Source organism: Pogonomyrmex barbatus, unplaced genomic scaffold, assembly GCF_055798465.1.
Source record: "Pogonomyrmex barbatus isolate J1 unplaced genomic scaffold, ASM5579846v1 scaffold19, whole genome shotgun sequence".
In the NCBI taxonomy this organism is placed as follows: Eukaryota; Metazoa; Arthropoda; class Insecta; order Hymenoptera; family Formicidae; genus Pogonomyrmex; species Pogonomyrmex barbatus.
In genome coordinates, this window is record NW_028297115.1 from 1,521,059 (window position 1) to 1,591,185 (window position 70,127).

General features: G+C 39.7%; 8 protein-coding genes across 23 annotated transcripts in view; 4 read left to right on the plus strand and 4 right to left on the minus strand.

Moving 5' to 3' along the window:
* Nucleotides 1-5,097, plus strand: part of PlexB (plexin B) — a 13,834-nt gene extending 8,737 nt beyond the window's left edge. For all 4 annotated transcript variants that reach the window (XM_089075573.1, XM_089075574.1, XM_089075575.1 and 1 more), the window contains exons 6-7: nt 1-386; nt 477-5,097. The exon at nt 1-386 is cut by the window's left edge and continues 3,400 nt beyond it. In XM_089075573.1, the coding sequence (XP_088931699.1) occupies nt 1-386; nt 477-584 (494 nt within the window). In that variant the 3' untranslated portion in view covers nt 585-5,097. The remainder of the gene's footprint in view (nt 387-476) is intronic.
* Nucleotides 5,098-7,462: 2,365 nt separating this feature from the next.
* LOC105429326 (integrator complex subunit 12) lies at nt 7,463-10,354 on the minus strand. Of its 3 annotated transcripts, none has more exons than XM_089075610.1 (6): nt 10,119-10,354; nt 9,280-9,647; nt 8,958-9,163; nt 8,523-8,888; nt 7,944-8,016; nt 7,463-7,773 (listed from the first exon to the last, which is right to left on the minus strand). In XM_089075610.1, exons 3-6 carry the CDS (start codon nt 9,114-9,116, stop codon nt 7,565-7,567), a joined length of 807 nt encoding a protein of 268 aa, XP_088931736.1. In that variant the 5' UTR covers nt 9,117-9,163; nt 9,280-9,647; nt 10,119-10,354; the 3' UTR covers nt 7,463-7,564. The 3 variants fall into 3 exon arrangements, with proteins under 3 accessions (XP_088931736.1, XP_088931735.1, XP_088931734.1); XM_089075609.1 differs by lacking the exon at nt 10,119-10,354 and adding an exon at nt 9,895-10,036; XM_089075608.1 differs by lacking the exon at nt 10,119-10,354 and adding an exon at nt 9,736-9,873.
* Nucleotides 10,355-10,490: 136 nt separating this feature from the next.
* lgs (BCL9 domain-containing protein legless) lies at nt 10,491-20,335 on the plus strand. Of its 3 annotated transcripts, none has more exons than XM_089075586.1 (7): nt 10,491-11,910; nt 12,039-12,277; nt 12,594-12,879; nt 12,962-13,320; nt 13,564-14,029; nt 14,160-14,367; nt 14,484-20,335. In XM_089075586.1, exons 1-7 carry the CDS (start codon nt 11,622-11,624, stop codon nt 16,336-16,338), a joined length of 3,702 nt encoding a protein of 1,233 aa, XP_088931712.1. In that variant the 5' UTR covers nt 10,491-11,621; the 3' UTR covers nt 16,339-20,335. The 3 variants fall into 3 exon arrangements, with proteins under 3 accessions (XP_088931712.1, XP_088931715.1, XP_088931713.1); XM_089075589.1 differs by having other exon boundaries at nt 12,669-12,879; XM_089075587.1 differs by having other exon boundaries at nt 12,063-12,277.
* Nucleotides 17,448-21,737, minus strand: LOC105423321 (uncharacterized). Of its 8 annotated transcripts, none has more exons than XR_016138924.1 (8): nt 21,169-21,737; nt 20,982-21,034; nt 20,703-20,784; nt 20,006-20,333; nt 19,760-19,929; nt 19,640-19,695; nt 19,409-19,471; nt 17,448-19,137 (listed from the first exon to the last, which is right to left on the minus strand). XR_016138924.1 is itself a non-coding variant. In XM_011633029.3 (8 exons), the coding sequence occupies exons 1-7, from the start codon at nt 21,237-21,239 to the stop codon at nt 19,429-19,431; spliced, it is 789 nt and encodes a 262-aa protein (XP_011631331.1). In that variant the 5' UTR covers nt 21,240-21,736; the 3' UTR covers nt 17,448-19,137; nt 19,409-19,428. The 8 variants fall into 8 exon arrangements, 5 of the variants coding, with proteins under 5 accessions (XP_011631331.1, XP_088931738.1, XP_088931740.1 ...); XR_967381.3 differs by having other exon boundaries at nt 19,326-19,471; nt 19,654-19,695; nt 21,169-21,735; XM_011633029.3 differs by having other exon boundaries at nt 19,654-19,695; nt 21,169-21,736.
* A 1,216-nt stretch (nt 21,738-22,953) lies between these two features.
* On the minus strand, nt 22,954-34,848 carry LOC105429337 (uncharacterized). Its single transcript, XM_089075578.1, has 5 exons — nt 34,283-34,848; nt 33,449-33,516; nt 32,290-33,297; nt 31,821-32,150; nt 22,954-31,747 (listed from the first exon to the last, which is right to left on the minus strand). Exons 1-5 carry the CDS (start codon nt 34,701-34,703, stop codon nt 29,168-29,170), a joined length of 4,407 nt encoding a protein of 1,468 aa, XP_088931704.1. The 5' UTR covers nt 34,704-34,848; the 3' UTR covers nt 22,954-29,167.
* Nucleotides 34,849-39,222: 4,374 nt separating this feature from the next.
* Nucleotides 39,223-43,394, plus strand: Set (NAP domain-containing protein SET). 2 transcript variants are annotated; one of them, XM_011642226.3, is made up of 5 exons: nt 39,223-39,598; nt 40,050-40,239; nt 40,381-40,586; nt 40,693-40,954; nt 41,053-43,394. In XM_011642226.3, exons 1-5 carry the CDS (start codon nt 39,344-39,346, stop codon nt 41,070-41,072), a joined length of 933 nt encoding a protein of 310 aa, XP_011640528.1. In that variant the 5' UTR covers nt 39,223-39,343; the 3' UTR covers nt 41,073-43,394. The 2 variants fall into 2 exon arrangements, with proteins under 2 accessions (XP_011640528.1, XP_011640529.1); XM_011642227.3 differs by having other exon boundaries at nt 40,390-40,586.
* A 3,070-nt stretch (nt 43,395-46,464) lies between these two features.
* Nucleotides 46,465-62,518, plus strand: LOC105429339 (uncharacterized). Its single transcript, XM_025218824.2, has 20 exons — nt 46,465-46,841; nt 49,210-49,524; nt 49,678-50,085; nt 50,351-50,492; nt 50,719-50,945; nt 51,989-52,147; nt 52,775-52,927; nt 53,071-53,208; nt 54,371-54,683; nt 54,795-54,994; nt 55,194-55,537; nt 56,324-56,583; nt 56,715-57,035; nt 57,135-57,223; nt 58,107-58,447; nt 58,689-59,137; nt 59,719-60,046; nt 60,148-60,400; nt 60,839-60,968; nt 61,787-62,518. The coding sequence occupies exons 1-20, from the start codon at nt 46,757-46,759 to the stop codon at nt 62,193-62,195; spliced, it is 5,064 nt and encodes a 1,687-aa protein (XP_025074609.2). The 5' UTR covers nt 46,465-46,756; the 3' UTR covers nt 62,196-62,518.
* Nucleotides 62,472-70,127, minus strand: part of LOC105429329 (serine/threonine-protein kinase PLK1) — a 24,410-nt gene continuing 16,754 nt past the window's right edge. Inside the window, exons 5-8 of the mRNA XM_089075590.1 lie at nt 69,051-69,477; nt 68,486-68,967; nt 68,241-68,374; nt 62,472-67,667 (exon numbers count right to left, since the gene is read on the minus strand). Coding sequence (XP_088931716.1) covers nt 67,321-67,667; nt 68,241-68,374; nt 68,486-68,967; nt 69,051-69,477 — 1,390 coding nt within the window. The 3' untranslated portion in view covers nt 62,472-67,320. The remainder of the gene's footprint in view (nt 67,668-68,240; nt 68,375-68,485; nt 68,968-69,050; nt 69,478-70,127) is intronic.

Consider the following 70,127-nt stretch of genomic DNA (forward strand, 5'->3'; position numbering starts at 1 on the left):
CGCACGCGTGGAAGTCGAACAGCCTGCCGCTCCGATTCTGGGTTAATTTTATCAAGAATCCAGATTTCATGTTCGACATCAACAAGTCCACGACGGTGGACTCGAGTCTCTCCGTGATCGCACAGACGTTCATGGACTCGTGCTCGATGACGGAACACAGACTGGGCAAGGACTCGCCGTCTAACAAGCTACTCTTCGCCAAGGATATACCGCACTATCGCGAGAAAGTGGGTCGATTCTACACAGATGTGCAAAGACTACCGCAGATCACCGATCAGGAGATGTCTAGTGCCATGCAGCAACTGAGCGCGTCTCACGCCAACGAGTTTGATGTGATCGCGGCGCTGAAAGAGCTCTACATCTATGTCAGCAAGTATTATGAACAAGTGAGTAATCGCTTAATCGGATATCCATCGCCTGTTCCCTCGGGTAACGAAATTAGGTCATGACGGTGTTTGTGAAATTATCATTTTCAGATCCTAGAGGCCTTGGAGACAGATGCGGGCTGTCGCAAACTTCACCTAGCTCATAGACTAGAAAACGTAGCGTACACGCTCGAAGGAGAAGAGACCAGTGCCTGCTGACATACCCTCCTCACTTCCATCCCAGGACCCGTCAACCTCTCCAGAAACACTGACTAGTGCCTCCACTTCATGCATCAGATACACCTCGTTACATATGTACAAATATTACACATTACAACACACCGTGTGAATAACAATGCCGTAAAAAAAATACACGCGATTTCGTTAGGGCTAGTCAGGTGATAGGTCACGGGATAGACAGTCCTCGTGGTAGTATTTTACCGTCTTTACGTGTTGGCCATACCGAAATACGCTTGTAAACATGTATGGATATTGGTAGGCAATGTACGCGCCTCTGATCCTTAAATCACGACGCTGGACAGACGTCTATCTATTTAATAATCTCTTTAGAAAATGAAAAGTGTATTTATATGTGAGTCTCATCGAATTCGAACGAATCTCAATTCGTAGAGTGTCTTTTCGCGGGTGATTATTGTTATCGTAGTATAAGTGAGAGAGATTTAGTTGTCTTATCTAATTAAGTTATTTTAATTCTCTGTTCTATTTTATATATGACGTTGCGTATACACGACGCTGCAGCGCATTTTTTTTCTCTGTCGAAACTCCTTTGAGGATCGGAGACGTGGATCGGTGCAAATACTTATTAGGGAAGAAATTTAAAATGTAAATTTTATGGCCGAGCTGATATCTATACGTGTGGTACGTAAATACGGAATATATAACATAAAGTAAAAGTAACATGTTTAATGGTTAAGCGAGAGAAAGCCATAGTGTCCACCAGACTGTCTGTACGGGAGCGACGTACGGCAGCGAGTAGTCTGTGATCCGAGCACGAGTGGCTATGCCTACTATCTTCATTATGATATATATATATATATATATATAATTATTAATATGTTAAATATATATATATATACATAAAAAATATATATATAAAGCAAAAAATCATGCGCAACACACCTCTACGGATTGTAGTGAGCTAGTTAGAGAGGGACTATATGTATTATAAGTTGGGGGGGTTACGTACCCTTATAATTCAGAGACAGAGTAACAGATAATATTAAATTAAGGCGATTAAAGTAACGTTAAAAGAAGTATAAGAGATAAAAAAGTTACAAGAGCAGCTCAGTCTACTCTAGGCCTATTTACGTATATCGTCTAACGTCGAACGAACAAATCGTTTTCTTTTACCTTTATCTTTTATTTTGCTTCTGAGTCTCTCTGTTGTAGTTTACAAAGTGCGAATAATTTCTTTTTAGAAAGGCCATTTTGTGGAGCATCTAGAATTTTATCTTCCATTGTAGGTATTATTATATTATTGTGTTATTATTATTATTATTATTATTATTATTGCATTATTAACGGTTATTAATTATTATTTCTCTATTAGTGTCCATATTATATATATATATATATAAAATTATATATAATTATTAATGCTGCCTATTAATTGCTATATTATTAGGTGTAACAGATGCAAAACGAAACGGACCTTTTTACATTATCGTTGCGAGAATATTATAGACTGTTTCAATCATGATGAAGAGAAGACTTTTGTATTCGCTAATGTATTCCGACTGAGATTTACGTGCTATTGTCGCAATAGGTCAATAGCAAAACACGCTCGTCGTGGCACAACGACACGCAGTATTCTTCGAAAGATCTTACTTATTGTTTAGTTAACATAAGACTGGCAGATCTTTATTTTTTTTTTTTTTTTTGAACTCGCATTTACCTCCCTTTTTTTACTTTTTTTTTTTTTTTTTTTTAAGGAAATTTTGAACAACACTTTCGCGTTGTGTAATACCGGCGAAAAATTAAACGACATTCGGCACGCACTGCCAAGTTTTTTCCGAGTTGCGCGCTTTTACGAATCGACGATCCGTTCACAGCCAGTGTAAGAAACTCGTCGTTCAATCTAGACGCAACGGAGATTGGATCGGCGAGTAAAAAATCGGCGTGGGTCCAGGGAGGCTGGGGACGTGCTCATACTCTTGTACTTAATAATGCCGCGCGTTTTCTCAATTATATCCCCAGGGTCCCCAGACTCCCCCCGCAATCGCGTCCACTCACATTCGGCAACCCATCTGTATCCCCCTTCTCTCTATTACATGTAACATCGTATTTATTTATATTACGACGGATTAACACACAAACCTGTGTAAGGCTCGATCGCGGGTGTACGTCAATCTGTGCTAACTGTGAGTTTTTTTTACACTCTGTCGTGTACACGTCTCTTTGTAATTGGATCTATATGTGTAAATAATAAATCGGCGAGCCCGCGCGTGTCCGTGCCGCGATTTTTAATCGCGGATACATGCCTCTTGTGTACGTATACGTAAATATATGTATGCGTGCGATCTGCCTTCGACGCGGTGAGAGAGAGATTCGTCCGTCTCGGCTGGCGCCTCTGCCCCTGAAAATAGGCGCGCGATACAGTTCTATTATCGGATTCCTCCCAGAAAGTGGTCGCCGCGATCGATTTTGCACGACACGGTCGCTAATTATTTACCTGGAATCCCGTTTTCGAAACCTCCTCTCCCCCTCCCCCTCCCCCTCCTCCCCCCGACCTCGCGCGTGGCGAGCGAATTTAGTTGCCGCTTGGTGCAGTCTTCCCCGGACGAGAATTAACGAGGAGATTTCGTTGAATCGAGTTTATTGATTACCGCGCGCGTGTATTTTCCACGCGAATTTTTCCGTGTTCCGCGGAGGTGCCATCGTCTTCGTCCGCGACCCCTTCCCCCCCCACCCGACCCCTCAACACCCCCGGAGTCGTGCGTTACGCAATACCTTGTGTATACACCCCAAACGCGCGCGCGCGCGAGAGAGAGAGAGAGAGAGAGAGAGAGAGATTTCCATTCAATTTTTTATATTTCCATTCAAATTTGGTATGTACGCAGATTGGAAGCGGACACCTTCGCAAATTTCCCTGACGAATTTCGTATTCCGATGTCAAAATCCGCGCGAGCGAGATAACGAAAGTACACTTGTGTGTGAACGATTGAAATTTATACCACGGACGGGTCCGGCGGCGCGACGGGTTTGCGCCTCGCTCGTCCGGCGTTGAAAGTATCGTATGCTTCTCTCGGTTTCCACTTTATACTAACGATGTATAAGCCGTCACACTTATTTAATAAAAAAGACAAACATGTATTTAAGAATTATATATTATATAATATATATATATATATATATATATATGTATGTATGTATGTATGTATATGTGTATAAGAGTGAGCTGAGTGTGGACGGGAGGGAGCGTGAGAACCAAGGAATATCGCGGCTGGTGATCGACCAGCTGATTGCGAGCAGGATCGGGTCGCCGATGACCCTGGTCGATCCTGGTCGACATAAGCACTGCCCCGTTAACGCTGCTTCGGAACTCGCGGAGGAGATACACAACGACAGAGAATTTGCCGTCGAGATATTACAGAGTCCTATTACGCGACTGAAACGTCCTTTGTAGCTTTTAACAGTGGGAGAAAGAATAGGGCGTATATATATATATATATATATATATATATATATATATATATATATTACCCACACACACACGCAGCCTTCTGATTTTCTGAGTTTATTGTCACTGCCATATTTTGCATTTAAGGAACCGGGAAAGCCGGTGTTCTGCGTTCTTCGCGGCGCCGACGGACGGAATCCGTCCGTCCGCGATGGGGAATCGAAGGTTGTCGCCTATCGTCGCGCGGGGAGAGGCGGGGGGGGGGGTCGCGCGAGGGGGAGCGATTTTCTCTCCCTCTCGTATTCTCGATTGTTGCGTTCTCGTCCTTTGCAATTGAGCACGAGTGATCTTGAGATATGTGAGTGCGGCGAGAATACGGGCGTTCCTCTTTGCGTCTTTTCGAATATATATATATATATATATATATATATATATATACACACATTGCGCCATACAGATTGACGTACATGGAGGCAGCTCGTGCGCACGTATTCATAAAATATATATATATATTATATACACATATATATGTATTATATATACATATGCACGTATCACACACGTGGACACCGACACGCGTCTCGTCGCTATTATCGGCTGCCAATTGGCGGCCGGCGCGGGACCTTCTTATTTCCGTAAAATTCAGTTGGAGGATGATCCTCGCGCGGCATGTGAGATGTGTGTATGTATATATGTCGGGCAACGTTTCGAGCGCGACCCAATAGAATCCGTATAGCGATCACCCTTATACTTTGCGAACGTACAAGTGCTCGCAGCTCTGCCGCGCTGTCGAAGGGGAGAGCGGGGGCGCGCCGCGTTTTTACCCCGATCCTGTTTCTCCGCGCCAGGATCTCGCTTCTTAATTTCCCATCCTGTGTGTGTGTGTTAGAAAACGCGCGGTAAAAATAAACGGGTAGAGAGGGAAAGAGGGGGAGAGGGGGGGGGTGTATATGTGTACCGCCGGTCGGAGAGAAGCGAATGATGAAGTATTGACGCCACCTCTACATACGCGGTGTCTGCTGAATTTTTTATTAAAACGGCGGCTATGAAAGTGGAGAACCGTGAGAGAAAGAGAGAGAGAGAGAAAGAGAGCGATCTTAAAATACCAAGAAAGCACGCGGCAGAGTTCCCGGGCCGGTACACGATCGACTCCATCCATCTGAAAAGCTTGTCAATTCTGCATGCAACGTTTGTAATTAATAACGTAACGGACTGAGAGGAGAGGTGATTCGTGGCGTCCGTGAGGCGAAATTAGTGTGTCATGCTTCGTAGTGTATATATATATATATATATATATATATAGTATATATATATATAAATAGTATATATATATATATATATATATAGATCTGAACACATCGTGTGTCGAGTCAAGAAATACTCTTTGTTAAACTTTAACGAGAGGGAAGGGGAGGGGGAGAGAGAGAGAGAGGATGAGAGGAATAATCCTGATAATCTTCTTCGTTAAAGACATTTCTCTTGTACGAAAAACCTCGCGCAAAACAATGCGCGTCATTTCGATCAGATCCTATTTTTATTTGGCAATCATTGCTCAATTATGTTGACAGCAATGATCGAGCCAATATCGAACAATTATCTCGTTTCCGTTATCGAAAAACAGCATCCTCAGCTGCGGATTCGGTTTGAGATTGTAAAGACCAATTTCGATCGCTACTAAAAGCATCTTAGAGAAATGTCTGTCCTCTATTCATCCAAGAGTCAAGTGCGACATGTCTTACGCTCGTGCACGTGTGTGTGTGTGTGTGTGTGTGTGTGTGTATGTGTGTGTGTCGATATATGCATGTGTGTTACGTATGTATGCGTGCAATTTCAACCCTTTACAAATAGCCCTCTCTTTCTCTCTCCCCCCCCCCTTCCCCTCCTTTCTTCCATTGTACATAATACTTCGGCCCACCTCCCCCTCATCTCGCGCACGAGTAGGCTCTAAGTGACACTCGAGAGAACGAAAATAATTCTTGCCAAATTCTCGATGGGATGTGAAGGGACAAACGACTAATTGCATTTAAAAAGAAAATCGCAGGAAATATATTGGTATTATAAACGTATCTCGTATCTCGTTATCTCTTCGTTATTTCGCCCATCCGCGGTCTTAGCTAGTACAGATACCTCGGCACGGATCGAGAGAAACACTGGACTGGACGTGGACTGTTCCAGAAAGGTTTAAAATTATCGATTATAATTCGTTACGTTAAGTTTATCCGAAGTGCTTCGCGATGAGCACGCGGAGAAAAGGCGCTCGATCTTCTTCTGGTTCTTTGTAAACGCGACGGGATACAAATTTTTTCTTCCGAGGAGTTTTCGATTAAAGATTTCATTGTAATCGAAACGGGAACGATGTAGAGCAGAGCAGAGCAGAGCAGAGCAGAGCCGCACGCCCGTGTGCAAAATTATCACAGCTCGTTGGTGCGCTAAGATCTAAATATCGTTGCTATAAATATACGGATACGTAAAACGTGAACTTTTCGTGAAATGTCCTACCCAAAAGTCGTTCAAGTGTCGTTACGCAAGTCGTTATATTTAATATTAATTTGGAATGTCTTGTATGTCGCAACTAAACCCACCTCCGCTTACGCGGATACACGAGTTTACGTGTATATCTTGTATACAGTAGTACGTACTTGGCGCGTGTGTTATAGTTTTCCACTGTGCATTTTGACACTAACATCAATTCCGGCGTCGATGTTGTATCGTTACGTCAGTAATAAATTAGCGTACGCGGTACGAATTGATTTCGGTGACGAAAAATTGTGTGTATATATATATATATATATATATATATATATAATATATATATATATATATATATAAATACATATATATAAATATATATATATATATATATAAATATATATATATATAATAGTACAATTAATACGCAATCTTGAGATATGTGAAGTTTATATAATTTTATCGCTTTCCTTTTATAAATATCTCAATAAATGGTATTAAAAAATGATCTATTGTACATTTATATTAAAAACTATCAACGCAGACTTGTATTACGAACGATGTTACGTGTGTAATAATTATTAGCGATAGTAATATTATGTCATTATTTTCTACATACTTAATATTTTTGTAATAATAATGCGAAAGCTTAAAGATAACAAATTTACATGGCACGTTTGTACAATTATTAATAAATTGTATAATATGGAATTGTATTTATATAGGCAGTAAGAAATTCAGACACTACACAAAGGCCCAATTGTATTAATATCGATTGAATGTAATTCGAGATTAAACTTCAATATATGTAAATACACATTAGTGGTACCGTCTATTCAGAATTTCTGTCTTTATGATAAAGGAACGCGATTCTTGTTCTCTCTTTCTCTCTCTTACTCTTTCTGATCACACGAAAAATATATTTGTAAAAAGTAACAATAAAATTGTCGCCCATTCTCCCAGATTAACAAAAGTAATTACAAAATAATTACATTATTGATAAAAAACTCGTATTATTTCTATAAATACACTATTTGTATACAATTTTATGGTTTTGTTTGTTATTTTTTTTTTTTACAAATTAAGTAGTTTATTCTACCCCTGACTTTATCTTATATAACAATGATTTTTCCTGAGAAGATTTGGCTGAAGATAATGCAGGAGCGCTAGACGAAGAGCTCTTTGAACCAGTGGCAGTACCCGTATTTCGTTTGTCCTGCTTAGCTTTTTTCATCATATCTTTCAGTCTTTTATCCGCGCTAATAATATGGATATTTGGTGTTACCTTAGCTCCACTGTCTACAAAAAATTTAATGATTACATATAAAATGTGATATATATATATCTGTGTGTGTGTGTGTGTGTGTGTGTGCGCGCGTGCGTGCATACATACATACACACATGTATATATACATACACATACATATACACATATACATATATCAAAAGTGTTGTGTGCGCTTACTTACTTGAGCTAGGCTTTTTCTGCTCCTTAGATTTGCTTTCTATCACAGTCTTTGGTGAACTTCTTTCTTTCGTGATCTAAATGTTATAATAATCATAAGAATTCTATTCATTGCTATACCAAATTATCAATTATGTGAACTTTTCTTGTTTCATATTATTTCTAATTACTAAAATAGCCTTTATACATGTACAAGCTTTATATATTTAAAAACTTTTAAACTATAATTTACATTAGATTGAAAAAACATCGAATTTTCTAGAGAAAATATTAATATTTCATTATCTTATATATTAGTAAATGTATATATAATTTAGTCTGCAAGAATTCACCATTTCCAAAAATAGATTTTGTGATAATTGTGATCAACACTTGTAGTTCTTTATTAATCTACGAACTGAAGAGAATATCTGATATACTTAAAAATTCAATGTGAGAATTTATTAATAACAAATAATGAATATTTAATGACAAAGATAAATTTTTCACAAATATGAAAAATGAATTATAATTAAAATAAAATTGCTGAACAATTTTTATATAAATTATAAACATACACATAAGTGTGGGTAAATACACACACCTGAGACTTTGAACAGTTAGAGCAGTACCACACTTGTTTCGGTACATTATCTATCTGCGAGTCCAAGATGTGAGGAACGTGACATTCCTGATGATACAAAGAATGACACTCCTGACATTCCACAAGTCTATTTCTCGCTCCAACGTCCATCCCCTTGCAAATAACACATGTAAGATCATCCTCTAGAATTTCCAACGCCAGTGTATCATCCGATTGTAGAATATCTGGTGGAGTGTCGCGCGCTGGCAGATTAACTGGCGAGCTGTTTTTGCTTGACTTACTCGAGTGCTTGGACGAGCTAGAACTTTTGCTCTTTTTACTGCTGCTACTACTGTGATCGCTCAGCACTGGTTCCTCCATCATGTACTGACAAACAAGTGGAAAAGCTTAGACCGGCTCTTGCTTTACATCATTGGCATAAGGATCGTTGATTACCTTCTTGTGCAACACGTTGGAAAGCATCTTGGATGGCCCGTACTTTTGTTTAATTGCCTCATCTAACAGAGCTCGCAGCTGCTCCGCAGAGTCCTTGTTGGTAGAATACAGAAGTCGCAGTCCTTGCGTGAATTGTGGATCCAACTCCAGCTGTGTCATCTCTTTGGAATCTCTGGGTTTCTCTCAAGGCGATATTAATGCTGTCGCTAGTACATAAAAAGAAAATTATTACCAGAATAAACGAATAAAGCTCAATAAGTCAGGTTATGCCTCGATGCGATAACAACAAAAGTTGCGTTAAAAGACTAAATAATTTAACTACCTATTTACTTGACGAATGCTGCACGGAGCCTGCCTGCTTCTTGCTTTCTTGCGTAAAGAGTACTGTTCGAGGGGAGGTGAGGTCTACGCTCTTTTGTTTTCACTTTGCGTATTCATCGATATTTACCCTTGTTGTACGGACGAAACTGTGCGGCACGTTTGTCGTTCAATTCACTCGCGCGAATTCCTCGAGCTGATGCAAATGACGCCGCGTGGTACCTGACGATTATGCCGGTCGTAATATCGACATTTTCTTGCCGTTCACGCCAATCGTTAACGTGCCGTGCGGTTTCGTGAAATGGAGTGCTATTCCATTCTAGGTTATCTAGGCGTGAACTTTTCGAACCAGTCGGGTTTTCCTTGGCGAAGCTAAAAAAAAACGAGAACTAAATTCATTACGTCGATATCAGTATAGCCTGTGTATAAATCGACTAATTAAGGAAAAATTATTTTTTACTAATTTAAGACTCATCATCAATTGGATGACATGATGCTTTCTCATCAGTAATAAAACTCAGACTTATTTTTAACTTTGACTTAAGGATAGGAGCGTTCGTTCGTTCGTTCGTAAAAATATATTTTTGTAAAAATATGTAAAAATATATTTTTTATTTACAAGATCACATGTATTTAGCAGCGTAGAAATAGAATTTGTTTGAAAAAAAAACAAGGTTCGATCGCGTTGAAAGTTAGAAATCGATCGATAGAGATCGAAATGAAATGGACGGCCGAGATGAGCGCGTGGATTGATAAGAGCTGTATCTGTCGGTTTGGTCAAGTTTTCCTTCCGAGAGTTTGAAAATCCCGCCAATAGTTTGGGACTAGCCGCACGACACCTACGGGCCTGCCGTGCTTGTCGGGAAATGCAGGACGCATCGCGCCATGCGAGTCCTACTTGCTTCCACCCGTCCCGCACGCATTCCAAACTCGAAGGTTCGATTCGCAGATACGACTCAAGTGCAAAATAAAATCTGGGGGCAAAGACGTCCTCTTTCCGGCTCATCGAGCCGTCGTTAACGAACACGACTGCGACGGACGGAAGAAAACGATCGGGCAGCATTGCCGCCGCCGCCGCTTCCGCCACCGCCGCCGCCGCCGCTTCCGCCACCGCCGCCGCCGCCGCGGCGACAGCGATCGAAAGAGGCGATCGAGAAGGCGAAAATATAACCAAAGAAAGACCAAAATAGTAACCCTCGCGGGGCAACGGAGCGGCGAGAGCGTGGTTCTCTCCGCGCGGTCCAGCGCGCAGGCGCGTGAAGGAAAGCATATATATGCGCGTCCCGCTCTCGCCGCGCGGCGGCGCATCGTCCCGTCTTCGTCTCGCGCACGGGTGGCGCGCCACAAGCGACTCCGTCGAATTTTCGACGGGCGCAGTTGGCAGCCGTGCGTAAAAGAAATAAATAATCAAAGCGACCATGAAGTGACAAATAAAGTCGGGGATCGAGAGAACAATGCTCGCCCGTACGACGGCAAGGAGGACATCCCGAGTCGCGCAGGTAGCGTGCGTTCGCATCGCCGTTTGATACCCGGACCCGCCGCGTTCGCGAGTGGACCCGCGGCGTGAACGCGCCGCGCACCGCCGCTGCTCCGCCACCGCCGCAGCCGCAGCCGCAGCAGCCGCGCGCGCGACACACACAGCAGTAGTAGCAGCAGCAGCAGTAGCAGCAGCAGCAGCAGCAGCAGTAGTAGTAGCAGCAGCAGCAGTAACAGCAGCAGCCGAAAAGTTGCGTTATGTGCTCGTCGTGGAGGTGAGGAGGGTGGCACTTGGGACGGACTTTCCCCCACGCGGACCAGTGCTACGGGATTATCATCGCGTTCCGGCGCAGCTTCCAGCCGGTTCGCGCTAACGTAATCGGTCGTCCCGGCCGCGACGGCCGGATCGGCCTCCACGTTATCCAGGTAGCGAGGCTATCTCGCAGCATCCTCGCAGCCGTGGTGTGCGAACGAACTCTCCCGCGATAGACTCGGATCCCGTTCACCGCAACGATTCATCCGCGTTATCCTATGGGAAGTGACCACATGGCGATGTCTAGAGTTGAGAACAGTTTCGTGGATGCCGTTTGGTGAACGCGCGCGATTTACCGTTGACCGGACGACGTGCAGCTCGTCGTTAACCTATCCTTTCCCCGTGTTTTCTTCACAATATATATATATATATATATAGATATATATATATATATATACACACGTACATATTCTATCTTTCTCTTTCTCTTGCTGTACTCAATCCGCGCGTTGGAGACGCGAACCTAGTGCTGGTGGCCATGCGTCTTTTCCCGCTGCTCAGCCGCAGCAGCGAAGTTTGACACGCTCGGTCGTTTGCGAATTTGGGACACTCTAGCCATGAAAACCGAAAAGAAGCCCAACGAACCCAGCTGTTGTCCACCTACCACGGTTGTCAAGGATGAGCCTGACGCCGATCCGGTCAAAATCAAGGAGGAAGGTACAGGTGGGAATAACGACGATGCAACTGGAGAGGATACCTCTGAATGTCCAAGAGACTCTTGTTTGGATCCATCTAATGGTGAAGGTACTATGTCTGGGGAGACGCAAAATGCTAATGGGAATCAACCCATCTTGAATTCAGTCAAGCAGGAGGGTGACCCTAACAATCCCACCGATGATCTACCTGGTAAGATTAAGTTAATTTGTTTTTGTGATTATTTACTTTAGTTATCCATGTGCCAAGTGTACATTTGTTTTTTTTTTTTTGCTTATGCACCTTGTATTAGATTAATTAAATTGTCCTTTTTGCTGTAGATTATAGTGGAAATGTTATTACAGCGGACAGCATTCAGCCACTTGTTAGTAATGTTGTGGGAAAACAGATGGGAACTAGTACGGGCAGTGGGGAGGCTCAATACATGCAACAGCAGAGTCAAATTTTTGTATTTTCTACATCGTTGGCAAATAAAGCTGCAGAGGCAGTTTTGAGAGGCGAATATCCTTCGATTCTCGCTTATCATTGTGCACAACCAGGCACTAAAAAATATTTGGAGGTACTACAATATAGCGTTGAATTATTTTAATAGTACTGTAGATTTCCCCTCATACACAAATAGTTTATTATAAAAGTTTAATCCTTAGTTATAAAAAATTTCACATAATTTTTTGTCAAAATAGTATGAATATGTATTATTTTGTCTTTATTTTTTTGTTTGTTTATAATTTATTGAATATGAATTATATCATTTTTTATATAAATGTTTATCATAAAACGTTTTATTTTTAATAATTTATCCTTCATATGTACATCACATACTTATTATTTATTTAATTGTCATTAATGTATGTTTATTATTTCTATTCTTTTAGAAACATCCAAATAAAGTAAATCAATTTCGACAAAATCCTGCTCAATGGTTAAATAATCTTGCTATGATGAAACAGAAAGGCCATCAGGGAAATGCGAATAATACTTTCCCGACTGAACAACCCCCGGATTTACCAGCACTAGATCCAAATGCTCCACAGTTTTGGAACGAGCAACCTAACTTGCGAAACATAAACGGTGGGAACTCCCTCGGTAATTCTGAACCATCTTTGGATGATGGAAACATAGACGTGCCTTGCCTTGTGCCGAATTCACCTGGTAATTCAGGTAACTTTTATTAAATTTATTAATTATCAAATCCTTATTATCCTTGTTTATACGAGATTTAATATATATGTTTTTAATGCAGCCAATCCTCAACCTGCTAATAACGCTACCATGGGCCACAGTCCAAATTTATTAGGTGGAACAACGAGCCCAGGTCCAGGAGGTTTACAACCATCTCTCCAAGGTGTCAAAGTTCCAGACGAAAATTTGACGCCGAAGCAAAGGCAGCACAGAGAAGTTCAATTGGCAACTTTGCGAAAAATGCAAATGATATTATTTCCCGGTCACAAAGAGGAACAATCTGGCAATACTTTAACAGATACGACGCAAGGAACGACAGTGTCGTGTCCTCCCACGAATGTTCCTCCCGTTGGTGTTCCAAATCAATGTTCTCCGTCTATGGAGTGGCATAAATTGCAATTTCTTGACGGAAAAAATAAGGTATATTTCCTTTACGTTACAAACTTAATTAAATGAATAATGCATTGGTATTAGCCGAGTAAATATTAACAAACAACATCGAGTAACACAGCCAGTTTCTTGGCAAGCAGCTCTTGCAAGCAAAAGTTATCAAGATCCTGCTTGCCGAAAAACTGGCTGTGTTACTCAATGTTGTTTGTTAATTAAATGATGTTAAAAATTAAAATATTCAAAAAATATATATGTTTGCATTGTATATTGTAGGCAACGGCTGGTAATCCTGGTGCAGTACCATTGCGTGGTACCAATATGGTTGGAGTACCACGAAGTCAGGGTCCGCCTCCACCATATCATCAAACAACTCGATCCGCCAGTGTACCAATTGCGATTCAAAGTCCGAATCCATCGTCACCCAACAATCCAACCAGCAATCTATCGTTACCATCACCGCGCGCGAGTTCAGCTCTGAATTCACCAGCAGACTGCAACAGACAGTTCCAGCTTGGTAATCAAAGGACCAGCCATCTGCCGGGACAGAGTCCGACGAGTCAGGATTCACCGAATCCAACAGTCGCCACGGCAGCCACAGCGGCCGTTACAACAACGCGGTTGAATCATAGCAATCCAGGAACACCAGTTTCTCATTCCCATATTGCTGCCCTTAGTCCCAGTGGTACTACTGCTCAAAAGGATACTTCCCTTGATTTTCCTACCAATCAACAACCAAACGGTAAATTTACTTGACGTTCTTTTATTTTTTATACAAATTTTTTTATTAATTTAATATAACTCAAGCAAATTTTTTACAATTTGTACGTAAATAATGTAAATAAATTTGTACGTCCGGTTTTTCGTTTTAGTGGATGGTATGTTTTGCCGAACGTTACAATCCTTAGCTCAACAAAAGCAGCAACATGCTGGAAACGTTAATGCGTCAGCCGTAAAAGAAGCAAACCTGATGCCCGTACCGAGTCCCCATCAACTTCAATACCTTAGCACGTTCGAAGGACAGGAATTGACCATTCAAAAACAACCTAATACAAGTTTAAAAGATGGCAATTCATCTACGTAAATATCTCTATTTCTTTTATTAATTTTTGAATAGTATATAAATTGAGAAGCAAGAGAAGCCTAATAGTCAAAACTTGCATTGTGATAATCTTTTTTTCAATTTTTGACAACAGGAACGCAGGCAATTCGTCGGAGATGCCCAATAGAATCTTGCCAGGAAGTCTAGATAGCAACAATCAATTCCCTACTAGATCGGAGGGTGCGAGTCCCGTTCAAATGGACAGTATGAATCGAGCCTTTGCAGGTTCTCTACACAGTCCTCACACGCCGCATACACCACATACGCCAGGTAGTGCTGCACCACACACTCCAGCGGACCCCGCGAAATCGGGCAATAAATCCAGCGCAAGCGCGCAAAGTAGTCCAACGCCGCATAACACCAGCATACCCGATAGTATGGGTCCACCACGAACGGTACCGGCGTCGCCTACCATGAAACCCGACACATCACCACCATCCGTGAAAGATACTCAGCAACAACAGCAACAAACGCAATCGCAACAGCCACCACAACCACAGCAGCAACAACCGCCGCCGCAGCAGCAACCCACGGTGGTGAATCCGAATAATTCTGGTAGCACGACGGTAGTATCATCGTTGAGCGGTCCCGCCGGTGCCGCTTCTTTCCCCTGTGGCAGGCCATCCATAAATGTGAGCCAACCATCTGACAACGTGCCTCTCAATCCCAATAACATCGGCGGTCGACTTGGCGGTTTGAACACCATGGGTACAAATTTCGATCCGATAACATCCCTGGCCCAAATGAGTCAGCAGCTGACAAATACGGCAGCGAGTAACTCGCTGGGCAACGAGCCTATGCATTCCGGCAACACGGCTGGCATGATGCCGTTCGGCAATCCGCATGCCGCCAGTATGCATATGATGCAAATGGGCGGCGAGATGAATGGAAGCTGTCATATGGGAGCGACTAGCGGTGAACCTGGTAACGAGGTTGGCGGAATGTGTATGGGTCTTGCAGGCCCACCGACGAGTTACAGTCCTACGACTTCGCATACGGGTAGCCCCGGTGGTGTTCCCAGCAAAATGGGACATCCGATGATGGGTGGCCACGGGATGATGGGTGCTCACTCAGGTGTCGGTGCGGCTGGTGCTGCTTATCCTGGTGGTGACCCTGGACACGCGCCTCCACCAAGACTGATGACCGGCCATGGGGTTGGGGGTCCCAGTCCTTACAACGGCGCGAATGTTCAGGTGAAACCGAACGCGCCCAACACTATACAATACTTGCCGGCCAGGCCAAATGTCGGACATGCGCCTCCTCGGGGCCCACCTAGTCTGGATTTCCTTCAGCGATTCACTAATCCGCTGTCCAATTTGGAGTCAAAAATGGGAGGAACACCTTCCGTGAATCTTCAGTACTTCCCGAACGGCTGCGTGCCGAACAGTATGGGGGGTCCGCATAGCGGCATGCCGTCCAATATGAATGCCGCCGGGATCCCAGGTATGGGCGCTTCACCCAGAATGGATGGACAATCCATGAACACCTCTGGCACCATGCACCCGTCCATGAGACCAGTCGGCAATATGCGACCACAACCGAATTTGATGCGGATGCAGCATATGGTAGGTGGCGGCGTCTTCCCAGGCGGTTCCATGGATTCCGATAAAGTCTTCCCGCCCGACATGGTGTCGCAAAATCTGCCGAATCAACCGAATCCGGGCATGTACGGCGTGTCCGGCAACAAGGCCAGTCCGATGGGACTGGGACCGCCGCCCGACGCTACTCAGCCTCTACCGCCGAGTATGGGCGGCGCGACCAGCAACTTCAAAACCGGCCCATTCGTCGGCAGCGGACCCAGCATGTCTGACCCAAATTATGCTCAACAATTTCACAACTTCCAGCAGCAACTTTACGCCACTGGTACCAGAGGCAGCGGGCCGCCGCATCCTAATCTGCATCCACCACCGAACTCGCATTCGCATCAACAATTTTTCATGCCGAAATAAACGCTGCCCGGTATCGATTCATATCGCGACGATGACGATAACAGGAACGAGAACGAGAACGATGACGGGAACAAGGATGATTTTTACGGTGGCCTTTCATCCCTCTTTTTCTCTCTTTCTCAATATCTCTTTTGCTCTCTTTCTCTCTATCCATCTATCTCTATCTTTCGTCTCTATCAGGGATGTTTCTATTAATCACGCGAGATAATTCTGGAAGTGTAAACTGTGCTGACGATTTTGCGAAGGACAAAGAGAAAGAAGTAACGATGGATATTTCCGAGCATCGCTATGCTACTTTCGAGGATAAATCCTGACTGGCGTGCAAAAATTCTAGTTCTATTCTTGATTTCTGTACGACATTGACGTGTGTATTATATTAAGATCCTTTTTTTCTTTTTTCTTTTCAATTTCTAGACTACAATTTGGTTGTATTTCCAAATGTGTTATCTCCACTTGGAAGTGTTGTCTCTAATCGAAATCTTCCAAAACAATTTGTAAATTCTAAATATTAACGGAAACGCGTGAGTTTTCTCCCACGCGTTCGTGTAAATATTGATGTACAATCTGGTTTCTTATTTTTTTTTCTTTTTATAGGAGTCGTTACTTCAGTGATCGAAAAGCACGTTGTTAGATTAAGAAATATGTTATTACAACTCGAATGTAAAAAAGAAATAAGAGAGGAAGAAAACAAGCGAGATCTCTTCTCTTCTTATACTTTGTTCATAATATGGTTGCTCGGGGTTAAAAGTAATCGTGTGCAAAATAGTGCATGGTAAGATGAATGAGAGAATTTTGGTACACCAGTGCCGTAATTCATCCTTCCTTTATCACTAAAATACTTAAACACAGTCAAACAAGCTCAAATTTATTATTGTACATATATACCATATACATATTATATATATATTATATATATATATATATATATATATATACCTGTTGCAACATAATCCTTCAATATCGCCCGTCCTCAACGCTCCTTTCATCAATTCTCCCTATGACCAACTTTGTGCATAATCATGATCCCCCCCCTCCTTCTTTCCCCGTCCACCCTTGCTCCTACCCGTAGTTTACAATATAAGGAAAGAATTAATTGAAACTAAGAACAATTATGTTGTTGATGAATGATTTTTATTATAAATGAAAAATAAAGATATTTACAAGAAGTCAGTACGATATTTGATCGATAATCGTTTTGCGATTCAAGAGCGGCCATCGGAACGTTCATAAGTCGGCATCCTACGAAGGAGGCGCGGAGCTGATTTAAAAAAAAAAAGCGCTACGTTTTCAAAACTGTGCGCAGGCTGTTTCTCAACTTACTCAAATCTGTGATAGTCAAAGCGAACGTATCCTTTCCTTTTCGTCTCTTTTAAAAAGAAAGACGCATCAAAGTACATATCTGCTCTGTGTTTGGGGAATGATTCTTTAATACTACAGCTCACGATCGTCCACTTAATCCGAGCATCATGCATCATGCGTATGCGTAAAAAAAAGAGAGATAAGGGGACAAAAGAAGAAAAGTTAGGTTCCTTCGGGCAGCTTGAGCAATGTGAAGCAGTGACACGGCTACATCGACATAGTTGTTTTGTGATAAAATAATAGGAATCTTAGAACACTGCGACGACGGGACTTGCGCAGAGCGTTGACACCATCTATTACATAGGAATAAGACTTTTTCTACAACGTCATATTTAGCTTGTAAAACGAGCTGTATATAATTTCTTCTATGGATTCGTGTTGAAATTACCAATCGCTAGCGAAATATACTACTTGCGCCGAAGTAGTTTTTTTTCGTAAACTTTGCAATCGTTAGAACAACGATATATCCGCGCAAATAGGAGACCTACATTTCGCTTCCTTAGAATCAACGAAACTAATGAGCTCAATTATAAATGTAAAGCTTAAAGTGTAATTTCGTACAACGAAGCTAGCTTTTACCCTCTCTCCATCGATTTTCGATGAATACAGCGAAGGCACGCTGAAAGTTCGACATTGTCTAACAATGAAGTAACGTTAGGAAACGTCTTGTTTTTGCAATTTTGATCCGATTATGTTCAATAATTCTTACAATTGAATTGTACTCATCCGAAAATAATTGTGGAATCGTATATCCTCTAATATTAACTTTGGAACCGACGCAAAAAAAAACTGTGTCCGCAGTGATCTTCAAAAACGGGTGCTATCCAATACTTTTTCTTTTTATACAATTTTTTTTCTTTCTCAATAAATGTATCATAGCAAGTACAGCGATTATGTGTCGTCTCCTAATCTCTACTACAACTGTGGTTGCCACTATACATCTATATTGCTCCATGTATTCGATATGCTATTATAATTCATTTTTAAAATACAAAATAAGACATTTAGGGCGATATTCATAGTCAGTTCTTATATTTAAGGTCGTCTTAAGATTATATTTCAACCAATAAGATAACCGTATAAGCTTACTTAAGACGATCTTAAATATAAGAATGGACTATGAAATACTGGCCATAATTTTTTTTTAAATTGCTTTTTAATTTTTTAAATAATTTTTTAGCTACGGCACATTTGACACTACAAATGTTTTAAAGTCTTTACGCTGTTTTGCATTGAGGTGAAGTGGAGATAAAAGCTAGCTTTGCTTCGCTGCATGAAATTGCACCTTTATTGTTAGTCGATTTCTCTTTGTAATAAGTCACGCATTATCGGCCACTTTATATTCAAAGGTACATACTAAATTACTAAAACCTGTTGCGTTGTGTATTTCTTAGTTGCCGCGAGCACTGGTTGTGTTTCCTTTTGAGTCTCCTGGTTCACCTGTAAAAATTCATATCAAATGAGAAGATTGCTTGCATTTCTTAAGAATGCTAAATCGACACTAAATCTCTCTCTCTCTCTCTCTCTCTCTCTCTCTACTCGATGTCTTTACGCGATATATCAAAATATAATCGCAATAAAAGCAAGCTATACTTAAGTCTTTAAGTCTTAAGGATCTGGGACTATACATTATTTAGCAAAATTCATCACACTGTATGCTGTCTGCAACTGATCATCATAATCAATTTTATACCCGAAACCCATGTCAAACCTGTCCTTCTGTACAGCCTTTCATTGATTGGATGTGCCTGAATCGCGCCGATCATCTCCATTTCTGTAAATAAGTTTCACGCCTTATAATAAACGTTTTTGATACAAACGTTGTTAATTTAATATAAGAGAGCATTGTTAATTATGTTAATGAAGCGATTGTAAATAACGATATATATATATATATATATATATATATATATATATATATATATGTATTGTATTGCATTACCGCTATTAATTTACCTTGACCGTTGCGCTTCCGAGGATATATTACTTCCGTTCGTACTAAAACATAAAAAGATCACAATGTTTACATTTAATAACAACATGACCGTATGTACGGAATTACCTTTTTTTCGCTGGTGCAAAATCATCCCATTCGCTAAGATCGTATTTAGATAAATCACCATCCTCTTCCTCCTCATCCTCCTCTTCCTCTTCTTCCTCGTCATCTTCCTCTTCCTCCTCCTGTGGTTCATGATACCAATTAAGTATCCGCGAAGCTGATTTTAATCGACGCTATTGAAGAGTATGATTTATCAATCTTGATATCACACTTTTCAATTTACGCCGCTTTTAAGGATAAAGATTTTACATTTTCTTCCTGCTCCTCCTCGTCTACCTCATCCCTCTCTTCCTTGTCTCTAGATTTACTACGCGATGGACTGCTGTACTTGGAATCCTTTGAATCATCGTCGGAATTCTTTTCTAGTTTTCGCTTTTTTTTGCGTCGCCCAAACTCGTCATATTCATCGTCCTCATCTCGCCTCTCCTTGTATTCGACTACACCTCGATCATTATATCCACCTCCGTATCCCGTACGTTCCTCTATCTCGCCAAATTTTGGGGCGTTGCACATATTACATTGTTGCCGTCGTGCCCAGTTTACGTTACCGCACTTACTACATTGCCAATCGTCCGCGCTGCAATAAAATTTTATACGTTACATACATAAGCAAAAGCTTGAAGAGATGGCATTGTGAATGTATGATATAAAATGTAAAGCAATATTGTATAATCTTGTTATTACATACATGTCTGTTTTTATATATGCTTAATCTCTGGAATTATTGATATTTATTTCAATAACTCAGCATATAATATAATAAATAATTTTTCTTTATATAAATTCTAGTTTTACTTGCAAATGTGATTACATTCTTACTTTTTACCTCATTGTTTTACAGAATTATCAGTGTATCTCTATTTGTATACTTTATATGCAAATATTTAATTTTTATATATTGTTTATCACTGAGATAAAAAGATAACTTTACCGAGCACAACATTACCTAAAAAGGCCTCTACTTTTCTCTGCAGCTGCTTTTCCAATTTCCTGACCCAACTTTTTCTTCTTTGGGCATTCACCTCTATCTGCATAAATCATTAATGTAAATAAAAAATATTTAAAAATCTATCGATGGGAACACTATTTAATTTGTATATTCGTTTATCTAATATGCAATATTCTATATTAAAGTAAATTATTGTCTTGTTTCATAAACAACAAATAAACATAAAACAGTTTCTTGCGATGATATAACATTAACATTTCATGTGCAACTGCATACCTTTTCCACAGCGATTGCAGGAATTACGTCTGGCAAAGTTTATATTGGCACATCTGAAAAAGAAGAGAAGAGAAAATCAGCGGATCATTTCCACTCAATTCCATATATACGTACTGATCTAGGAAGCTGGAAACACAGTTACAAGCGGGGACGTGGGTACCGAAATCGTCACAGTGAAATTACGTACTGCGAGTCAGGACAGACCCAGTCGCCGTCGTTGACGCCGCGCTGATTCTCGTCGTCGACCTTGCCATCCATCCCGCCCGTCCGGGTGTTCGTCGCCGTGTCCGTTAATCCTCGCGCAAACCGATTCCGCGTACCTCCGAGCTCCGCTCCACTGCGCTGCGCGAAAATCCTAACACCTAACCTCGACTAGCTCGATTTTGTGCGTGGCGACGAGGGACGTGTCGCGACTTTACAACACTACCGTACCACCCACACCGCAGCCACCGTCGATCCGCTATTGCGGCTATCGCATTCCGCGGTGTGCAATACCGCGAGTGGCTCCAATCTACCCTGCGGCGATGCTTAAGGCGCGTGGCATCGACTCGACTACCTAGGATATGGTTTCGTCGGTGTGCGCCAGTATCGTGCGAACCGGACGAGCGCGCCGTGATGCCTGGCTACGTGCCGCCTGCCTCTGGCCAGTCCGGCCGTGTCTGCTTGGCTTTGGCCCTAGCTGGATCTGGCGCAGCGTATCGCGGCTACCGCGCACGGAACGCGTAGCAGCGGTGCCGACATCCTATCGCGAGGATCCACGAATCCCCTACGTTCCTCCCATCCCATCCCCCCCAGATTTGCGAATCCCCTATTCTCGTCTCCTGGAATTTCGCGCTTCCGCGGAATTTACACACATATATATATATATATATATATATATATATATATATTTTTTTTTTATTTTACACACGCATACATACATACATACATACATACATACATACATATATCGGAGCTTGCCAGCGAGAGACACAATCAACACAGGAGTTTTTATTGTCCTTTTTCGATAATCAGTATGAGATAAAAACAGAATGATTCCTGTGTGATTCGTGCTCTTCTTAAAACTCCTTTTGTGTGTGTGTGTGTGTGTGTGTGTGTGTGTGTGTGTGTGTGTGTGTATGCTTTTTTAATATTTATATAATCATATAAAATGTTTTGTAAATATATATATATATATATATATATATATATATATATATTTCTTTCATCTTCATCTAGTTTATATATATATTTTGCAATTAAGGACAAATTTACAGCTTACTTACAAAGAGGTGGTTTTTCTCAAGCAATTTTTGATTGGCCCGCCACGTACTATCGAGAAATATTTATACAATATATCATAATTATTTTCAAATCATAAACTGCATAACAAAAATATAACTTTACAAAATCGTTAAAAAATATATATGTAGTTATATATAAAATATATATGTAGTTATATATATATATAGTTATTTAAAATTATAAAAACGTAATGTTAACTAAGCTCCTTAAATATAAGTTTGGATATTGTCTGATATTTTCAGATTAATTGTGCATGTTTTCAAAAAAAATCATTCAAGTTTAATTTATTATTAAAGAAAAATGACTTTAATTTGATAGTTGATAATATATATTACTGAATCAAATTCATTTCAACTTGAAGACAGCGGACGATGTTGAAATTCTTATTTGAAAATTTCCAACATTCCTCAAGGAAGATTCTCTGGAAACAAAGATCCGCAATCTTCCTCGGCAGTTTCCTCTCTTGCTAAAGCGAATGATTTATTCCGTGCACTTGCGAGAGAGGAACGAATATCCAACGTAACAGAAATCTATCTTTTTTTTCTTCTTCCTCTTCTCTCCTCCCTTCGGTGACTCTTCGATTTCATCTTCGCGTCTTCTGGAAGAAATGCAAGCGTCGAAATGCGAATGATTTCAGGCACGACGAGACGAGGGAATAGTGGTAGGGTCCCAGTGACTTTAAAACCCGTTTTGACCAAAGTAATTTATTTGTTTCATTAAAAACTTAGACGTTGGAATGCGACTTCTACACGTGTGACGGGTATAATATGTAAAACTAAACGCTACGATATATTTATATTTATCAACTATACGCTTATTTTTCTTTACGATTCCTCACTGGTCAACGTAAATATATATCATGTATTACGTGTGATAATAGAATAATAGCAGCTTTCATACACACTACGTATACATATATACGCACGCACATATGTACGTATACGTACGTGTATATATACACTGTTCGAGAGCGATAATTAAATCTCCAATGCGCGAACTACCGCGTGCTGTTCCCTCCTCCCCCTACATTGATTTTTTTTTTTTTTTTTTTTTTCCTTTACAAGCGAACGTTTGATTGTCGAGCCAGGACATACGCAGGACATACAAAGAGCGAGGAACGAGAAAAACATTTGTAAGTTACAATCACAATTCCCCCGTCGAGATTTTTTTTCATCCGAGTTTACAAATCCAATACCACATGACATTTCGCTTCGTTGATGTTGTTAATGACATAATTTTGAGTCGCCCTCCTCGGACCGTGTTTTGTCCCCACATAAATTTTTGTATTGCATCATTACGCATTATCGCTCACACAATTATCATTATTTTTTTTTTAATTTTCTTTCTCAAATTATATTTGAATCGTGATCTGTGTATTGGCGCCGTTTGAAAGCCAAGAAATTAAAGAGTAGTAATAGTAGTATAGGCATAATTTTTGTGATCGCATATGAGAATCATGGTTTTTTTTTTTTTTTTTTAATATTGGCTGCCTTCCTCAACTTTACGATTAATTTCTTTCATCCGTCGTACTTCATTCCTTGTACTCTCTCCTCATCCTCTTGGTAAACACTTGACAGTGACATTATATCAATATTGCAATTTCCTACTCAATACAAAATGTGATATAACGCATGTTGTACATAGTTTCATTATTGAGTTAGAAATTATGATATCGATGTGATGTCACTGTCGCCCGTATAAAAAACTTTCTAGAATTATATATAGATATGTCCAAATATAAAAATATATAATTATATATGATTATAATATAAAATAAAATAATATATAATATAAAATAAAATAAAATATATATATATATATAACTTATTACAACTTTATATATATATATATATTTTTATATGTAGACATATTTTATATATGACGTCTTATACATATATAATTATATCTAATTATATAGGATGATATTGTAAAAGTCAATCGTTCGGGAGGTGATTTGAGATCCAGAAAGAACAAGAAAAAAGTTGATACGAACATAGATCCACAAATGCATTGTTTTCGAGTTATTGCTATTTTTGAAATTTCATATTGCTTTGCAAAAAAAAAAATAAAAACAGCCTACAACTTTTATTTGACTTTAATTATAAAACTCATAAAGATCGTCTCTTCTTTCAATCTTGACCAAAAAATTCGAAAGCAAAACAATTTCAAATTTCAACATAGAATGGCGATAACTCGAAAACAATGCATTTTCGAAACGTATGCTCATAACTTCAACTTTTTTCTTTTTTTTTCGAGTGCCCATTCCTCTCTCGAGTGATTAACTTCGATTTGTAGAACATTCCGTATGTGAAATGTTTTTTTTTATCGGGCGTTTACCGGGCCCGTTCCGACATTTTACTTATGTCCTGGCTCGCTGTCGCGCCGCTCTACCCCCCCCCCCCCCCACACACACACACACACACACACACACACCACATCCCGAGTGTCTAGAGATATATTTACAAAAGAATGTACAGAGCGATTACAATTCCATTCGAGTGAAAGTTTCGGTGTACATTGACAAGTGTCACCTCCGATCCCCAAATATCCCCATTGCGCCGCAAGATTTCATTATTTTATATATTTTGTATATTTCTGTCACTTTATGTATCACATCTATTCTTTTTTTTCTTTCTTTTTTTTATACAATACCGTGCGACGAACGGCGACTCTGAGGGATCGGTCGCTCGTCATCAGCGAGGCGATCATCGAAACTAAAAGTACTTTCCTCAGGGGGCTATATAGGGGGGTGAGTTGCGGGGATGAGAAAGAGAGATAAAATGAGAGGATGAAAAAGAGAGATAAAATGTTTCACGACAGAAAAACAATTACGCGCATGTAATTGCGCCTTTTGCTTAGCTGATATCAACAATGTTTTGTACATTTTACAACGGGCGTTATCTATCGATAAGGTAATTCTAAATATGAAATCGAAGGCTGTGAGACTAAAATCAAGACGTGTGCGTACACACGTCAATCTCTTCGAATCTTTTTTTTTTTTTCCTTTTTTAACAGCACTTCCTGAATTTAAATTAGATAAGACGTAGTCTATCTTTCTGAAAAAGAAAGAAAATTCTAAGATGAAAATTATAGTAAACGTAATTACAGAAAATAAATTTATCAACATGGATGATCTCGTTTTTACTTCGATAAAAAGAAAAAAGGAAAGAAATATTCTTTCCTTCATCTCTTTTGTGCAATTTTTGACAACTAAGCTAAAAGGAATATTGTCAAAATTCTTTTCTTCATCTCTCAATTCTGTCCCACAAATCTCTTAATTAATGTAACTTATTGATTTAAATTCTGCTCTGCATATTTATTCAAAAAAATTATGTCTATTTTTCTAGTCTCACATTCCGATGTGTTCTCTCTTTTCAATAAAACGAGAATTTTTCAATAATACCATCGTTGCATATTCTGATCTTCTTAACTTTCCTATTACGAGAGTTTTGAACAAAGTCCAACTTCACTTTTAAACTAATTCCGACAGTTATTTGTACAGATGTACAAATCTCTTTCGCGAAGGAAAATTTGCTCGTGTTGTTCTCCTCCTCCCCCCTCTCTCTCTCTCTCTCTCTCTTTCTCCCTCTCTATTTCTGAAGAGTTTACGTGCGCGACGAAATATTTGGGAACGAAAGCAACACATCAATACGTTCGTCGTTGCCGAATTAAAATTTACACGCTCTATTTTTACATATCCATACACACACACACACACACGTGCGCGCGCGCGCGCGCGCGCACGCATGCACGCACGCACGCACGCACGCACGCACGCACGCACGCACGCACGCACGCACGCACGCACGCACGCACGCACGCACGCACGCACGCACGCACGCACGCACGTGAAAATCAAGATTTATTTTTACAGCTCGGATAAATGAACGGTGGTTACCGGTACAGCTTTACTGCAACGAACAGAGCGAAGGCACCTTAAAATATCAAATAGCGTTCCAGTATCCAGCACCTATGAATATTCAGTTTCATCTCGTTACTGCCTCGAGTGAATGGTCCGAGGGAGTTTTGGAATCGAATAAGAAGATTCTGTACTCGGATTTTTCGAAAAGCCGTCACCGATTGATCCCAGCCTCCCTCGAGGAAGGACACGTATACAAATCATCATTTTGTTTCTAATTTGGTCCTATTTAATTTTAGGGTGTTGCCTTTAAGTAATTGTCCGCTCGTTCTCGAATTTCTTAATTTATTTTTTTTTTCTCGTTTGCGCAAAGTACTCCTTCTTCGTCTCGTTCGTCGAAAATCTAAAAAAAAAAAAAAAAAAAATCACCTCGGGAGAGACAATATTTTATTGCGTGAAAACGAACTTTCAAAAAAGATTCCCGGGATAGAAAAGTGTCTAAAAAGAAGTCTCTCTCTCTCTCTCTCTCTCTCTGTGAGTGAATAGACCTTTCACCCTTAACGATCTTACTCGGATCATTGTTGACTTTAGGCACCTACGATTCTATGGAACTAGAATTTATGCAATTTGACATATACTCCATTGTTACGCTCAGACGATTTTATACAGTTAAATCGCGCGTGTCTTCCGCAGAGGATCACTACAGAGACCGTACGCACCTGTCATCTGTGTACACTTTCGTCGTATGCTACCCAGTTCATAAATACGTTCTCATCTCATCATTTATCCCCCCCCCCCCCGTTCTCGGTGTCGTGAGAAAAATCAGACGAAGAAAGGAGGAAGTTGCTTACGCTGCTCAAATTTATTTATTTAGAAGTTACATTGTAACAAAAAGTATGCGGTTGAAATTATCTTAAGGTAATACAAACTGAAGGTTCAAACTAGGTTCCCCTTGATCTCTCGATTTCTCGAGCCTCTTGTCTCGGAATATTAAAAGTGTAATGTGCGGAAAATGTAAACGGTTGCATAAACTCTAGAAACGGGTTTACATGTATAACGAAAGCGTAACACAACGTACACATCGACATTTTTATTTGATGTCTCTCTCTCTCTCTCTCTTATATTAGAATTATAATAACGTATATAATCGTGCTAATACGGCAAACTTAAAAAATAAAATATACGGTGAACAATGTAACTGTAAATGTGCTATATACGTACATTTCAGAAACGAAAACGGAAGAAAGAGCGTCGAGGAGAGTCTAATAACGTGGAAAAGAAATTCACTGTCGCAAACGCGAGGCACATTAAATATATACAACGTTCTGTGTCAAGATTCCGTGAAACTGTTTTGATTTTCCTTATACTGATTTCGACAATACTCGCAAAAAAGTCGTCGTTTCACTTTCTTCCAAGTCAACGATTTTTCATCAAGATCCACCGACAGCTTGACCTGCCTTTAGAACGTTTCCTGTTGTGGGTATTTGCCGAGTGTAAAGAAAATACTTGTTGAATTCATTTCAAAATCATTTTCACCTGCGAAGGCGACGAGTTTGCACGTCTATCGGCGTATATACGGTTTAAATGACTGAGCGAAGAAAAAAGAAAGAGATAAAGCGGGAAAGGACTCTTTTTTTCCCAATTATAAACTAAAATGTATTACTTTTAACTGCCCCTCGTGAAAAGAAGTAGGGATCGGCGATATCTAGTACTGCTCACTAACTAGCGCGCTAAGATATCCTTAATACATAGCTATTACTGGGTAAGATAAACTCTCAACAGATAATAAGGAATATTATTAATAACTTATCGCGACAATTTTGCGATGTATATACCAAATGTAAAGTCGCGTGCAAAAGTGTCTTCCTTATATCTTATGCTCAGTACTTTAATTGTCAAGTTTTTATATATATATATGTATATATGTATATGTATGTACAAGATGTCTTATCTCTCTCTTAAGACATTCTACATAAGATATCAATGAATGTTTATATCTTAATATGCAGACATTCTACATATTGTACAAGATATAAATATTCGATACAGCGTAATCATATATGTATATATAAAAGTAAATCATATATAGTGCTATTAAGAATTATGAAACGAGTACGGCCGCATCGACTGAGAAATCGCGTCAAGTTTCCATATGTATGGACTTGGTTTCATGTTAGCGTAAAATGGCCAATAAAAAAAAAAAAAAAAAAAAAAAAAAATTGTCATAAATAATTTACGCATAGAATAATGCACATAAATAACTTAAGCGAGCTCTCCGCGCGTGGTGAGACATGATTCTTGGGAAAGAAAAAAAAAAAATAATATTTTAATTCTATGTACAAGTACACAGCTCCGTCATATTAATTGGGATTAATTTTCGCGATCACAAATTTGTACAAATTCCCATTTCCTATGTCTTTCATTTGGTCGCGTCTATACTATAAATATTAGTTTTAATTCTCTCAGCAGTGTATGGAGACGTCCAGATTACGCTTTCTTTCGTAGCAAAATAATTTTTGCGATTCTGTAGATTCGGAAGATGTATGGATATATATCTGCGTGTATACGTATATGTATATAATGTTTTTTCGTGTGCATATGGATGTGTATGTACTTTCTAAAGAACAATACTACTTTCTCGTATTGTTAACTTCTTTGCTCTTGTTGAGACTAAGGCGGTATGCATGTTTCCTGTGTATTGTGTTCAAGTGACGTGTGATGCTATGCAGACGCAGGGAAGGATAAAGATAGCAAATTCTTTCAATCAAGTAAAGGTTTTGTCTCTCGTCTTTGGATTGAAACACGGCGATCTCTACTTTGGTAAGAGTACAAGTACCTCTCTCATCGCTCATAATTTATCCTGCTGATCCTTTTCTCTCGCGCCTTTTCGATCGCGAAACGTGCGCGTTTTTAGACGCACGGGATGAGGATACGGGATTAAAATCCAATCGCGTTCAGGTGAAAACACCGGTTTCGCTCCGCTGCATACGGATTCACGTTCTTAACGAACGGATTGTATTACAGTCGCCAAACAATCATCTTTTCACGTGGTCGACACAACAGTGTTCGTCGCTGACGAATGCGTCGTTGTGGCTGCTGCAGTAATCGTTGTTGTCGGCGTTGACGTTGATGTTGTCGTCGTCGTCGTCGTCGTTATCGTCGCCGCCGTCGCCGCCGCCGTCGTCGTCGTCGTCGTCGTCACCATCGTCGTGCTCACCACGCTGCTCGGTTGTGCGCTCGATTCGGATGTTCGCATGCTCGAGTCCTTCTCCAAACACGGTCTTTTCACGTCCTTGTGTTCGCTGGATGAACTGGACTTCCTCTTGTGCTTCGAGCTCGAAGAGTGGGAACGACTCGACGTCGCGTGGCTATCCTTGCTGATGCCACTACCGGACGATCTCTTCTCTCCATGCCTGTGAGTGCAGTGATGATCACTGCAGTGGCATTTCTTCCTCTTCTCCTCCGATTTCTTTTCAACGTCCTTCGAACTCATCCGTTCCGATTTTTCGACCGCAGGATAGCTGTGCGATGACACTCCGGCAATGCTCAGAGTGTCATCCTTGCTGGTGTCGTCAGACGTTTTAGATTCGGGCTTCAATTGGGTGGGACTCCGATGGTGATGTCTGTCGTGCTTTCGCTCCCGTTTCTCGTGGTCCCTTTTTTTCTTGTGCCTTCGTTCTCTGCAGTCTTTCTCGTCTTTGCATTTACATTTTAATTTCGAGTGCGCCGTGCCGTGAGACTCGAATGATTTTGGCGAATTCTCATCGCTACTACCGTTTCTACTGTTGCTATGTCTATCATTCTCAGATGGAGATGTGGAGGATACGACGGACGAGGAAGAATACGAAGAGACACCGGTCGTCGTCATCGCCGACGTCGTTGCCGAATTCTCGCTGCACGGATTGCCGTCGGTGACAAAGTCGGTGGTTTTCTCGTTTTTCGCACGTTCCTTCGCCTCGTCTTCTGCCATTTCGATCAGTGCCTTAACGGCGTTCTCCGTCGCGCATTCCATCTTTGACGTGAACGCCATTACGGTCTCCATCTCGAGCAAGTGGCAGTATCTCTCCAGTTTCGCGGCATCATCCTTAAACCATTGCTCGGCGATCTCGAAACTCTCCTTGTGTATTTTCTCTAGCACCTCCTTCGAAGCTTCCGAAACTTCGGCGCGTAGCGACTGGCATACCTCCTCGACGTCAGTCTTCGACTTATAGATAGCTATCTCCAACGCTCTGTCCACAACCTCGGTGGCGTACGTTTTGGCGACGGTTTGCCGCTGCATTAATACCTCTTCTTCGAGAACAATCGGAGATGAATCTCCAGTTCCAGATGTATCTACCGACGAAGACAATTCCGAACTGCTCAGTCGTCTCTTAGTCTCCTTTAAGGAAGACGAATTATCGAACTTGGAAACGATTCTTGCTTCTGTTACGCCAGCAATGCTCTCTTTACTCGACATACTCTTACCGCTGGATCTCTCGTGATGACTACAACGATGATCCAATTTGTGACCATTGCTGTCGTATTTTTTCTTCTTGCAGGAATGACAGATTTCTGAACTGCCACTGCCGTTGCTATGTGTGTGATGACTGCTTGATTTCTCACCGCTACGGCGACGATCCTTATGTTTCTTCTCCGACCTCTTCTCGTCCCTCTTGTCGTTGCTCTGCTTCTGCTCATTGCTCTCACTCTTGGACGATTTGGTACTACCAAACGACGACGGTTTATCATTACTCTCTTCTTTGTCTTTTCGTTTGAGCGACGAATGTCTGGAGTGATGTCGACTCTTACGATGCTTTCCGTGTTGGTCAGATTTCTTCAAATTACCCTGGTATTCGGCTGCTCTCTCCTTCGCCTTCTCGAGAGAATCGATCGACAATTTCTGTTCTAAACGCTGCCGATTCGTGTTTTCTTTCTGCTCGTCACCTTTACAGACAACTTCCAGAGGCTTTTTCTCTTTGATACGATGAGTGGATTCGTTTACTACGCGACTATGTCTGATGCTCGTACTGTGTTGCGATTCCGAGTAATATTGCTTCAGTCTGATGTGCCAAGCGATACTCGAAACGGCTGTAACCGTCCTAAATTGGTGGATGATGTTGCGCGGTAGAAAATATATATCGTTGTCGTAAAGATTTATCTTGGCGTAACGGACACCTTGTCGGCGTAATTGATTCAACTTCGCGTCCTCCACCCATTGTACGCATTGCGATATAGGTGGCTCGTGCAAATCTAACTGCAACTTCTCGACAAGTTCGGTGAAGTCACCCGCGTAAAAGGCCACGACGTCCTTCGTGACTCTGTTGTATTGGGATGGCTGTCCGCCGTGAATGGCTTTCAGTACGCCGACTGCCGCTGTGGTCATTCTGTCCAATCCATGGCCAACGTGATCGGCATGCGCTTTTGTACGATCTTCGAACATGTATTCTCGAGCCTCACTGAGTCGTGGTAGGTATTGTAAATTCCTCAACTCATTGATACCCGTCCTACGCCGTTTGTACGGGCTTTTGTTTATGTCGGCTGTTGGTACCAATTGCTCGCCCGGTCGAATCCACAAGATAGGACCATCATTCGACTCTTGCGGTGTGTCCATTTTCACGACAGACAGAGGTCCCCAAGGCATCGTCTAAAACACGACACAATAATGTGTTATAACAGAGGACAATAAATATGTATGTAGAGATTCATGATATACTGACCATTTTTAGAAATGGATTCTCTTCTAATTTTTGCAACAGATCAGGAAAATACCCGCCAACCTCTTCGTGAACAGTGCCCACCAAACTTATCTGGTGCAACGGTCCGTATCTAATAGTACCGTTACTATAAGCTTTACAAACTTGATCTTTGTATTGAGCCATTGTGGTTGTTTCTATATCACTACTTCTACCCAATACTCCATTTTTTACAGTCAACGTGGGATAATTATTAGCCATGTAGTCCAGAAGATCAGGTAGGTACGCAGCTGCGTTATGTACTATGCCCATAACATGATGAGCGTTTCCATTTTCATCCTCACCAAAAACCACCTAGGAAATGTAAAAAATTTCACATTATAAGTATCAAATTTTAATATTGCAAGATTGAAAAAGAACTTCAATTTAGAGCCATACTCCTACAACAGCTCCTTTAATTTCTTATTTTATAATATTGAGTTAGTTTACGTACCTTAAAGTACTCTTGCGTTAATTCTTGCATTTGTTCATGTGTCAAAGTACCAATCTCATCCTGAAACATGTGGACGACTGTTGCCCCGCCGTTAGGATACGTTTCTATATGGATAAACTTTTTGTACTTTAGGCCTTCCAGCAATTCTCTTTTCATCACCGGATTATTTAGCATCTTGTAGTTTTTTGTTTGTAGATTTAACCTTAGATTTTCATTGACCGATTTCGAGAAAGGGAGAACCTTGCTGCTCAATGATGATAAAACATGACGATCCCGTTTACATTGTACACCGATGCTCGCTCTTTTTATTCCTTTGCGTTTATGACACCGTGAGCAATATCGTCTGTCTTCTTTCGAGCGTTTCTCTCTTGAAGACGAGTAGGTTTTCGAATGCGAACTGGAAGATGGATTAGCAGTGGAATCTGTGGATTTATCTTGAGACTCTATCGCTGCATCCGCTTTATCCGATTCTACCGCCGAAAAACTATCCTCTACCCATTTGGGTTTAATCATTTCAAGTTCCTCTTGTGAATCTACAGGTTCTTTTTTAAATTCAATAGGTTCTGTTTTCAATTCTTTATCTGTGATGTCTTCTTCTCCATCAGCATCCTGCTGTTTACTTGATTCTGTTTTTACAATACCAACTTGTGTATCGTCTATCTTCTCTGATGATGAACAAAATGGATATTCTGTTATTTTATCCATACATGTGGCCACATTGTCAGTGTTCTCTTCATTATATTTCGCTGTGTCCATAATAACTGTAGAATTCGCCGACATCATACTGATGGGAAACGTCGTATCTGGACTATGAGGATGAGGGCTGACCGAAACTCTTGGTGGATAGTCAGGACTCCTCGGACTGCTAATTACTTCACCACTACTTTGTGGGCTCTCTCCCAACTGTGGCGTATTGTTAGAGAAATTCATGCATCCTTCTAATTTTGCTTTAGTAGATAAAATATGCATGTCAGATAACATTGTGTCGTTATTACACATGGAATCGGTCTAAACAGAGAAAGATTCATTAGAAAATTGCTTTGATACGATTCATACGATACAAACAGATGTAATTTTATTAATAATTTATAATAGAACATATAATAATAACTTATATATAAGTACAAAAAATATTTTTAAAAAATCATGTAATACCTACATGTGTAATATGTTGAACTGGTTCCTTAGTAGTTTTTACTACATCATTGTTGCAATGATCTGGACTTCCTGTATCATATACAGAGCATTTTATCGAAATATAGTAAACTGTATAATTTACTATAAATTATAATTCAATTTTATCTATTCGCATAACATCTTTACATTTAAAACTTAGATTCTTTATCATTCTTCTATAAAAAAAAATTTTCCTCTTCCAAATAATTATTAAATTTAATTCTTTTTTTTCTTTTACATTATTTTAAAATTAATAAATAAAAAAATATACATACAAATATACACAATAGCATTTTGACTGAACAGTATTATAAAAAGTAAATAAAAACTTTAATTATTAAATAAAATCAAAATTTCTTTCTCATTATCTATATAAAAAATTCAACTTTTATAATCGTATAACATATCGTATAACAAATCGTATAACAAATCAACTCTCACATTTTATATAAACCTTTGTACATTTAAAATAAATCTGAAATATAAATTGTTAAAATTTAAAATATATACAGATTGTTAACATAAATAAACTTTTTGCAAACATATCTCTCGGTAATCAGTCATCGATAAATAATTGTATAAATGATACATATTCTAACAGAACTAAACATAAATTAACTTTACTGTCATCTATATTTTATCTGCAAAAAAAATATGTTCTATATTGTACTAAAAAACATTGGAATGCGAGACTACAGTTATCAAACTGCCAGAATAAACATTATTCCAATATTAGAAACGACAGATATCGAGGATTTCGGCGTCCGTTCGGTGTCATTCCCCGAGCGGGCATCGACGAAACACGGAAGGGGATTACCGTCTGGCTCTCCCGGAAGACAAGCGCCGTTGTCCAGGTCACCACTCTGGTGAGACATGCTGCGCCGTTGGGCGGACGGCTGCTGCGTCGCTTCGCTGTCGGGCTCGCTGCTCGCGACCAGTTCAGCCACCACATCACCGGACCCGCTGCCCGCGAGGCCCGTGTCCCTCCGTAATGCGTGCCCTTCCGTGTTCGCGTGAAACTGCGGTGACGCTGCGGGGAGACTCGTGGGCGTCCTCGGCGAATTGCGCGCGGGATCGCGCGCGCGTCCTTCCGTCCTCTCGACAACGGTGCGCGACGCCGTCCCGGATGACGTAACAACCGCCGCTTCGCCCCCAACTGACTCGGTCGCTCGCTGGCTCGTGTTATTTACATCACATCCTACGTTTGACACGATACCCGCACCGTCCTCGGATGCCATCTTGGTTCCGTGAGCGACATCCCGGACGCGGCGATACTACGCGCCCGCCTCTGGCGCTCCCGTAGACGCGATATGCCGTGGTTGGCAATTCTGAAATCTGCCTAGCCAATTGCAAGTCTTGTTCATTTCCCACCAATTATCGTACCGTACACAAAGAGGCGCTCCGAGACCTTTTACGTGACGTGGCCGCACGCTTTCTTTCCGTCACGAACCTTCGGGAGAGTCGGAACTTGTATCCTATAATAAAACGTTGTTCAGTGTGTTGCTTAATATATTCTCGGAATATTTCCCGGATTCTCCGTGATGAATAATCCCGACGTGACGTTACAGCTGCCGCGCGAAGAGCCCGAGCTAAACTCTAAATACCTGCGCGATGTCGAGAAAGGCATCGAAAATCTGACGCTAGATGGGAACGTAAACGATTTTAAGGATGTGAAACAGGATAACGGCCGAGCTGGACAATTGACATCCCACGACATCCAACGTACAGGTCTTGTTGGATTATGGGATATTTCTAGTGACCGAAAGTATAACGTAAGAGATACCGTGTGTCTTACGGCAGGAACCGCCGAGCCGATTTTTCTAGCAACTAGGGAGACTTATCGCGACTCATTCCTTAACAAGACCGTGACGCAGTTCCCAGAGTTTCTACAGTCTGTAAGCGAAGGTCGCAGACCTCTGCAATACCGGTTCCATCCCGGTTCAGCCATTGATTTCTCTACTTACAAACCGAATGCATAAGATATTATCTCTCCAGAGGCGAAAGCTCTGCGGCAATCTGCGTCCTGGCCCCGATTGGATCATGAGTAATAGGCATCATGAGGTAAGCTACAATTGGATAAGGATTAAGCGTGACAGATGGAGATGTACGCATTGCAGCAAGACATTCTCAAATATGTTCACCTTCAAGTACCACATCAAACACGATGCAAAATGCAAAATGGACTCGTACCTTAGTGACTTTAGGATTCCTAGTGACTAGTGAATCCTTATGGGAATACGTTCACACAGCAAATACTCCTACTTGAATACTGATAGCCAAAGACGAACTGATCAAGCGTCAGCAATGATTTTGTGCCTTTGAAGTTCTACCTAATAAACTTGAAGATAGGAAAAGATACGTAAAAGATCTTTTTCAAGATATCTTCAAGATATCTAAATGATCTCTCTTAAAAGAAGACTGAAATATTTCTGAAATATATCTGTTGTATATATTAAGGATATCTCAAAATACACCTTCAAGATATTTATAGATGTATTAAAAATATTTATAGATATTTATATTTTTTTAATGTTTAAAGCATATTTTTAAAAAATGTATATCTTTATCTGTACTTACATCATTGCTAATTATCTTTTATTTTTTTTCATGAAAATTTTTTTATGGAAAAATATCTTTAATTGCACGATTATTTTTACTGAAATAAATATTGTAAGAGACTACTATTTGAATTCTTGTGATATTTTCAAGTAGTTTGTTTAAAGACGAGAATAAAAAAATTATTTTCGATCATTTTTCTTATTACTAATATTTGTATATTAATATTAATTTTTTGAATTTTTTTTATATGACATGTCGATATTGATGTGATTATATTTCTTGTCTTATGGATGTAAATCTTTCAATTGCAATAAATTGTGTTTCTACTTTAAGTTCATTTCAACCCTTAAAGACAATTTTTGTGACAAAAAAAATTGAATTTAAAAATAATGAATAAATAAAAATGAAAGAAAAAAAGAGTCCGTATCGGTTGTGTTCGGGTTGCATTTGGTTCTTTATAATTTATAAATACTAATTTATATAAATACTCTATACTAATTTATGTTCAGCTTGCGTTCGATTTTTTGTAATTTATAAATCTCAATATGTTCGATTTACGTCCGATTGTTTATAATATATAAGTATCTCAACGCCGATAGCCAAGCCTGCAGAGATAGATTTTTAACTTATCAAAAATTGAGAACCAATTCCGAGAAAAGGCAACAAATTTCAAACAGGATCTGTAACATCTGTTAATGTCGATTACTGTCGGAAATATATGATAAAGCTTGCTTTGCCAGCAGATTGGCAAAATCAAGCAGAGCTTGACATAACATAAAATGGTAGAAAAAATCGAGCAAATTGGCAACAGAAATTGAGCAGACTCTGCGTAACAATGTCAAATTCATAAATTAAAAATTATTGTTTGTATAAATAGCTATTGAAGGAATGATACCTGATTGTCGACGTTGTTGATTTATCGATTAAATATTAGATCTTTTGATAGGTGGTCCATTTCTAAAAAAATTATCCTAAGCACTGATCGATGTGAGCGAAAGTATCTAGTTGCAACGTGGTTAGATGGGACGCTTCCCTATTGAAAATATCTTCAAAAATAATTTATATAAAAAACATAATATTAACCTAACTATTTAAAAGTTGCTGCAAATAGTCTAAGTTAATGTTTGCAATTTTTAATTAATAAATTAATTAATAAATTTAACATTCTCATGTTATAGGCTATTATGGGTCATTATGGATTTGTTTAAAGAAATTTTCAGGATATATGAAAAGATCTTAAAGTTAAAAGACATCTTCAAGATCTAATAAATGATATTTCAAACTGTTGCATAAGATATATTTTAGATCTCTAAAAGATATCTTTTCGAAAAAAATGCAAAACATCTCAAAACATAACAAGCTATCTTTTAGAAATCAAAGGATGTTACGGAAGAGAGCCGATAGTGTATCTTCAATCAAGATTGTGTATCTTCAATCAAGATTGTGTATCTTCAGTCGATTGTGAAACGAGGAAAATTACAAAAGGGAGAGGAAATTCACTAGAGCATCTGCAATTTCATACGTTGAAAGCCAGTAAATCTTTTCACTTTTGTAATTTTCATGCTTCAAGATACACAATTGACTTCCAGTGAGTAAATGCAATACATGTGAGATATATTTACTTTTTCTTTTTACTTTTTTTACTTTTATTTAGGAGCGTTCTAGATGCGCACATTTTCAAATGGACACACCACTCACATCGACATTGCTTAAAGATTTTTCAGTGGATCTATCAAAAGATCTAATATTTAATCGACCAAACGATTACGCAATATGTCCGATTGGATCTCATTCTCATACTTTGCTCGTTTAAAGGTCGGTAGGAGTGACGGGCTAACTCCGACTTGATCTAAAATGATTATCTATTCCTTATTTACAGTGCAGATATGTATCTGTGCTCAATTATATTTTGTCTTATAGAAACGATGTTTCGTCATGAAAACTTTGTTCATGATAATTTCTTTTACAATTACGAAGCTACCTACAGAGCAAATTTTACAATTTAGCTCTTAAATAATTAAAATAAATGTAATTCTCTACTTCTTATTTACAGTGCAGATATATATTTGAGTACACCCATATATTAAAAGTGTAGAAGCAATATTTTGCCATGAGTTCTTTTTCTACGTATTTTTTATAAAATTATGACTCTTACTACAGATTTTGCAATTTGGCTCTTAAAAAAAATTTACAATAGATGAAAATATTTGTACCTTATTGTTCTATAGTGAGTCTATTTACGCGTAAATGAATTATTTATTTTCACACATTTTCTTACAAAAATCGTTCTGTAGCTTTCATCAGGCAAATATTCTGATTATAAATATAATTATATAGTTTTTCTCATAGCATTTTGGTCATAATATGGGTGAAAAGAAATTTATCTCTGATAGAGGTCTCCATATCGACCCTTAAATTATGTACACTAAAGCCAGTGGCATACGATGCTTTTTTTCCTGTTGGTTTGCTAGTTGAGATGATCGGAGATTTCAGTGCGTACGAAGATCATGTTGTTTTAATAGTAAATCTAGTGCCGAGTTTCCGCACTTACGTGCAGAAATCTAGCACGAGCTCCGAGAAATGATTAGGTGCAAAATATGACGGCGTGAATTAGCCAACGGCACATGATGCTTTTTTCCTGCTGATTTACTAGCTGGATTTGCGTGCTTACTGAGCTCTTGTCTTTGATTGGTATATTCTTTTAGATCTAAAAAACGAGGATTCGGATTTTTAGCTTTCCCATGTTGATACTCAGAAAAATTCTGTGCTTCGCACAAAGAACAAATGAAAAATGTATTTTTCTTTAATTTGTAATTACAGAAATTTTGAACACGTTATTTCTTAAGCTGGTATCAAATTAGAGATTAAGATTGAGATTAAAATTTGACCAATCTGAACGAAGTTCGCTAAACTTGAGATTAATTTTCTCTTTTCTGATTGGTTAAATGTCAGTAATTTCATAAACTTTGAAACGAAGTGAAAATTACAAAAATGAGGAAATTCTCTAGAATATCTGCGACTTCATACGTTTAGTAAATCTAGTAAATTTCTTGCGTTGCGTTGCGCGCCACTCTTGTAATTTTCATGTTTCACGATATATAAAATCAACCCCTCGATCTATCTGCGAGTGTCACTACTGGTTATACTGTATGGTATAGACGACAGACTCGCCCATCTGGACTATACTTGACTCACGGCCGCAGACGCTTGCGCGCCGCGCACTGGGCATCGGCGTGTGACGAGAGGGTGAACGCGTACGAGAAATAAACAGAGTGCGGCGTGTAGCAGTGGTGGCGAGTGGAGCGCGCGTTTAACAACCATGGCGTCGGCGAATAAGAAGGCCAAGGAGCTCGAGGATCCGGGCTCGGGCGAGGGGGACGCCCGAGACTACGACGTCGAGATACAGAAGACCCTCGAGGAGATCGACGGGTGTCAGAATCAAATCGATGGCCTGAACGAGAAGGCCAGCGACGAGATCCTCGAGGTCGAGAAGAAGTATAACAAGCTGCGCAAGCCCTACTTCCAGAAGCGTAACGACATCATCAAGAGGATACCCAACTTCTGGGTCACCGCCGTATCCTTTTTGCCAACGCCGCGCCCGCCGTCCCGCGACTCGACTCCGCGAAACTCGGTAACGCGGCCGCGCGCCGTTTTGACGTTTCTCGGCGGTGCCGGCGTCCACCGGCGACCGCCGCCATCTTGCCTACTTGTGTACGTGCGTAAGCGTGTGTAACCGTACGATTATGTGCTTTACGATTATGCCTTTCGCTTGTTAATGTCACTCGTGAATCTCTGCGCCACGCCGTGGTTTCGGCTCGCGCGGAAACACGCGATGATACGACTTTGCGATATTCGATGTTTAAATTGGTTTAGGAACGCATCAGGCGATATAGGGCTCGAGTCGTGGGCATTTGATGGATTTAAATTTTCAGTCTCGCAAATGATTAGAAAATGATGGAGGCGGTTGTTTTTCTTATTATGTCAAATTAATTCATATCATATTCTTCCTTATAAAAAACTTTTAGTTTGTAAACAACAAAGAAATAGCAGAAATATTGGAAGAAGACGAGGAGGATGCACTGAGATTCCTAAACAAATTAGAAGTTGAAGAATTTGAAGATATCAAGTCTGGCTATAGGATTAATTTTTACTTCGATGAGAATCCATATTTTGAAAATGATGTTTTAACTAAGGAATTTCACCTAGGATCTTCTGGTGAGCGCATTTGTTGTCAGCATTCCGTTATCAAATTGATATGTAGAAAACTAATTATTTAATAATTAAAAAAATGTACAATGTAATATTTATAATTTAATTGAGTATCATAGTTGCGATGAATCTCCTGCTATTTTGCAGGAGATCCAGCATCTCAAAGTACATCTATCCGTTGGAAAGAAGGTGCGGATTTAACAAAGAAAGCAAAAACCAAAGCACCATTGAAAGGACGCAAAAGGCCACTTAAACACAGATCATTCTTTGATTGGTTTACGGATCATGGAGATCCAAGTTCAGACGAGATAGCTGAACTAATTAAAGATGATATGTGGCCTAATCCATTGCAGGTAAATATTTTATATATACTTTAAAAATACTTTAAATATTTATATATAAAATACATAAGTGACATCGAAGAGATTATACATATGTTGATCTTTTGTTGGGTTTTAGTATTATCTGGCTCCAGATATAGATGTCGAGAATGGCATTGAGGGTGATGGTGAAGAATGTGAAAGTGAAGAGGATGAAGACGAAGAGGATGGTGCAGACGATGGCGATGAAGGAGGAGAAGGAGAGGAAGGAGACGACAGCATAGTGGTAGTCGAGGATGATGTGGATGAAGATGATGATGAGGACGAGGCTGTGAACGATGAAGATGATGGTGTAAATGAAGAAGACGATCTATTGGTAGACGATGAAGGAGATCGCGAAGGTAGGCATTAAAACGTAGCTTTATATTTTATCATATATATATATATATATATATATATATATATGTAAATTATATAAAAATCAATTTAATTGTTACAGAAGGAGAAGAGCCTGAATAGAGAGTCGTAATCCGAGTTCTGATAATATCCTATTTCACAGATATTGTGAAGAAAAGGAAAAAAAATGAATGAAATTTTGTGCACCGAATCAATCAAGAACAGAGATAGTCTACTGGACTGAAAATATTATGCCATATGAATAAATCTCAGGACACACATTTTTGAATATATGAAAATAGGGAAACAATTTAGAAGATCTAGACCCTTTCGATTGAGAACCTATGTATAAAAATACAACATTTTGTTAAGATATATTGAAAGTGGTTTGAAAACAGAAAGGGTCTGGATTAAATTAGATAGATTTCACTCTTGCACTATGAATCTGTATTGGAACATAATATAAATTCCTCAGTTATATTCATATGGCCTAGTCGTCGTTCCCTTAATAAAATATGCGACAGAAAAAATGTCCGCTTGGTTCTTAATATCGCGGATTTTATTGATAAGTTAGGATAAAATAGAAGTGAGGCACTAGGTGGGGAGTTCCATTTAATTGCTTTCTCATGAAAATTATTCTTTAAATATGACTTCCGAGAACGAGGTGTTTTCAATACAATTTTTGAGAGTGACAATTATCTTCTCTATTTTCGCACATGAAGCACACGGACTACACAGCTACTATCTTATTTTCAAATAAAATACTGGAATGAAGATCATCTTTTGTTACAATTCAATTTTTATGATTGCACATCATCATAGATTTGTTTCTATCTTAGAAAAATGCTAGTTAAAAACATTTTTTATGATTCATGATTGTTGTTAATTTATTCATTTTATATTGCTATAGATTGTATCACAATTTTTATATTATTTTATCTAACATTTTTATATAATTTTATATTGATATAGGTATAAAATAGGAGAAATATGTCTGTAATAGCCCTGTTCCCTCTCCCGTTTATAAGTTACATATTAAAAAATTTACACAATATTATTAAATAGTATATGATTTTAGTATGTCATGTTACAATGTTGCTCCAATAAACAAAAACTCATGGAAATGGTATATTTATATATTATTATAAAACTCGCAGCCAACCGAGCTGTCATTCCGTTATATATAATATTTTTCTGGATTTTAAGAATCGATTATCATATTTAAAAAGATATAAAAAAATATTGCTGCGCAGTATAATGCTCAAGGAACTATGTACAATTTTCGATAAAACAAATATTACGACGTATAATTGTATATTTTATTACTTACGGATAGATGAAAAGATTCGTATCGAAACTTCCATTTTGATTAATTTTCTTCGAATAATAATAATTCGAAAAGTATAAATATTCTGTTATTGACGACGACGTCCATCGCGTACTTGTCACACTCAAAAAGATATTTTCACTTTGTTACACCTCGTTCATGTTCTTCCATACTTCGTGTCACGATTTACTCATTGTCGTATAAGATAAATGTTTCGTCGAGATTTCTCACATTTTATACATACTTTCAATGATGATTTCACCTTACAAAGTTATAACAAAGATGAAATCAACATACAGAGTCACGGTGGTACACTTACATCTTCTATAATCGGCGTCAGAGGAGAAATAAGATAAATATTATCAAATACACATCCGCGTCCAGTAAACCGAATCTCGTTGGTTATCTTACATTCTTCGAAGCCTAGGAGAAACAAGTAATTACTATGTTTCGAATAGAAAGCGCTCGTAGTCGATTTGATAAAAATAAGCTGTAATTGTCTAATTTTAGAATAAAGTACAACAGCGATATTTTTTAATTAAGGATATATATATATATATATATTAATTAAGGATATATACATATATATATATATATATATATATATATATAGATATATATATATAGATATATATAGATATATATATATATATATATATATATATATATATACACTCGTGTTGTTTTATTCGGATATGATTCTGTCAGTATTTATTAGATTAATACGTGTTACCGCTAACATGTGTGAAAAAAGGAAATGTCAAAATTATAGAAATGATAAGACCAATAAGATTCGTATTTTATCATTAGACGCTTGTGTATTTATGTATTATATTCATACCTGTTGATTCGATTTGCCGTGCTTTCAACGAGACCGTCGAGTTGTAAGATTTTTTTTTTTTCATCGCGATTTTTTCTTTCCGGAGATGCTGTGTCCGAATTTTTGACTGTGCGAAAACATGGCTCTTTTGCCGCGCGAGGGATAAATGTGGCAGTGAGGATGAGACGAGAGCACAAGAATCAAGTGTAAACCTTCACCTGTCATCGGACGACGTTGCCCGTGTTACGCAATCGCGCAACAGATCAACCAGAATAAAGTTGCCAGTTTGAGATACGAAGTTTGAAGTCCTTTTTTTTTATATTATTACCACGTTAGTAGATACACAGAAGTGGTTTTGTTATTTACGTGGTCCGATACAGATCTGAAAATTTAGTTTGGACCGTCAAAATCATTTACGTTAAACATGATCAAACGATGATGCAAACATCTTTAATATTCCAACAATCAATTTGAATGTTCTGAACATAATGATTTTGATGACCCGACAAAATTATTTACAGACTTGCGTCTGGTCAAATTTTTTAAATTAATATCCAATTACATTACCGCGAGTTTATTATTCTCGGGGCAACTTTGACGTTTCAAAGATCAGATATTTTGTGATTTTTACTTGGAGCTAAATTATTCAAGTTTTTTTCTTTCCTTTTTTTTTTTTTTTTTTTTTTGAAGTTGATAGTCGCCGTGGAATTCGTGAGAGCCACGATCACATAACTTCAGCAAAACTATGCTTTTTATGTATAGGAAATTGCGCGTGTAGACGAGAAAATGGTTTTGCTGAGAGATTTAAAAATTTGGCCAGATACAGATTTGAAAAATAATTTTGTTTGGGCCATTTAATTATGATATTTAAATTGGTTGCTAAAATTTAAAAACATTTTGCAATACTTTCGTCACGCTTAAAAGCCCTATCTAATAATTTTGTTGGCCCAACAATATTATTTTTCAGATCTGTATCTGATCAAATTTTTAGATTCTTCAGTAAAACGCTTTCTGTGTAGGAAATATGTGTGTACACAAAAAAAAAACGATTTTGCTGAAGAAACTAAAAATTTAGCCGAATACAAATTTGAAAAATAATTTTGTTGGACCTTCAAACTAATTAGGTAGAACATTCAAATTTTGATTGCTAGAATATAAAAAATGTTCGCAGTATTCTCATGTTCATGTTTAAAAACTCTACATAATAACTTTAGTGACTCAACTATATTATTTTTCAAATTTGGCCAAATTTTTAGATCCTTCAGCAAAACTGTTTTTCTGTGTAGGAAATATGTGTGTGCACGTAAAAACGAGTTTCCTGAAGGATTTAAAAATTTGGCCAGATACAGATCTGAAAAATAACTTTCGGCCATTAAACTAATCACGTAGGACGTTCAAATTGATTGTTAAAATATAAAAACATTTTGCAGTGTTATTGTCATACTTAAACACCCGTAATAATTTTGATGGCCTAACAAAATTCTTTTTCGGATTTCTATTTAATCAAATTTTTAGATCCTTCAGAAAAATCGTTTTTACGTGTACACACATATTTCCTGCACAAACAGTTTTGCTGAAAGGATCTAAAAATTTGGCCAAATTTGGAAAAATAATATAGTTGAGCCATTAAAATTTTTAGATCCTTCAGCAGAAGGATCTGTTCGTTCCGTGTATGACACACTCCGCGCTCACTGCAATTAATATTCAATTACATTTATTATTCTCGGGGCAACTTCGACATTGAAGTTTCAAAGATCAGTATTGTGATTTTGACGGAGCTAAGTTGTTCAAGTTTTTTTTCTTTTTTTTTTTTTTTTTTTTTTTTTTTCTTTTGAGGTTGATGGTCGCCGTGGAATTCGTGGGAGCCACGATCACACAACTGTTTCGGCCGGCCGAAACGCGGAACAGGAAGACGGCCGACCAAATAAACTTGTCTTCGGCCCTTACGAGGCGCGTTTTTTTTTCCTCCCCCTCCCCCCCGACGGATTGTCCAAATTGTCCGTTTTTTTACATCTACACGCGTGATCACACGCCGTCCGTCGTCGCCTCGTTCGCCCTGACCTTATTACAAGCAGACCGAGCATATGCAGACCCCGCTGGCAAAAAAGTCACCACTTCACATCCGAAGACGCGCGGCTGCGTAAAGACGCCGATGGCAAACGCCTCGAGGACGACGCGTGTGCCTGCTGGCGGCTTCTGTAACGCGGGATTTTTTCACAATGCGCGATTCTCTGCGAAGTGGGGAGGGGAGGGGGAGTGTTACGTGTGTCAGGGTCAGTATCGATATTCCCGCAGCGACGATGGCGGGCGATCTACTTTGCGTCCCGAGTGAGGATGTCTTCCCATACAGCACTAATGTTCGAAAAACATCCCGGAGATGTCCTAGAGATACTCGAACATCTATGGACATCTCTGGAATGTTTTTTTTGAGCATTTGTGCTGCGTGCGGGTTAATTGAATCGGTTGATTAAATTTATGAATCAACGTATTCACGATAAAATTGCTAATATTAGTCGTGATGTATAATTTTTTAAGGAAGTCTTCTTGATAGTAATGGCTTTTCTGGCTTTAGATAACGCGAAAATCTCGCGTTATCTAAAAAGAGACGAAGTGAAACGCAGAAATTTCTTGTTGATAGCATTCGAGTAGCAACGTTATTTGTGAATTATAGGCAAGTTGTGTAAATTATAAATTTTCTCTTGTTGAAGGCAACGTACGTCCGATGAGCGGTACGAAAATTCACGCGACAAGGGGGCCACTGTTGAGGAAGCCTCGGCAAAAAAAGCTCCGTTGTGCCGTGGCTTGGAAGAGCAGAAGCTGCGGAAGAAGTCATGAAGACGCTGCGAAGAAGTCGAAGCTGACTCGTATTCATTTATTTAAAGTTCACGCGGAGCGTTACGTTTTCGCTCGATCGCGAATTAAAAAAATGTACAATTTGAATGAAGAGAGCAGAAAATGTAGAAATGTTTGTACCTTTTGGAAACAATTACATTTGAAAAATGTATTTATTTTAAATAAATAAAGCCTTGTGCCTCGTTGCGCCTTGATATCCGGTGCGATATCCGGAATTTCCCAATTGTTCCCGTCAAGCCGCAAAACGAGGAGCAGATGGAAGCATCTTAAAGATGATCGTCCGCTCCTCCTGTTTCTGATTGGAATCGCGCTGTTAATCGACACATCGAGGAGTCTGCGATCGCGCCTATCTAAGTATTCGTCTATCTAAGAAGATACGGAGCGTGAGAAAAGCAGAGGAGTGAGAGAGAAGGACGGAAGACTTGTCGTCGTACTACGCAACAGAGTGTGTCTCGCGCGCGGGAAGGAGGGAGGGTGAGGGCGAAGGGTAGAAGGAGAGGCCCGGGACCTGCGAGGGAGAGATGTGCGACAAAGGTGCGGATGACAAAACCGAAGTGCCGGCGTACCAAATGCTTCAATGCAAGCTGAGCGCTCGTCCGAGGCGCATCCGGGCGAGACTTCCTCCGGGACGATCGCTCGCACGGTTGTTCTCCGAAAGAGAAGTTTTGAAAGGGAAGTGGTGAAAAAGTCAGAGAGAGACACCGAAGAAAAATATCGCGAGGAAGGTCCTCTTTACTTCGCTCGTTGCTCGATCGGCGCGAAAATAACGCGAGTATAACAATCGCGGCAAACGATCGATGAGGGAAGATGGCACGTTACGTCGATCTCGCTGCGTCCTTTATTATCCTCCTGCTGATGGTCCACCTGGAGCAGCTGGTCCTGCACAAACGAGGTATCGTTCGTAGTCCGGATAACGATTAAATTCCCGATCAAACTCGCTAGAGTTTCAATCCGCCTGCAAGACCGCCCAAGATTGTTAAAGAACTTTGCCTATTATGCGAGAAATTCGTATTTAAATTATTAAAAAAAGAGAGAAAAAGAGAGTTTGATTTTTCTAATATTTTTTACTTTTATAATAGATTTTTGCATAATTTTTTCTAATATTTTTTATTTTTAATAGATTTTTAAATTCCCGATCAAACTCGCTAGAGTTTCAATCCGCCCGAAAGACCGCCCAAGATTGTTAAAGAATTTTGCTTATTATGCGAGAAATTCGTATTTAAATTATTAAAAAAAGAGGGAAAAAGAGAGTTTGATTTTTCTAATATTTTTTACTTTTATAATAGATTTTTGCATAATTTTTTCTAATATTTTTTATTTTTAATAGATTTTTAAATTCCCGATCAAACTCGCTAGAGTTTCAATCCGCCTGAAAGACCGCCCAAGATTGTTAAAGAATTTTGCTTATTATGCGAGAAATTCGTATTTAAATTATTAAAAAAAGAGGGAAAAAGAGAGTTTGATTTTTCTTATATTTTTTACTTTTATAATAGATTTTTGCATAATTTTTTTCTAATATTTTTTATTTTTAATAGATTTTTGATTCATACAAATTTTCACATACATAATTTCAACATACGTTGAATTGAGATAGAATCTACGACTCTTAGAAAGGTAATTATGTAAAAATTATTAATATCGTAGAAGAAATTTCTGAGAAAATTTGTCTCAAATTTCAATAACGCACTTCTTTACTTACGTATTATAGAATTACGGAGTCGCTGATATTTGCGATCGACTAAATTTCATTGCGTCGCGACGACGCTCATTGCATATACGAGTGTTAAGCAAATCATCCTATTAGTCGGGTCTCCATTGACCTAGGCTTATTTATCCATTACGCGGAACACCGCGTTCGATATTTCAAGAAACGATTCCAAGGAGTGAGGATCAACCGCCAATATTCTAATAGATATCAATAATTGTATTTAAGTGGGCGACATGGGCGCAGGCAAAATTTTTCTTAAGGAACAAATTTTCCACATATACAAATATATACAACGCGGAACATTCCGCCGCGACTTTGTTTATAATAATGTTTATTTTTTTTTTCTTTATTATGAACAATCAAATTTATATATATATATATATATATTTTTTTACATTTGATGACTATTATAAAATTCATTAATTCGAAACTATATTACAGTCTCAAAAAGAATATACGCCCGACGCCCATGGTGGTTTCGTGCACACGGCGCGTCGATTGATACAAATTAATTTTCACATTATATGTAGATCGGACGCATTGAGGAACAATTGAGATCGCGAAAGCGCGCTATTGGAGGATCTCTGAGCTCTTCGTAGAAACTGTTTGCGCGCTAGATTGATAAATTTTACAGATAAAATTCAGACTCGCGTTTGTCAGCGAGAAAACACACGATGTCTAAAGAGAGAGAGAGAGAGAGAGACAAGGTTTTGACGCTTTTCATTCTTATCAATGTGCAAAGCACATTTTTTTCCCACGCTAGTTTCTCTCTCGCGTATTTTCCCTGATAGATCCACTAAATAATCTCTCATAATTTTTTTATCGAGACGATACAACAGAATTCTACTACTTTTTTTTTTTTTCGACGTTTTAGTGCATTTTTCTTAGAGTTTTGCGATGGTACGAATAAGAGATTTGTAGAAATTTTAAGTGAACGATTGGGAAAGGATTGGGAGAGTGATAAGCTTGACAAAAATCAAACAGAGCATTTGACCTAGATGCGAGATCTCCATCTCGTTCTTCTGAAGTTAATTTACGACATTCACAAAGCTATAAAGCGAAGCATTTAAAATTGTACTAATAAACCACGCATATATCTCTCAATTTATACAAATAGATCATAAATAGATCATAGAAAAAAGATTAGTCTTAAATGAAGGAAAATATTCTCGTAAGCAAGAATATTATAATTTTCTTAAAAAAATTTTAATTTTAACTTGATTGAATTTCTATTCGATGCAAGTATCACTTTTGAAATTTATAGAAATTCGAATTTCTATAGATTTTAATTAATCCCTGGATCAAAAGACGTTTGTAAAATTATTATAATTTTATTTATCAATACATGTGTATTTATAAATAACCTGTGTCGGCAAAGCTCTTCTGTTATTGGCATTATTTTGATTTAATGATTTGAACCTGAAAGTTCTTTTAATTTTTATAATTAAATTAATTTCAATAAACACACACGAAGACACACGTGACATTCGCGTCTTTCTGCTCTTTCAAATAAATTTACGCGTCTTGCTTATTCTTTTTTTTCTCGAAACAGCGCTCGTTGTCGAGGGAAGAATGGAGGCTCGGTTCGAGAAATGCTGCGGCCTTGGCACCTCTTGGGCTCGGGAGGGTCTTAGGTGCGAGAAGTTCACCGGGCCCGTGACCGGGGTGCCGAGGGTGGAGCAGGGTCTCTGCCTGGAGGCAGTGGACATCTGTTGCGTTCGGGCCTACCACGAGTTGCAATGTGAGAAGGGCAAAGCCGACGCGCGCAAAGGTCTGGCCTGTGTGACGAGCGCGACATCGCAGAAGACATCGAGGACACCCGGCCGCGGGGATTACCATCGCGACTGTTGCGAGGGCTGCAAGCTAGGTTTTTACAAAATTTATATTTCACGAAAATTCAACGAGCTTCATCTTTAGCAAAAAAAAAAAAAAAAAACAACAACAACAGGACAAATTTGTCCGGAAAAATCTTGATTAACGTTGACTAACGTTGACGCACTTTTTATTAATATTTTCCTAGGAATCCTCGCGGGCTCTATGGGTCAGGGATGCTCCTTCAAAAACTTTGCGTTCGGCGCTCCTTGGGATCCCGCGTTCTTGGAATGCTGTTACGAGGCGTCGCCTAGCACCACGACGGATCTCACGAGCGAATTTTCGAGCGAGAGCTCGACCGAGACCGAGCCAGAGTTTTCATCGTCATCCTCGCCAACGTCCTCGACATACTCGCCGACGCCGTCGTCATCGTCATCGTCGCCAACGCCGTCGTCGTCGCCGTCGCCGTCGCCGTCGCCGTCATCATCGTCGTCGCCGTCGCCGTCATCCTCACCATCGTCGTCGGCTTCTTCGCCTACATCATCCCTCTCCACATCGTCGGACGATCCGTCCTCTACATTGTCGGAATCCACGTCGTATTCCATACCAACTCCGGGTACCACGCAATTTGCCACCAAACATAATTTTACTGTCAATTTCGTCAATCGCCGCGCAGAATATCTCTCTCTATCGTTAAAAAAAAATTTACAGATTACATATATAAGCAAAGATATATTTGTGAATAAAATTGCTCTGTAAATAAATCGAGTCGAGTCGCACGTTTCCTTAAGCGAGAAGGAATATCGTGGCACTTTCCCTTCTTTTTATGCTCTGTGTACGTCGAGCGCGACTTTAAGCCACTTTAATGTTCCGCTTCACAGAGGTGGACGATATCTGTCAACTCATGAAAGGCATGCTCTGCTCTGACATTTGCGTACCGACGCCGGGCTCGTATCGTTGCGAGTGCCGCCCCGGCTTCACTTTATTGGAGGACGGGAAGACTTGCAAGCAGAATCCAGACAGGTAAACGAGTAACGCGGATATTCCATTAATACGGATATTCCTTTCGTTCCGCGGTGGAAAAATTGCATTTGCGGCATGATCATTCCGTTATTTCCACTTAATTATCGCGGCGATGCGATGCGACACCGCGAAAGCTGCGGGATCGCGATGAAAGAGCCAGCTGGGCGAGGCGCGTCTATTTTTCCACGGCGAGAAGAGACGTTAATAATTCAATCTCCGCTTTTAGATGTCGGCCTACTCACCCCTGCGAGCATCGGTGCACCGACAACGGGGTGGCTGTCACGTGCAGCTGTAATCCGGGGTACGACTTGGCGGACGACGCGCGTTCGTGCATCCTGAGATCGTCGAAGGGCAAGAAGAACGTCGACGACGACGACGACGACGACGACGACGAATCGTCGCCGTTGTGTCCGTCGGGCTATCGCTACAACGCCACCCGTCAGGTGTGCGACGGTATGTACAATTCGAGAGAAGGTAACACTTGGGTGCAGGTAAGAGAGCGAAGTGACGTTTCACCTTTACTTCACACGTAACAACGTGACAACGGAAAGCACAGCTCCTTGCTCTCCCCCGTTTATTTATTACGATCGATTCCCTGTTGTGCCGATCTCGTCTCGTCGATCGATCGCCATTTTAATCGGCCATCTCCACCAATTTTCGTTGAGATCTTGACACAACAGATCCGACACGGCAATGCAGGAAATTGTGTCACGCTCTCGCTTTAGTTAGTTTTTTGTACTGTTCGATGTTTCTAAAAGGTACTTACAACGAATATTTATGTATACGATATATAAATTTTTTTCGCAACAAGAGTTTTGCAACAAGGAAATGAGGGGGTAATCTATTTTCAGATCTGATTATCGATTTAGAAATATAGCTTTGACCTGTGTTGGAAGTCTGTTAAGTATAGTAACAGCACTTTGCAATGAAAGCAATTATTCTGAAATTTATATGTATAAATTCAATTAAGAAAAATGAAAAAAAAAATTACACCTCTAGCCTAGATTATATCTAAGATTTAATCCTGTTAAGGCCAATGCCTATCTATCATCTTAAATCTTATTTCTAAATCTTTTTATTTATAATTAATTAATTATATTATTTATATTAAATTTTAATTAATATTTTATTTATCCTGTAGATGATATTTTTTTTGTACATTTCTCGATTAAGCGACCATTTTATTTATCCGGCACGAGATCTTATCGACGACAGGGAATCGACTGTATTATGCTAGCGTGCTCGTCGATGTTTGATGTTTCACGATGTTGCGCCGATCGTGTCTCTACGGCTATTGTTATCTCTGTCTCGCTTTGTGTGAATTGCGAATCGAACTTGTACCTTGGTCTTCTTTTTTTTTATCATTCGGCGAGATATTAATTCCCGTTCAACTCGCGCTGCGCAATGCTTGTTTTTGCGATCGTGCGTTCGATCTTTCGCATGTGATCCACCACTTTTCACTGGCGTCGCCTCATTCACGCCGATCCATCGATCAGACGTGAACGAATGTTTGGAGCGCAACGTGTGTCCCAGCGGAGGGTGCCAGAACACCATAGGTTCGTACATCTGCATCACGGGAAAATCTGCGAAGAACGCACCCTACGAGGCTTGCCCCCCGGGCTATCAATGGGACTCGCTGGCGGGTATATGCGCAGGTAATCAAAAGTTATTGTTTCCTTCATTTTTTATTAACAAATTATTAGGGGTACCCCCTAGTAGCAGTAAGTAATGTCGTTTTTTCAGATAATGAATAAGCATTGCCATTTTGTTCGTGATTTATTATTACATAATTTAATATAATAAGTAAATTTATTTTTTTTAGTGTAAAATCGTAAAATTTTGAAAGAATTTGAATGTAGCATTAAGAATAGAAGGCCAAAGTATGGATAACGTGCATATTTGATGCTTTACAAGGGTAGTTTTTTCGAAAGGGTAACGCTACTAGTGCCAACAAATGCCAAATTAACTCAGCTTTATCCTAGAGTATCAAAGCATGCGTTGTGGTTTAAAAAAATTAAAAAATAATCGATTTCGATCTTTCCGGCGGACCAAAATCTGAAATATTTTACTACAAAATTTATCCTCATTTTACAAGAAGGTAATTGAAAATTTGCCAGAAAGATGGAAAAAGATTATCAACAACGATGGAGATTATTTTATAGATTAACTCGTACTAAAGTGTTAAGTAAAATAAAATTTTGCGCATCAAAAAGTGACATTATGGGTACCTCTAATATATTATTAATTAAAATTATAATTACGTGTCTTCTTTGTCTTCCTAGATATCGACGAGTGTGCCGTCTTATCGGACGCCTGTGCCGCCGACAAGCCGTTCTGCGTGAATACCCAGGGTAGCTACACGTGTCTAGAGATGACCGGGGTGAAGTCCTGCCCCGCGGGGTTCAAGTTCGACAAATCGTTGCAGCAATGCAGGGGTAAAAAGAAAAAAAAAAATCTCCTCCCGATCGATCACGCCGTCGAAGTGACGCGTGGATATATCGATGAAATGAGGAATTTTCTAGGTAGGGAGAGATTTTCCCTACCTCACGTAATCCCCTTATGCTTATTTGTTAATCAGACGTGGACGAGTGCGCGGAAGATATTCACAGCTGTCTGGCAGATGTCGAGCAATGCCGAAACACCGAGGGTGCTTACGAGTGCGATATGAAATGCGGGAAAGGATTCACATACAGTATCGGCCTGGGAATCTGCATCGGTGAGAGCCTACGTAATCTCTCGATGGTCTCATTCAGATTTTCTATGTTACGACTGCGTGTTACGGTGTTACGGTGTGCACGTATAACGCGGCATGGCCGTCCGGCTTTCCGACAAGACTTAAATATTTATCATCGTTTTCCGAATTTAAATTTCCGGTCTTCCTGCTGGGCGAGCGCACGCATGCGCGCGCGATCTCGCGCGATCGCAATTTTTCCTTCGTTGTAAAAGAAAATCGATCGAATCGATCATGGATTAACACGTCGTGGATTCTATCTTGGAAATGAGTTTCAATTCGCATCCACGATCTGATGTAACGCATGCAACTCTTCGACCCTCCCCGTATCTCTTGCGCATGTGAGTAAACAAGCTTGACTTCTTAAGCGACTGGCGCTTTCGATAACGCCGTTTGCGAGCACAATTAATATATAATATTTATATTATAATAATTAATTAATATACAAATAGAAATTTTCTGAGCCAAATTGGCAGCATTAAGATTAAAAAAAAAAAAAAAGAAAGAAAACTAAAACTTTGAAAAAAATTACATGGCATAGTCTTCATCATGTGAAACTTTTGTTAACATTCTCAATTTTTTTTTTTTTAATAGATCATAGGAAAAAGATTAATCTTAAATTAAGGAAAATATTCTCATAAGCAAAAATATTATAATCTTAAAAATGTTAGTTTTGACTTGAATGAAATTTCTATCGACACAAGTATTATTTTTGGTCAACTAAAAATTAAAAATCTTCTATATATATGAATATATAATCTCTTTTATATATATATATATATATATATATATATATATATTGAATCAAATAAAATATTCTCAATGCTATCTGCTTATATATAAGCAAGAATATCAGAATCTTCTTAAAAATGTTTATCTTCATTTGATTGAATTTGTATTGATGCATGTTATTTTTGTATTGATGCATATTATTTTTACTCGAAATTTTTACTTAAAAATCTTCTATATGAAGATCATAATATTTTTGCTTACATACAAGAATATCTATAGCTAGCATCAATACTAAAATTTTCTCTAACAAGATAATATTCTTGTTTTTTTTATTTAAGAGCTAGCTGTAGATATTAAGAAAGATGTAATCTTGATTTAAGACTAATTTTTTTTCTGTGCACGTATTTTCTTTTAGACGTAGACGAGTGTATCGAGTCGAGGAATCCTTGTCCTGATCCCACCACGATATGCGTTAACACGAAGGGCGCGTATGAGTGTGCAAAGACAACGTCGACAACGAGTACCTTTCCGCGTTCTCCGACGACCAACGAGGGTCCGCCTGGTCGGCAAAAAAACGTGCAATCAGGTTCGCGGCTGATTTGTTCCGCCGGATACAAACCTTCGAATGACTCCGGAATGACGAGGTGCATTGACGTCAACGAGTGCAACGAGCGATTACATTCCTGCGAGCTCGACGAGCGTTGCGTTAACGAAATCGGTAGTTACAGGTAGGTACAGCGAAATTCCAACGATATTTTAACGAACATAGACTGAAAGCGGGACTTTAACAAAAATTTAATCTTAACTTCTTAATGTGACGTTTAAAAAAAAAAAAATAGGTGCATACCGATTGAAAATGATATGTCAAACGACGATGACAAGGCTACGTCTACCACGGAGGAGGTCGACGACGATCAACGCGACGATCGATTCAGCAGAGGATACAAATTGGAGCAAACGAGCTCTCCGTCGGTCACGAACGAAGTCGAGGATTGCGGCGCCGGTTACTTTTTGGACGGGAAGTCTCGCCGCTGCATCGGTAATCGTTTTTTATTTATTTTCACATTGAATAAAGGGATAGAAGGATGAGAAGGATCAATGTCGTAAATCAAGTTCCCTTCCAGGCTGTAAGGCCGAAGCGCAAAAAGCAAATTCTATTCTATTTTCACACATTGAATATTTTGCGCGCTATTATCAAAATGGCGATTCGCGATGATCTGCTAATTTGTATATCGTAGATGTCGACGAATGTGCCAATGGAATAGCGACTTGCGGCATGGGTGAGCGTTGCGTGAACACGGAGGGTGGTTATCGTTGTTCTCCAACTTGTCCACCCGGTTTCCGGTTGCGCAACAACAATTCTCGATCTGCGTACGGAGCCGAAGATGTCCCTTGTGAGGACATCAACGAGTGCCTGCTCGGTTTGCACACTTGCAACGGCCCGACTCATTATTGCGTCAATACGAATGGCTCCTACGTTTGCGGAATACGGACCAGGGCTGTCAGCGCTGTCGGATCGACGACCAGCGGCATGACAACGGGAAGGCCGTTGTTCGCTGCTTCGCGCTACAATAAAATACAAGTAAGTAACTTAAGCAACGAATTTCGTGACAGCATTGATCTTGAACGATTCGCAAATCGCACGTCTCGTGACAATTTATTACTTTAAATAACATCACATAACATCAGGATTGAATAGTAATGAATTTTACTAGTAACTTAAAAAAAGTTAACTAGTAAAATTAGAAGGTTAATAATTTTTAACTTAACTCAGTTAATTTTGAAACGAATTAATTTATAACTTCAAATTTTAGTTATTTCTAAAACACATAGATTTTAACTTTTTTCCTAAATTAAAAATTTACCTACGTAGAAGAAAAAAAATGGTAAAAGAAAAAAAAACGCATTTCTAAATGTAAAAAAATATTTCTTTGTTATTTCATTTCAAATTTAATTTACAAATAAAGTTTTAAATTTATTCGATGATTCATATCGCAATTGTTTTACTATCTAAAATATTTTAATTTAAAAAAATTACGACATTCTAATCTAACATGATGACATAATGCTTTTTAAAATTAACTTTTAATTTAATTCAATTTTAACGCAATTTTTAATTGAATCAGTTTTTTTGTTTTCATGTAATACACATTTAACACATAACTTTAAGATTAATTTTGTAAGCCATTAATTTTAACAACATAACTTAGTTAGAAAAATAATATTAATTTACCCAATCCTGTTAGTAATGATATCGATGACGTTGTCGATTGTCTTGAATGATTACGCAAATGCACATTTGTGTAAAAATTGTTACTTCAAATATTTGTAATCACGTTGTAACTTTCATCTCATATTCATATTTCAGAATACGGATCGTTATTGGTCCACGGAGCCGTGCAGACTGGGATACAAGAGAGACGCGAGTACGGGCTATTGCGTGGACATCGATGAGTGCGCGGTCGGGCCAGGATGTCGAGATCACGAGAGATGCACGAATACTCCGGGAGGCTACGATTGCTCGCCCCTCTGCAGTACCGGCTGGTATTTCAGCACGACGACGAAAGGCTGTCAGGATGTAGACGAGTGTCTATTAGGCAGGCACGATTGTCCTCAGAGTACGCACAGGTGCGCGCTTTCGACGAAATCGCGTATTTCGCGTCTTTTGTAATAATTATTACAATTGATATAGCAATCATTTTTCTCTACGACCGACCGACACTGGGACTATTCAGATTTATGAAACGTTGCATCTGCAGATGCGTCAACACCAACGGATCTTTCATCTGTGAGTTGATACCACCCTGCAGCCGCGGCTACAGACGGGCCTTCAACGGTACCTGCCTGGACATCGACGAATGTTCCGAGGGCCTGCACAACTGCCGACTCAACTTGCATCAGTACTGCGTGAACAAAGAGGGTAGTTTCGAGTGTTTGACCAGGCTGCCGTCCTGCCCAACCGGGTACCAGTACTCCTTAGGCACTCGACGATGCGAAGACATCGACGAGTGCTTGCTCGGAGAATACAATTGCGACGCAAAATTCTCGGAGAGATGCGTCAACCTACCGGGTACATACAGGTACGAGGAAACTTTTTTACTAGTAGTAATCTCTGTGATCGTGATCGATATTTAAAAAATAGGAGAGTTTAAATGTCTGATGAATTGCGTATCTTGCAGGTGCGAGAGACCCCCTCCTCCTCGCCAACGCCAACGACCCGCTTGTCCATCCGGCTATCGTTATCATCCCCATTTACGCAGGTGTACAGGTAAATCTAATTTTTTTTCATGAAATTTGTCCTATAAAATATTGAAAATCGCTTTCACACGGAAAGAAACACTTTTGCTGGCAAATCTAAAAATTTGGCTAGATACAGATCTGAAAACGATTTTGATTTTGAGCCTTCAAAATTATTATATACAATGTTCAAATTGACTGTTAGAAGACCAAACATTTTTGCAGTATTATCATCATATTTAAACGTTCTACAAGATAATTTTGATGGGCCAACAAAATTATTTTCAGATCTGTATCTGGTCAAATTTTTAGATTTGCCAGCAAAAGTATTCTGTCCGTGTATAAATTATAAAATGTTTATGGAATTTAAAAATTTGTTTATTTTTGGTCGTAGACTTCTTATTTTTTCATCTGAATGTAGCGTAAGAGTATAAAATTAGTTGTTAGGCTAGTTGTATTAACAACGATTTCAGATATTTTTCGTATTTTCAGAACTCGTCAGAGAACGATATTGATCTCAGGATTAACTGATTGGTGCATGTTTGATAAATTCTGCCTGGATGAATTATATATTATTTCTATCGGCTTTCAATATGCTTATTCAATCACACGTACGATTTATAATTAGTTGCAGTGCACACATATATACATTGCGCGATAAGTCGATACTATATTTGTGTTTCGTGTGCCTGTGTTTTTACACTTTAATTGCTTTCAATATATCGCTTTTTCTTTCAGAGAAATGTAATTTGAAGCTTAAATAATGTTTGTTGTGTAAAAAAAAAAATAACAACGCTTTTCTGTTAAATAACATTAACATTTTAATCGTGAGAGAACAACCCGCTTTAATAATGCAAAACAAAAGATACTTTTAACGTTCGCCGTTCGGTAAGTTTTTTTCTTGAAAATTATAGACATTGACGAGTGCGCGGAGGGGCTGGATACGTGCGGTGACGAGATTTGCTACAACCAACCAGGTGGTTACAGCTGCTCGAGGCCGCCCGTTCCGGTATCCAGAGGACCGACCACGACCGCGATACCGGCACCGGTGAACCAGAAGTGCATGGCCGGCACCAGGTTCGTGAGGAATCGCGGCTGCGTCGACATCAACGAGTGCAGGGAGCTCGTGGACGTTTGCAGCAGCAACGAGGAGTGCGTCAACACCATGGGCAGCTATACGTGCACCTGCAAGACCGGTTTCAGGCGCGATAATCTCACGCAGGCCTGCGTCGATATCAACGAGTGTCAGTTGCAGGTAACGGCCACGACGACGACGACGACGACTCTCCGATGCTCCCGTGTATATCACGTGTGATCTGATATTTATTGCTTATAAATCTAGGAGAAATGAAAAAAGATAAATGTTAAATATTGCTACATCTCTCGCGCGTCGGGGAACCGCCGAGGAAGATGAGTTAAGATTTAATTTAAATTAGTCTCCCTTTGATCCGAAACCGACTCTTCTCCGTTGATTCCGACAATCTTTCGTTTTGAAGGAGAACGACTGTCTGGCGACGCAGAGATGCGACAACACGATCGGCAGCTACACGTGCACGCGTTTCCTGCCCTGCGGCACCGGGTACACCCTGAACGCCGCGACGGAGATCTGCGAGGACGACGACGAGTGCGTTCTGGGCACCCACGACTGCGGCCCCGGGTATCAGTGCAGAAACACCCTGGGCTCGTATCGCTGCGATCGCATCCCGCGTACACCGACGCCGCAGCCGCACTCGTCGCCAAGGGCGACGACGACGATGAGAATCGGGACGATCACGACGACGACGACGCCGACGTCGTTAATGCCGGCTGGATCTTGGCCGAATTGCCCGCGCGGCTTCGAGTCCGGGTCCAGTGGCAAATGCGTGGACATAGACGAGTGTCAGAGAACGCCGAATCCATGCGTCAGGTCCATGCAGATGTGCATCAACACCTTGGGCTCGTATAGGTAAAGTTTTCGATTGGCGGAAGACGGAGAGAGAGAGAGAGACAGTTTTTGCTGCAAGATTGCTGAAAATTTGAAAGTAATTATACAGGATGTGATCTGAACATTGATAATTGATTAAAAATAATTTTATTGGGCCATCAAAATATAATTTTGTAGGACGTTCAAGTTAAATTACTAAAATATAAAAAAAATGTTTCGTAGCGTTATCATCATACATAAGTGTCCATATAATTTTAACGGCCCGATTTAAATTTATTTTTTTTTTCATCCGATATTTTGCACCTACAGATACCTACAGATCTTGCAGCTGTATTGCAGCAATATTGCCGCAAGATTTTCTATATGGATACAGATACAGATACTAAAGAATAATTTAAATTGGCTCATCAAAATTATTATATGCATATTTACGATAACGGTGCAAAAATTAATCAATTTGAACGTTCAAACAAAATTATAGTCTGATGGTACGATAAAATTATTTTTTAAATATATTCAGAAAACTGTTTCTTTCCGTAAAGAGAGAGAGAGAGAGAGAGAGAGAGAGAAGCGGCACGAATTAGACGGGAACGTTTTGACAGATGCGCGTCCAGAGTGATCTGCGCGCCTGGTTACACCCTGGACCCAGCATCCGGGCAGTACTGCATCGACATAGACGAATGCCAGAAGGGAACGCACGAGTGTGGCAAGGGCCAGACTTGCGAGAACCGGCAAGGCGGGTATCACTGCGTCTGTCCATCCGGCCACGCGGTCGGGCCGAACAACGATTGCGTCGACATCGACGAGTGTAGCATCTACGGTGGTAGCATCTGCGGATTGAACAGCCGCTGCGAGAACACTATCGGCTCGTACAGGTGCCTGTGCTCGGAGGGTTTCGAAAATGTCGGGGGACCCGCCGGTGCCTGCCAGGTGAGCTATGCCCCATACACAACTCCGAATCGATCGAGTATATCCTAAAACGTTCTTGTTCCCCCCCCCTCCCCCCCCCTGAAAAACGCGACTGCTTGCAGGACATCGACGAGTGTCGGCAAACCCCGGGGCTCTGCCAGCACGTGTGCCTGAACGTCTGGGGCGGCTACAGATGTGGGTGCGAAGCTGGATTCAGACTGAACGCCGACAACCGATCTTGCAGCGACATCGACGAGTGCGCGGAATTCAAAGACAATCATCTCTGCATCGGCATCTGCGAGAACACGCCGGGAAGCTACGCGTGCAAATGTCCGGACGGTTACAGGCTCGGCATTGACGGTCGAACGTGTCAAGGTGATCATTCCTATATAGTATATAGAGAATATTGTAAAAAAAAAAACACATAGTCGGGTACGAAGACACTTTACGTTATGGAGAGGAGAAGGAGCGCGGCGCCGAGGATCGGCGGATCACTTCATGCGTCATATCGACGTGATCGCGACGGATCACGGGGAGATAGAAAGTGAGAGCCCGGTTATGTGCTTGAGTGTCGTAGCTTCACGAGCGGGGCACGCGTTCCACCTACTTTGTCCGGTTGTGCAGTTATAAACGATGCGATGCAATTTGTACTTGACCCGATATTGCCGGCGAAACTGGAGCACCAGCTCGAGGGTCACGAACGCGCCTTCCTCCATATAATCTCCTCGATCTCGGGCAATCACGACACCGCGTGCCGCAACGCGTGCTTTAATTGTCTTCACACTTGTCGTGTGTGTTTTTTTTTTTTTGCAGACATCGATGAATGCGCGACCGGTCAGGTCTGCAGGGGACCGGACGAGACGTGCCAGAATACGCGCGGGAGTTTCCGCTGCAATCGGATAAATTGTCCCTCCGGATACCAGCAGGACCCCATGAGAAAGAAGTAATGAAATTGGATTGATAAATCGATTTTTCTGGATCCTCCTAATATATTACACGGTTTTGTTGAAGAATTTAACAATACAATATTTCACAGACACAAACTTGAAAATAATTTTACATTGGATCGTTATGATATTTATGCGAATCTTTCAAATTGGTCGCAAAAATATTAAAAATTCTGCAGATAATCATCATCCTGAATGATGATCATTCCGATGGCCCAAAATAATTATTTTTAGATTTGTATCTAATCAATTAATATAATAAATTTCAGGATAATTGCTTAAATCGCGAAGCACATCCTATTATTTTTAACGGATTTGCAATAGAAATAATTCAAAGTTAAAGGCAAATTATTTCCTCTATAAATAAATTGATAATCAAATTTGAAGTCAATTATCTCTTCCTTCACCTTTTCAGTTTGTGATTTAATTAATAATAATTAATAATAATTCTCCTGAATTTACATATAAATTTAAAAAAATGATCATAATTAAACATCTAAGATTTCTGTCCGTCGAAGAATGCCATTTATCATTCTATTTTTCGTATTTAATCAAATTTTTAATAAAAACTTTAACAAAACCATTCTTTCCCTAGAATATTTTCCTATAATAATAATAATAATATTTATAACATTTCTCCGTAATAATATTAATAATAATTTGTCGTATTAAAAAAATAAATAATTTATTTAATATAATAATTATTAATATTGATAATTATTTTACATTATTTTTATTATTTCGATTATTATTATTATTATTTCGGATTTGATTGTAATAATAAAGCGAATAAATTTCTCGCTTTTCATTTCAGCCGTTGCGTGCGATCCTCGAGATATTGCCGCATGGACGACCTGGCTTGCCTCCGGTCGCCCTCGCACTATTCCTACAACTTCATCACCTTCGTGAGCATGCTGCCTATCCCGTCGGCCGGTCAACTGGAACTGTTCACCATGAGGGGTAGCCACCAGCCCGACTCGACGATACAGTTCACCATGGCGTTGGTGGACGTGCGCGCACCACCGGGTGTCGCGCGTGCGACGGAATCCTGTTTCGCCCTGAGAAAACCGGCGCCGTCGCAGGCGGTCCTGGTACTGACGCGTTCGATCCCGGGACCGCAGGAGATCGAGCTGGATCTCAGCATGGAGATCTACCACAACACGATATTCGTCGGGAGCGCGGTCGCTAAAATCCTCATTTTGGTTTCGCAATACGAATTCTGAGAAAAATCTTTCGAGCCGAGACAAGGTGGAGGGCGGAGGGAGGCCCGGAATAAAGTAAAGTAAAGTGGCGTAATTTAGAGATGTATGCGACTTGCCCGCATTTTACGCAATCGCGAATCTCCTTCCTTGCAAGCGGTAACGTTAACATTACTATAATCGTAAAAGCAGGAAGAATCATATTCTCGAATCGTATCATCTTACCTGCGATTACTTTTTTGATGAAGATATGAAATTTTTTATGGCTCTTAAGATCGTCGAATGAAACTTTTGTGTGTATTATTAAAAAAAAAAAAAAAAAAAAAAAAAAACAAAAAACAAACAAACTTTTTCTACGAGAAGTAAAGTGCTTTTAACGTTTCAAGCGACGTACGTTTAAGCTTAAGCTGAGCTGGTACGGATCTTTTTTTCATTTTTTTTTTGCTCATTTTTTAAACTAAACATTCAAAATATACATACAACTAGCGTTTCGATCGTAGATGTGTAAAAAAACGAGTTAAATGTATATAGATTTCTTCTATAAGTTAACATATGTAAAAGACAAAACAAGAAAATAAATACTTGAAAAATTACAAGTGACGTATGAAGTTTATAATAACTCTCAGGCTTGAAACTTTATCAAAATCGCAGCTTTATTAAATGTTTCACTAGCGACACTCTTTTTCTTCTAACTTACACGATCCGCTGTTCGTAATCGGAACAACGCCTATTGCTTCGAATCTAACGCTTCATTTCTCCTTCACGGAAGATAAATAAAGCAACAAATCTGAGATCCTTAGTGTTAATTGCCGCTTCGTTGCATGAAACGCGCGTTAACAAGTAATGTAATATATATATATATTACATTACATTACATTACATATAAAAGACTTCGATAAAAAATAAAATATAATAATATCACTGCGCGTTTTATATATTTATATGACGACAATCGTTGTCGCGTTGGGTACGAATAACAAACGCTCACCCCCCCCCCCCCAGTGCAGCGAATTGTCATTATTTACTAGTAATAAATGATTTAATAATTGTACTAAGGATAATTGTAATCGCTGCCGTGATGGCGACAGTATCGTTCGGTAGCAATAACGCAAATCAGAATATAATAAAATAATATTGATAATTATATAACCGTAATAGTAATAACAATAATAATCTAAATAGCTAGAGACAGTTGTAGCGGTATTAATGTACACATAGGGTTGCCATCCTCTTTTCCCCGGACACTGTCCTCTCTTTTAGGACGTCCGGAGGGGGGGATTTTTTGGAAGCGTCCGGGGTTTCAGGAAAACTGCTAAATATTTTATTTGGATTACTCCTCTCGCATTACTCCGCAATTACCAAATAGCACAGGTATCACATAATTTTTTAATTTTAATAAAACTTAATAAAACTTAAACTAAACCCATAATAAAACTTATTTTGAATCAAAATAGTCTGTATTTATTCACTTTCGAATCTCTCTTCGCTCTGAATGCTAATGAACAATTAGACGTGAAATAACGATTCCATTTACCGGTCCAATCAATTTTATTGATTTAAGCGCATTTTTGTATACGTCCGGGATTGCAACCGAAACATTTCGGGGTTTTTGGGGCTTGTAAGTCCCTGAAGTTTTGAAAATTTTAATATGGCAATCCTAACTGTACGCACAACATAACAAGAAGTAGAGCGATTTGGGGCGGGACGCGGGGAAAATGCATATACAGACATATAGAAATACATCGCGCCGCCCAGAAATTTCTGTCTTTCGACAGTGGCGCGTCGGCGACATACATGCACATTTATACATTGCGAGAGGACGCGATTACGTCATCGGGAAATCTCGTCGACGGCACGTGGTACGCTCGTAGCGTTCGTCGCGGGCGTCATCGATGTAACATGCGATAGGACGCGGCTGCGATATCTCTCACGAGGTTTCAACGGTAAGCCGTTTTATCTTTCCATTTCCATCGATATAGATTAATTTTGATCTCGGCTAAATTCGCTTTCTGCCTTTATATAATTCTACACACACACGCGCGCGCGCGCGCGCACACACACACACACACACACACACACACACACGCACACACACACGCACACACACACAAATACATGGTGTATTTAAGTAAATTACTTGTTTCAAGTTTTATTTGAAAAGTTCATATCCGCAAGTCTATCGTAAGTCATCATAAGTATCAAGTTTATTCAAAATTCTGAATCCTAACAAGTGTAATTAACTTAAATATCAAATTAAATTAAAAATCGATTTACTTAATCAAATCTAACTATTCTTCGATAAAATCTATGATATTCTTCAGAAAAAAAAAAAAAAAAATAAATTCTTTTTCCTAGAATTTGTGATAAGTATACTTTAAGATTATTATCGAGAAAATATTCTTTATAAAAATAATAATCATTATTTAAAAGGAGAAAAGTAAACTGAAAAGTAATCATTTTTTTTTTTTTTAGCAATAGAATAATTTTTTGTGTATAAATTAGAAAAAGATAAAAGATAAATTGCGCCGAGATCAAAGTTAATCTACTTTGGTGAAAATGGGAATTATTCGTCTGTTTGGTCCTAGATGCGTATACCAATTCCCCTGGCAGGATATGCAAAAAAAAAAAAAAAAAAACCGAAATCGAGCATTAACGACCGCGAGAACAATTGAAGCACAAATCATGAAGCAGCATCTGGTCCAGCCGAGAGAGGCTCGTCCCGTGAAAACTTCCGCGGTCCCGACAATACACAATAAACTTCCAACAAACTTACACGGGAAGAACACTTTTGCCGGCGAATCTAAAAATTTGGCTAGATACAGATCTGAAAACAATTTTGTTGGGCCCTTCAAAATTATTATATATACGATGTTCAAATTGAAGAAGTTAGAAGATCCAACATTTTTTGCAGTGTTATCATCATATTTAAGTGTTCTAGAAAATAATTTTGATGGGCCAACAAAATTATTTTCAGAGCTGTATTCTCGTCAAATTTTTAGATTTGCTAGCAAAAAAGTGTTCTTTCCGTGTAAACGCGTAAACGCAACTATAATAAATAGTATAATTATAAACGTAAACAGCCTGGATACAGCGGCAACGCGTAACAACGATGGCAGTGACACACTCGTCGCTCGTCCTTTGTTAGAGTCTAAAAAAGTGGAAAAGGAGCGTTGACTAGGATTTATTAAGAATTCAACCTGTGCCTTCATTTTGGTGAAATGTCGCCCGCCGATTTTAAGTACTCGATGGCAAAGCGTACGAAAGGAGATGCGTATGTTGGTATCTCTTTACGTATATACAAAACGCACGTGTCGCTAAAAAAATTAACGTACGAAATTAAGACTCGAGCCAAAATCGTCAGAGAGATCCGTTCCTCCTTTAAATAATGCGAAATTTATTTACCTTTACACGACGCGTTTCAACGATGGCTTTTTACTTCCGCAAACGCGCGTTTAGATTCGCGTGTCAGATTCAACGATCTCATCTTGAATAGTTCGAAAGACATTTCGAGAGAGAGCAAAAATGAACATGCGAGAGAATATTTATAAATGTTATATTTAGACTTTGTTGGGAACAATTTTTACTGAAAAATTTAACAATTTGGCCAGATTCAGACTTGAAAACAATTTTGTTGAGCATCAAAATAATTATGTAAGACGCTTAACTGTGATGTGATCGTAAAAATTTTGAATAATCTAACAACCAATTTGAATGTTTTACATAATTATTTTAATGGCCCAATAAAATAATTTTCTAAATCTAGCCAAATTTTTAGATAACTCAGCGAAATTGTTCCTCCTATATTGAGTTGTTTAAACTATTATTCTTAAATATTCAATGTTAAAAAAAATCCGTTTGACTCTTCCTACACAAAGTATCCTTAGTATAGGCAACGCGGTGTCTTAACAACGAATTGCGAAGTGAAACTCAAACTCTTCGGCGTATCTTCAACGGAGAAAATTTTTTATGTGAAAAAATGTTTTGTTTCGAACAATACTACACTTTGCACGCCATAGAATCGTGAGTGTGTAATAAATTTATACTCGATTTACCCGATGAAACTAATCTACCGGATGTCAATTATTTACTCGAGATATATATATATATATAGGCACTGAACTAGGGAGATCTGCGATGTGAAAAATAAATATACTAACAGCTACCTGTGCTATCTATTTAACAGAGGTAGTAGCAGTTGACACTCTCCTAGTTGTGACCGTCTTGCATTTCGTATGATAAAAAGTGTCGGATACATGTCTCGTAATTAATTACATTCATATCACATTAATCTCAATAATTCCCATCGACTTATTTTCGCACGAGAATGAGGGATCCGCGTGTAAAAATTACCATTGTGCGTAAGAATGGTGCATGGCTAACGTCCCTTCAGGGATTTCAGTTTTCCGTTTCACGTAACGCTTCCGTGACGTAATATCGATCCAAAAGGAGCGACGTAACATAGCTATACATACTTCGCTTCAACTCCATGAAGCGTCATCGCGACGACGGCAGTCTGACCGATAACTTATTAATCTAACTAGTCCTCGATCACATGGGAAAATTAACTTCTCTACGGAGATCTCCTGTCGAAACGTCGGGCTGCTTGCGGGCGAACTCTTCTTCTGGAAGTTTTATTCATGGAAACAGCATGCAGGTTCGTAAATCAACGGAAGCTCTCGCACCGCGCCGATCTTTTGCAAGACACACCTTTTCGCGGGACTCGTACGCGTGACATTCTCATTTACGTCCCCTTTCCCCTTTCCCCGAGAGAAATGCCGCGCGTAACGGTACGTCGTATCGTGACGTACCTGCACCGCCGCTATTTCCTTAATCCTTATCCTGAAAGAGAGAGAGAGAGAGAGAGAGAGAGAGAGAGAGAGAGAGAAACAGGACATTTTTGTTTCCCCATTTTGTGGTAATTAAAATTCAAAGAGAAAAAGTTCGATCGCGGTAATTAATAATTATCGACTTTTTGTAGCCGAAGAACTTTTTCACCGACACTCAACTGCCGCTTTATGAAGAAGAACAAGTCGCTGAGAGTTGCTGAGAGTTAAAACAGGTATCTGAGAGATCTCGCCGCCAGTTCGGCCGTCTCGGCGGCTCTTGAGGGAACCACGGCGCACGTCCCCCGAGATTCCGCCGGCGATCGTCAGGCGATCGTGTTGTTGTCCAGCTCGGCGAACTCGCGCGTCACCTTGCAGACGTAGTAGAGACGCTCGTAGAGATCCGGGGTGCAGCCGAAGTCACGCAGGTCGTTCAGCCAATAGGAGGACGCGTGTCGGCCGGTGTCGATGTAAGTGATCAGGTAGCCCCTTCCCCCCGCGGACTCCTGCGACACCACCATCTTCGTGTGGTCCACGAAGAAGTTCACTTGCAGGAGGGGTACCGTTAGCTCCATCACGATGGCCTTGTCCGTACGCAGCCACCGTCTCATTCGTGGCACGCAAGCGTTTTTCGACTGTCGCGGTGGCGCGCGGTATTTTTTCAGTTCACCACCTAGACAACGGCATATATTGTACATTAATATTAAAAAGGTAGGGTGTGCGTCACGACCACAAATCAGCCGTTCGTAATTATTATTTTTGCGAAAAATATCACCTCAGCCAGAAATCCATGGATTTCCTACTTATCGAACAGGTATCTTATCCTTTCGAGGCATGTGATGATATTTATCACAATAACGTGTTTAGAACAACACGTTAAACAATTCAATGTCACACACACACACACACACACACACACACACACACACACACACACACACACACACACACACACACACACACACACACACACACACACACACACACACACACACACACACACACACACATTACAATAGCATATATACATGTATATTCTCGAGTCCTCACGACCGGTTTCCCACAACTATTTTCTTCATTGCGTCATTAACATCTTGGATCGCGTTATAATACAAATAGTGATACGCAAAGGAAAAAGATATTCGAGCTATAAACGAGCTTCGCGAAGATGGATCTTTTTTTCTCTCTTAACAGAACGGAAGCTCTGCGCGTATGGTGTAGATGTCGAGACAAAATTCGGACTCACCCTCTGTCAAAAAGTCGTCCATGTATTCGGTAAAATGACGAAGTAACTCGAGCTTCTTCTGCAACGGAGCCGGCACGTCCCTCTCTCGATGGTACCGCGTCATCTCGTCGTCGGTCGTCATGTACTCCACTCTTCTGTATTCAACATCACACAATTTAATTCAATTAATCGATTGCGATTGCAATTTTACGCCGGGAAAAAAGTTGCACGTATCGTTTCTCGTTAATATTCTCGATATACTCTACCTCCTATCGTGAGTGTAGCTAATTTTCGTGTTGTCGTTGAAGAGAACGCCGACCGACCTGTCGGAAAGTTGGAAGCCCAGCCCGTACTTGTTTGAGTAATCGATCCACTTGGTGACAAAGAGGGGCACGATGTCCTCCACGGTCGGTGGATTGCACCCGTTATTCCGCTTCATTTCCGGCACGCACGCCTCCAGCGCGCGATGCATCTGCACGCTCTGCGCCACGAGGCCGGTCTTCTTGTGATCCGGGCAGAGCACGTTGCTGAGCCGCTGCCGGAATCGCGGTAGCTTGGGCAGCTTCCTGACGAGCCAGCTGGAGACCTTGGACTCCTTATGCAGGCTCTTCTGCGAGCGATTCAGCAGGTGTTGCTGGTGCTGCGACTGTTGCTGCTGCTGCTGCTGATGCTGCGCTTGCTGAGTCTGCATCGGTTGTTGCTGATAACGCAGCGACGCGTCGGGATAAACAAAGCTCTGCTGCCATATCTGAAATTTCAAATTTACGTGGAGATCTGCCAGCTTGGACTTGTCAAAGATCCTTCAGGCGAATCATCGTCCGAACGCCTCACCTGCGCTTTAACCTCTGGATTCCTGGCGACCGTCGACATCGAGGACGGCGACGAGGGTGGCTCGATGATCGACGCCGGCGGCATTTGGTAGCAGCAAGTGTGCGGTAGAGACGCGGGCACGTATTCCTTGGTGAGGTAGGCGTGCTCCTTCACCCTCTCCAGACTCGGTCGCAGCTCGGGGTTGGATTGCAGCAGCCACCTGATCAGATCCTGGCCGCTCTTGCTCGCGATGCTGTCGTCGACCTCGCGATAATGATTGTTGCAGATCCTCGCGTAGGTCTCCTTGAGCGTGGCCGTGTCGAAGGGTGGCTGCCCCACCAGCAGGGCGTACAGTATGCAGCCCAACGCCCAAACATCCGCCTCGTAGCTGTACGCCTGCTTGTACAGCACTTCCGGAGCGATGTAGTTCGGCGTGCCGCATATCGTCCTGCGGATATAAATCGACTGCACGCTAATTGCGACGCCAATGCGACGTTTTTTCTGTTAATGCCGCTGGTAGCTGTTTATGTTTAAACGAGCGCATCCGTCAGCGCACTAACAATCGTTTCAGAAACGCCGGAAAAGGGGTCTCGCTTGTTCCGGTGTTTGTACGTTTTTCGTCGGATATAAACGAAAACGGCCCGATACAGAGACAGCGCGATAACAAATGGGGGATGTAAGATGTCCAACTGTGTTTGTGTTTTCCGTAGGTTTGGATAGTAACTAGTTCAAAAGTTAAAAATTAACTAATGATAATGTTAAAAAGTTAATAACTTTTAACTTAACTTGGTTAATGTTAAATGAATTAATTTATAACTTCAACTACTTATTTTTAAAACACATAAATTTTAACATATTAACGTAAGTTAAAAATTTACCCATGTAGAAGAAAAAAAATTGTAAAAGAAAAAACGCATTCCGATATGAAAAAAAAAAAAAAAAACAAACAATACTTTTTTGTTATTTCATGGAAACTTAATTACAAATAAAATATTAAATTTTTTCCATATTGCAATTATTTTTTTATTTCAAATATTTTAATTTTAAAAAATTACAACATTTTAATAATAATGCTGTAAAGTTAATTTTTAATTTAAC

Excerpts from the sequence above, each read along its gene's own strand:
- LOC105429326 (XM_089075610.1), bottom strand. The coding sequence starts at position 9,116 with ATGACACAGCTGGAGTTGGATCCACAATTCACGCAAGGACTGCGACTT. Across the intron at positions 8,017-8,522 it reads CTAACTGTTCAAAGTCTCAG|ATCACGAAAGAAAGAAGTTC; the intron begins GTGTGTGTATTT and ends TATAACATTTAG. Across the intron at positions 7,774-7,943 it reads GCAGAAAAAGCCTAGCTCAA|ACAGTGGAGCTAAGGTAACA; the intron begins GTAAGTAAGCGC and ends AATTTTTTGTAG.
- lgs (XM_089075586.1), top strand. The coding sequence starts at position 11,622 with ATGAAAACCGAAAAGAAGCCCAACGAACCCAGCTGTTGTCCACCTACC. Across the intron at positions 11,911-12,038 it reads TCCCACCGATGATCTACCTG|ATTATAGTGGAAATGTTATT; the intron begins GTAAGATTAAGT and ends TTTTTGCTGTAG. Across the intron at positions 13,321-13,563 it reads TTCTTGACGGAAAAAATAAG|GCAACGGCTGGTAATCCTGG; the intron begins GTATATTTCCTT and ends TGTATATTGTAG.
- LOC105423321 (XM_011633029.3), bottom strand. The coding sequence starts at position 21,239 with ATGGATGGCAAGGTCGACGACGAGAATCAGCGCGGCGTCAACGACGGC. Across the intron at positions 21,035-21,168 it reads TGGGTCTGTCCTGACTCGCA|ATGTGCCAATATAAACTTTG; the intron begins GTACGTAATTTC and ends CTTCTTTTTCAG. Across the intron at positions 19,696-19,759 it reads TTTGCACCAGCGAAAAAAAG|TACGAACGGAAGTAATATAT; the intron begins GTAATTCCGTAC and ends TTTATGTTTTAG.
- LOC105429337 (XM_089075578.1), bottom strand. The coding sequence starts at position 34,703 with ATGGCATCCGAGGACGGTGCGGGTATCGTGTCAAACGTAGGATGTGAT. Across the intron at positions 32,151-32,289 it reads TAACGCAAGAGTACTTTAAG|GTGGTTTTTGGTGAGGATGA; the intron begins GTACGTAAACTA and ends TACATTTCCTAG. Across the intron at positions 31,748-31,820 it reads AGAATCCATTTCTAAAAATG|ACGATGCCTTGGGGACCTCT; the intron begins GTCAGTATATCA and ends GTCGTGTTTTAG.
- Set (XM_011642226.3), top strand. The coding sequence starts at position 39,344 with ATGGCGTCGGCGAATAAGAAGGCCAAGGAGCTCGAGGATCCGGGCTCG. Across the intron at positions 40,240-40,380 it reads ATTTCACCTAGGATCTTCTG|GAGATCCAGCATCTCAAAGT; the intron begins GTGAGCGCATTT and ends GCTATTTTGCAG. Across the intron at positions 40,587-40,692 it reads TGTGGCCTAATCCATTGCAG|TATTATCTGGCTCCAGATAT; the intron begins GTAAATATTTTA and ends GTTGGGTTTTAG.
- LOC105429339 (XM_025218824.2), top strand. The coding sequence starts at position 46,757 with ATGGCACGTTACGTCGATCTCGCTGCGTCCTTTATTATCCTCCTGCTG. Across the intron at positions 52,928-53,070 it reads ATCGTTGCAGCAATGCAGGG|ACGTGGACGAGTGCGCGGAA; the intron begins GTAAAAAGAAAA and ends TTTGTTAATCAG. Across the intron at positions 57,036-57,134 it reads AACCTACCGGGTACATACAG|GTGCGAGAGACCCCCTCCTC; the intron begins GTACGAGGAAAC and ends CGTATCTTGCAG.